This window comes from Arachis stenosperma, chromosome 8, assembly GCF_014773155.1.
Source record: "Arachis stenosperma cultivar V10309 chromosome 8, arast.V10309.gnm1.PFL2, whole genome shotgun sequence".
NCBI lineage: Eukaryota > Viridiplantae > Streptophyta > Magnoliopsida > Fabales > Fabaceae > Arachis > Arachis stenosperma.
Window position 1 is genome coordinate 12,311,005 of NC_080384.1, and position 60,948 is coordinate 12,371,952.

Consider the following 60,948-nt stretch of genomic DNA (forward strand, 5'->3'; position numbering starts at 1 on the left):
ATAGTGACACTAATAGTTAATTATGCATATTTTTTTATTATTTTTTATTTTCATTATTATTCTTTATATTTTTAATCATAATCTACCTTTATTCTTTTCTTAAATTTTTTTTTTATGCTTTTCTGTTCGACGTCAATGGCAAGGAGAAGGTCTCCAACAGTAGCGGCTTAGGCAACCCTCTTCTCCAGCACTGAGCTCAATCTGTAGCAATAACAATAACGATGACAATCTCTCTCTCTCTCTCATATATTATTGTGCCCACCTTGTTCTCTATTTTAGTCGCCGGCACCACCTTCTTTGTTCTCTTCTCTCCTTTTTCTTTTTCTTTTGTCTCGTTCTCTCTTTAATTTCTAAGCACATGTGTGAGTGTATGTTTAATTTGTGTTCTATTTTTATCTTGTTGTTTTGTTTTAATTAAATCTGTTTATTTGAATAAAAGTGATTGAGAATAATGATTTGAGATGAGATTGAAAGAAGAAAAAAAAAATCAATGATGGTAGTAGTATTTGGGATGATAAGTATGCAACTATAATAATAAAGGTCGTGATTGAATTAAAAATAATAGTGTTTTTGAATATTTATGTGTCTTATTCAATAATTTTACTAAATATAATATATATACATAAATTTTGTGTCTTAATTTTTAATATTCATATATTTATGTCTATGTTTCATTTTATATATCAACTAAATAAATTTTAAATCCTAAATATTAAATTCTATATCTCAACAAAACGAAGTCTAGTTGCACTACTAAAATTTTTTTTAAATTAAATTAATTTCAAATTTTAAATTAAAAAATAAAAACTCCAACAAGCTTGTTATTATAATTGATTAATAAACTTAGAGAAGTCTTCTGGTAAATATTGACAGACACATAAATCAAATCCTTAAAAAATAATTACGTTTGATAGTATAAAATATACCGAAATAAATAATTAATTTTTTTTAAAGGACTATTTATATAATTGATGTAACAATAAATATTTTTATTTGTATAACAATATAATACATAAAATTAAATTATGGTACTTGTCTCAATTTGCACGTTGTTATACTTTTTTTTTTCGTTTTTTTTTTCTTTCTTTTTTAGGAGCGTAATTCTTTTCATGAAGCCTTGAATTTCACTGTCAAGATTCGTTGAGTTCATCAATAACATTGATGCAATGGTTCCAATTCTCTCGACTAATATAAATTCTATCTTTTAATTTATATACTTTTTTTTTGGGGTGATCTTCCACTATAAATAGACATTTAATTTTACACAGTTATTATATTACACAATGATTCTAATACTTTATTTTCTAAGTATTTGTATAAAAATAATATTGAATATAAAGACTCACATATATAAATAGGAGCATGTATATGAGGAATCATACACATCAATAACAATATTCTTTTTGTTATATTTTTCTCTCTCTTTATATACAATACTATATATATATACATACATACATATATATATATATATATATATATATATATATATATATATATCACTTCTATTATATCAAAATAATTATATTGGTAAATATTAATATTAGAATTTTATATTTATATTTTTTATTTTATATTTATATCTTCCTTATTTATTTATTTTACAACACATTATCAGCACGAGACTCTAATCAAATTTTAGGAAGACTCAGATAACAAATTTTTATTATGTCGAAACTTTCTCATCTTGAATTTAATGATCTTGATATATCTGGAAACAACTATTTATCATAGATGCTAGATGTTGAAATCCATCTTGATTCAATAGATCTTGAAGATACCATTAAGGCTGAAAATAATGAATCCTAAAAGGATAAAGCCAAAACCATGATCTTCCTTCGTCATCTTGACGAAGAATTAAAAAATGAATATCTCACATTAAAAGATCTTGCAGATCTTTGGAAAGACCTTGAAGAAAGGTATAATCATCAAAAGACGGTGATACTTCCTCAAACCCGATATGAATAGACGCACTTGCGTCTACATGATTTTAAATCCATAAATGAATATAATTCAGCGATGTTTCGAATCACTTCACAATTGAAATTATGTGGTTAAAGATAACTGATAATGATATGTTAGAAAAAATTTTCTCGACCTTCTATGTCTCGAATGTGCTCCTGCAGCAGCAGTATCAAAAAAAAGGATTTAAAAAATATTTTGAGCTGATTTCTTGCCTTCTTATTGCTGAACGCAACAATGGGTTGCTCTTAAAAAATCATGAAGCGCGCCCAGCTGGTGCCACTCCATTTTCTGAAGCAAATGTGGCAAATCATAATCCAAGAAGAGGTAAATGGCAAGATTTTGGTAACAAAAAAAATATGGAAGGAAGAAAAATTATGTTCACAAGAATGGATCTCACCAGAAGTGGGATAAAGAAAGAAACAATGGGTAAAATAAATCAACAAAAGATAAGTGTTTCCGTTGTGGTGGAAAGGGCCATTGGTCGCGTACCTGTCGTACCTCAAAGCACCTAGTTGATCTTTATCAAATATCTTTAAAAAAAGACGAAAAAGAAAAGGAAACAAATTTTGTTTCAAATGATGTTGAAAGTTACACCACTCATTATGATGTATTTGATTTCTTTGAGGATCTTGAAGGAAATATTGGTCATTTGATCAATGATGGAATAGTTTAATATGTGGGATTGTTAAGTATTCATGTAAATAAATAATGTAAAAAATTTTTTATTAAGTTTTATTTTCTATACATTTGAGTAATGTTTGATAAAATATAGGTTAAGTACTAATTTCATCCTTAAGGTTTGAGGCGAAAATCAAATTCGTCTCGACCTTTTTTTGTTATTAAAATCATCCCCAATATTACAAAACGTTAAAAAATCGTCATTTTCTACTTCAATTATATTTTTTTTTACTAAATTACCCTTCATTATTAATAAAAATAATATTTAAAAAATCAAAACCCCACCCCACTTACTCCCAAGCATCTCTTCGATCTCTCCCCCCACCCCTCCCCAATCCCCTTCCTTCAACTCTTTACTATCACCGTCTTCTTCTCACCTTCGCCGTGGCAATTACCACTGCTGGAAGGACACCCACCTCTCTTCCCCTTTCTCTTCTCACTCTTCTTTCTACTCAAAGAACAGAAAGGCCTATCAAATCAATTTATAGCAGGCTTAAAGCCAAGAAGGTCGGATTAGAGGAAATTTGATGGGGAAAAGAGTTGATTTTTTCTGCTCGAACGGTTATTATACCAGACCCGAACATTAACATTGATGAATTCGAAGTGCAATGGAGTATTGCTTTGAACCTTACATATCCTGAGACTGTAACTCCATATAATATTGAAAGGATGTCCTTTGGATATGGTTTTCTACTTGCTTGGCTTTTAAAACATTTTCTATAATTATTAACCAAACAAAGAATTTTAATTTACAAAAAAAAATTAATTTTCTTCTTCTTTTTTAAAAGATGTATTTATGAACATTCTAATGTGGTGGGAAGATTTCGACGAGAATATTCCTACACCAGCAATATTGAAGCCAGAACCATTGTGGATTGGGAAACAAGTCTTCAATCTTATTATTCCCAAGCAAATAAATTTAACTATATATTCTAGCTGGCATGATGATAACGAAGGAGGATCATCAATAACTCCAGGGGATATTATGGTCAGAATTGAAAAAGAGAAACTACTTACCGGAACTCTTTGCAAAAAGACACTTGGAGCATCTACTGGAAGTCTCATTCATGTCATTTGGTATGCAACATCACTATATAAAATGTTAATGATCCATTCATCCTTACAACTTCTTTGCAAAGGGTTGTATTGATCTTGGTAAACTTGGTGGCTTTGAAAACTGTTAAATTCAGTTACTTTTTTCTTTGCACACTCTCACTAATGTTGGCTTGAATACAGGGAAGACGCTGGCCCCGATGCAGTGAGAAGAGGAAGGGAAAGAGGGGTGGGTGTCCTCCGACAGTGGTAACTGTCGCGGCGAAGATGAGAAGAAGAGGGTGATGATGAAGAGTTGAAGGAAGGAGATTGGGGGAGAGGTGGGGGGAGAGACCGAAGAGATGCTGGGGAGTGGGTGGGGTGGGGTTTTGATTTTTTTAATATTATTTTTATTAATAATGAAGTGTAATTTGGTCAAAAAATATAATTGAAGTAAAAAATGACGATTTTTTTAACGTTTTGTAATGTTGGGGATGATTTTAATAACAAAAAAAGTTGGGGACGAATTTGATTTTCGTCCCAAACCTTAAGGACGAAATTAGTACTTAACCCATAAAATATTTATGCTTATGAATTTCAAAATTAATGAATGTGCCAAGATAATAAAAAAAATTTAATATATACTATACTTCTTAAAAAAATATTTTCAATCAAGGAAATAATTTTACTGCGTAAATATTTTTACTCATTTTATTATTATTTGTCTTTGAAAAAAATGGCAAGGATATATAATGAAGATGTATGTCCTACGGATAGTGCAAGTTCGCACACCATTCTCAAAAGTAATATATATTTTACCCATCTTGTGCCAAAAGAAGAATATTTTAATACTATTATTGGCTCAGACAATGTGATAGAAGGCTCCGGAAGATCTATAATTTTGTTTTCCAGAGGAACAAAATTCATAATAAATAATACAATATTGTCTATTAAGTCTCTAAGGAACTTATTGAGTTTCGAAGATATTCGCCAAAATGGATATCATATTGAAACAATGAATAAGAAAAATCATGAGTACTTATATATCACAACTCATCATTTAAATAAAAAGGTTATATTAGAAAAAATACCCTCACTATCATATGGGTTATATTATACCAAGATTAGTGCAATTGAATCACATGCCATTGTAAACCAGAAGTTTACTGGTACGCAAAATTACACTTCGCACAACTGAACTAGCAAGTACACTGGGTCGTCCAAGTAATACCTGAGTGATTCAGGGTCGATGCCACGAGAATTGTGATTTGAAGCAAGCTATGGTTATCTTGTAGATCTTAGTCAGCCGGATAGAAAAATTTGTTTGTTTGTTTAAACCGCATAAAAGTAAAATAAAGAAAACGTTACTCAATAATTATGAATTCGAATGATGAGAAGATAGTTAAGGCTTGGAGATGCTTTGTTCTTCTGGATTAATCCGGTCTTACTGTTTATTCCAACTGCGAATGATTTCTTCTATGGCAGACTGTATGTGATCTACGCCTTTCTTGAGAGGTCGCCGATTCTCCTCCAGATCTGAACCCCAAGGTTAGTGCGGATCCATTCTGATTGAGGGTGAAGCTCCTGCAGTTCATTTTCCTTAGTGATCCTACTCAAAAGCCACAGACAAGGTCGAATATTTCGGATCAGAGAATGTTGCACCTTTGGTTCTAGCCTCTACCACAAAGACTCTAATCTCCCCATACCTCGGCTGAACTGGTGTCACGAGAAGTCCCCAACGAAGTCGTGGATTAGCCATCTAAGAAATGTATAATCAAGCTCGTGATTCATCATTGTCCGATGAAAGACTCACTATGAACCCATGTATAATGAGATAACCTTGTGCCGGTTCAACGCATTCATAAGGATGAAGAACGAAGATACATCTTAGAATAGAGAATCAGACATGGATTGAAGATAGAACAGTAATACTTTATTAATCCATAAAGCTCAGCAGAGCTCCTCCCCTCAACCTAGGAGGTTTAGAAACTCATATTGATAGATAATACAATATGAAAAACGTGTAAAGTGTCTAAGGTCTTCGAAGATGATTAAAAGTGTAAAAGTTCTCAAATAAATACTAAACTAATGACTAAGGATTACATAAGGAGGGTAAAACAGTCTTTTAGTGCTAAAATCCACTTTCGGAGCCCACTTGGTGAGTGTTTAGGCAGAGCTTGATTGAGATCCATATGCTAGGAGGCCTTCAGGGTGTTGAACGCTAGCTAGGGACTCCTTTTTGGGTTTTGGACGCTGGTCTCTTCTCCCTTGGGTGTTGGACGCTAGAATAGGGCTGGAAGCTAGCATTGAATGCCAGTTTTGGTCCTTCAATTCTGAAGTAAAGTATGAACTATTATAAATTGCTGGAAAGCCCTAGATGTTAGCTTTCTAGAGCCGTTGAGAATGCTCCATTTGAATGTTTGTAGCTCCAGAAAATATCTTTTGAATGCAAGGAGGTCAGATATTGACAGCATCTACAGCACTTTCTCTGTTTCTGAATCAGACTTTTGCTCCAACTCCTCAATTTCAGCCAGAAAATATCTAAAATTGCATAAAAATATACAAACTCAAATTAGAATCTAAAAATGTGAATTTTGCACTAAAACCTATGAAAACTTAATAAAACTTAAACAAAACATGTTAAAAACTATATGAAAATAATGCCAAAAAGCGTATAAAATATCCGCTCATCATTTACTAACCCAAATGAATTCATAACTTGGCATGATCGATTGGGTCATCTGGAAACAACCATGATGCATAGAATTATTGAAAACTCACATGGACATTCACTAAAGAACCACAAGATTCTTAAATCTAGTGAATTTTATTGTGCTGTATGTTCTCAAGGAAAGTTAATTTTAAGGCCATCACCAGTAAAGATTGGATTTGAGTCTCCTGAATTCCTAGAAAGGATATAAGGTGATATATGTGGACGTATTCATCCACCATGTGGATCTGTTAGATATTTTATGGTCCTAATAGACACATCTTCGAGATGGTCACATGTGTGCTTATTATCTTCTCACAACCTGGCGTTTGCGAGATTACTTGCTCAAATTATTCGATTAAAAGCACAGTTTCTAGAAAATCTAATCAAAGTAATTCGTCTTGATAATGCCGGTGAATTTACTTCCCAAGCCTTTGATGCTTATTGTATGGCTAATGAAATAAGAGTTGAATATCCACTAGCTCATGTTCACATACAAAATAGGTTAGCAGAATCACTTATTAAACACCTCCAATTAATTGCTAGACCCCTTACTTATGAGAACAAATCTTCCAACCTCAACTTGGGGGATTGCTATTTTACATGCCGTAGTACTTATTCGTGTCAGGCCAACAAATTACCATTAGTTCTCTCTTATGCAATTAGCTTTTGGCTAGCAGACAAATGTTTCCCATTTAAGAATATTCGGGTGTGCGATATATGTTCCCATTGCACCACCTTCTCGCACCAAAATAGGATCCCAAAGAAAATTGGAGATATATGTTGGATATGATTCTCCCTCTATAGTAAGGTATCTTGAGATACAAATTAAGGATGTATTTAAAGCCCGATTTGTGGATTGTCATTTTGATGAATCAAAATTTCCAATATTAGGGGGGAAGAATAAGCTTCCTGCAAAGGAACTTAATTGGAATGCATCATCCTTAATGCATTTAGATCCCCGATTAGGACAATGTGAATTAGAAGTTCAAAAGATTATACGTTTGCAAAGAATAGCAAATGAATTTCCTGATACATTTTTTGATACAAAGAGGATAACCAAATCTTATATACCAGCGGAAAATGCCCCAATTCAAATTGATGTCTTAGTTGGAGAAGTGGCCACTGAAAAAAATTCACACCAAAAGCGTGGTAGACCTGTCGGTTCTAAAGACAAAAATTTTCGAAAAAAAAGAGGTAAATACTGTTCCTATTGAAAAAGACATAGGAAAAACATCTGTAGTTGTCGAAAATTCTGATATGGTTTTAACGCCAGAAGACATTCAGGTACCTGAAAATTGTGAAAATAACGAGATCTTGATAAATTATGTTTTTACAGGAGAAAAATGGGATCGAAATAAGACAATTGTCAATGAAATATTTGCATATAATATGGTATTAAATATCATGCATGAAAGTAAGGATCTTGAGCTAAGATCAGTCAAAGAATGTCGACAAAGGAATGATTGGCCAAAATGAGAAGAAGCCATGAAGGCTGAGTTAGATTCACTTGCAAAACATGAAGTCTTTGGACCTGTATTCCGTACACCAGAAGATGTAAAACCTGTTGAATACAGGTGGGTATTTGTGAGAAAACGAAATGAGAAAAATGAAGTTGTACGCTACAAAGCTCAACTTGTGTCACAAGGTTTTTCACAAAGGCTCGGGATAGATTATGAAGAAACATATTCTCCTATAGTGGATGCAATAATATTGCATTATTTGGTCAGTTTATCCGCCTATCATAAATTACATATGCATTTAATGGATGCGGTAATAGTCTATTTATACGGCTCGTTAGATCGTGATATCTATATGAAAGTCCCTGATGGACTAAAGATATCTAAACCATCCAATGAATATTCGCAGGGGTTATGCTCAGTTGAATTGCAAAGATTTTTATATGATCTAAAGAAATCTGGACGAATGTAGTATACTCATCTTACTGAGTATCTGGCCAAAAATGGATTTAAGAATGATGATATCTGTCCATGTGTTTTCATAAAGAAATCTACATCTGGATTCATTATAATTGTTGTGTACGTTGATGATTTAAATATCATTGGAACTCCTGAAAAGATTCCAACAATTATAAAAACTTTAAAAGAAGAGTTTGAGATGAAAGATCTTGGAAAGACTAAGTTTTGTCTTGGCATGCAGATCGAGCATACAAAAAATAGGATCTTTATTCGTCAAACAACATACACAGAGAAGATTTTGAAGAGATTTTATATGGATAAGTCACATTCATTAAGTACCCCGATGATTGTGAGGTCTTTGGATATGAAAAAGGATCAATTCCGTCCTAAAGAAGAAAATGAAGATATCCTTGGTCCTAAAATACCATATCTTAGTGCTATTGGAGCGCTAATATATCTTGCTAATAATACACGACCTGATATATCATTTGCTGTGAATTTACTAGTAAGGTATAATTCCTCTCCAACCAGAAGACATTGGAATGGATCAAACAAATCTTTCGATATCTTCAAGGAACGGTTGATATGGGATTGTTTTATCCCTATGGATCCAAGTTAGAACTAGTTGGGTATGCAGATGCAGGATACTTGTCTTATCCTCATAAAGGGAGATCTCAAACAGGATACCTGTTCACATATGGTGGTACAACGATATCATAGAGATCCACAAAACAGACGATTGTGGCAATATCCTCTAATCATGCTGAAATACTAGCGACACATGAAGCAAGTCGAGAGTGTTTTTGGCTCAGGAGTTTGATCTAATATATTCTGTCATCATGTGAACTGATTGATCAGAAGATATCTCCAACTGTCCTGTTTGAAGATAATACAGCATGCATTGCTCAACTTAAAGGTGGATATATCAAAGGCGATAGAACAAAGCATATTTTTCCCAAATTCTTCTTCACTCATGATATTCAAAATCAAGGGACAATTCATGTCCAACAGATCTGCTCAAGTGACAATCTGGCAGATTTAAAATCACTCATAAAACCCTCTTTTGAAAAGTTGGTACATCAGATTAGGATGCGCCAATTTCGAGATATTAAATGATATCGACAAGAAGAGGAGATTATACTCTTTTTTTCTTTGTCAGATTTTTTCCCATTGGGTTTTTCTTGACAAGGTTTTTAATGAGGCAATCTCCATCACAAAGGATATTATACTCTTTTTTCTTTACTAAAATTTTTTTCCATTGAATTTTTTTTAGTAAAGTTTTAATGAGGCATAATCCTAAATGGACATTTAAAGGGGAGTGTTATGATAAGGATCAACGTGGATGTCCATTCTTAAAAAAGAATGAACTTAAAATAAAAGTTAAAAATAAGGACCCCATACATGTATAAATAGGAACATGTATCTAAGGCATCATACACATCAATAACAATATTATATTCTCTCTCTTTTATACTCTTCTCTCTCTTTACATATGATACTACTTATATTAATATATATATATATATATATATATATATATATATATATATATATATATATATATCACTTCTATTATATCAAGATAATTATATTGATAAATATTAATACTAAAATTTTATATTTATATTTATCTATTTTATATTTATATCTTCTTTATGTATTTATTTTACAATAATAAGTTATTTTTTGTGTTGTTCGCAATATAAGTAACATATAATATAGTACCTAATAGGGTGCTAAATACCCATCAACAATTGCATTCAAATACTACTGATTTCAATTAAAAAATATATAAAAATAGAACTTAACATTTTTTTGTAGCATTTATTTTTAAAATAATGCTATATATCTAAATTTTTTTATAAACTAAATCTAACTTAATTAAACAATAGAATTTAAAATAATATTAATTATAATTAATTTTTATTATGTATGTTAGACTAATTTGATTAGATTTAGTTAACAAAAAGATTTTGATGTATAATATTATTCTTATTTTTAACTCTATATATCTTTTTCTATTTTTGTTTTGAAGATAAATCAATTGTTGCTGAATCGTTTCATTTTGGTCCTTTTTTTGCATAAGTGATAAGATCATAAGGCCTATAGGATTTGATTCGAGAGAAAAGAAAAAAAAAAGCTGGAATAAATAGATAAAAGTAAAACAAAAGAGTTTGTGCTAGATAAAAATACACATTAAAAATTTATAAATATTAAAGAATATTTTAGAGATTATTTTTTTAGTATTATTGTGTAGTAAGAGTTTGATATTTATAAATATTTGATGTGTACGTATTTCTTTTATCGAAAATAATCTCTAGAGTGTACGTTAATATTTTATAAATCTTTATGTATATTTTTGTCTACTATAATTTTTTTATGTATATTTTTTGTTTATGAAACAAAAATATTATTTGATGGGCAATTCTCCACGAAAGATCAGAAACAAACAAAGTTTCATATAGTTAAGTGAAAAATAGGAATTAATGACCTCAACCGTAAAATAAATCATCGTATTTTGGGTTCAACCAATTTAGAGAGAATGAATAGTTTCATAAGACAAATAAAAGTTTGAGTGTTTTGAACAGTATTTTTTTTTAAAAAAAATTATCTGTAAATTTAATTTTTAGAAAAAAGTATACATCTTTTTCTGAGAAATATTAAAATGACATCTCTTCTCTTTTATTTACCAAATATACGCTTTAGTCTATTTACTTAATTCTATTAAAAATATTGACAGAATATTTCTTTTAAATATTTCATTAAATAAAATTAACATTACTATTTATCATTTTATCCTTTTATATTTATTTTTGGTAAAAGCTAACAAAATTTAAACTAGAAAATAATTTTGTTGAAATATATTTTGGTAGAACAATTTTATCAAAAATAAATAAATTTTTGCTAAAAATTATCTTTGTAAAACATAATTTATTTTTTCTTAAAAAAAATTAAACATAACATTAACTAGATAGAGTTAACAAAAAGAATTAAAATAGATTAAAGAAGAGATTTAATTTATTAGCAAAAAAATTTACATTTTATAAATAGAAAAGAGAGAATGTTATTTTAACATTTATTGAAAAAAAGAGTGACGATTTTTTAATTTTATAAAAATATTAAAAATAAGCTTGAATTATGTTAAGAATAAAATATTATTTTGATCTTTGAGTCAAATTTTAATTTAATCCCTAATATTTTAGACATTTTATTTCTATCCCAATAAATTTTAAACAAATTTAATATTATTCTACTATTAAATTTGACATAAATAATTAAAAAATTAGATGATATAAACGTTAACAATATTATTAATTAATTTATGTCTTTTTATTTTTCTGTGTTAGAGAAATTTAAACAAAACCTTTTTATAACATTTGTTTTTTTCGTTGTCTTTCTTGTACAAAGTCACAAAAATCATAGCAAACAATTATATTAACGATCTAAAATCAAAATCAAAGAAATTTTTTTGCATTATTGATCATTGTTAGTGAATAATCCGCTTGACTTACATATTCAAATCTAATGATATTAGTTTTTTAATATGTTAATTGTTCATATTAAATTTAATATTAAGTCAACATTAAATTTATTTCAAATTTTTTATGACTAAATAAAATTTTAAAATATTAAATACTAAATTAAAATTTAATCTAAATTTTTAAATTTAAAATAATATTTTACTCTTTAATTAAAAAATAATTACAAACTGTGCAATAAAAATGTTAAAATTATAAATTTTGATCTTATTAAAAGATAACTATATTACGTATATACAAATTAAAATCAACCATTAATATAAAATATATATTAAAATACAAATATATATTAAAAATAAATTAAATCATGTTATATATTTATACATAAATATATTAGTAGTTGATTTTAGTAATTTATTTTAATGTATAAATAATATTTTTTAAAAAAATTATTAATCACAGTCATACAATGATTTTCATGAAGAAAACAAAGAACTAAAAACTCAATATAGCACAACATACATACACACACTAATCGATATTTAATAGCAGCAGTCTAATAACAATGGCAGGCTTAATTAAATCACTTCATCATCACCACAAGCAAGGTATTAATGCATGCCAACAAGAACCTGATCCTCGATAATAATCTAATTAGAGTTAATTAGAGCATAAATATTAATTAATATTTTATATATATAGTAGTAGCCACTAGCCACTACTCTTCTACAAACTCTCTTGAAGATATGCATGCCTGCTTAGTCAAATAATTAATAACATATCTATATATTTATATATATGTGCGAATTAAATCGCTTCTCATATAGTTAAATCCATTGTCCATGCATGTTTCTCGCTCCTTCCAGTGCCATATGCTGTTGCTGTTCAAATTATAAAAAAAAATTAAAGAGAACAATAAATAGAAGTTTTTCCTTGATGGATAATTAAATGAAATTCATAAACAGTTAAATGGAAAGTAAAAAATAATTGTAATTAGAATCAAAGACAAAACATATATAGTGCTCAGATTCAGGCATTCAGCAATGTTTTATAATATATAATATGAAAAAAATTTCAATGTACTGCAAAGAGTTTATTTGGGTGAATTTTTAAGAAAAGATCTTTTTTAATTATCTTTTTTTAAAAGATCTTATAAAAAAATAAAAGTAATTTTATGTTTGAATATTTCATACAAAAAAATATTTTTATTTATCAATTATATATGTTTGGGTATAACAATATAAAAGTACTTTTTTTATTTATTATATGAAAAACATCTTTTTTTTTAAGAGAAAAAGATCTTTTAAAAAAATATATAAATTACAGCTTCTCAAAAAAATATTTTTTTTAGTACTTTTACTTTTACTACTAAAAATTTGCTAAACACACTGAAAAATAAAAAAAATCTTTTTTCAATAAAAAAATATCTTTTTTTTATCAAAATAATTACACCCAAACAAGCACTTTATATTTTAATTGTTGATCTCAATAATAAAATTGATCTTAAATATGAATTTTAATCATATATAATAATTGACAACAACAATTAGAATTATTACAATTTTTAATTAATTTTGTAATACACTTGAAATCTTTTCTATAATATATGTTGAGATTGCAACTTACAAGAAGGAAATTGAGTTCCTTGTTTTCTTCCTCCAAAATCTTGCCCTGAGAAGTATCAAAGGAAAATGGCAAGAGTTCATATCAGGATAACTATTAAACATTTAAATAAATAATTATTAGAATTTAAAATTTAGTATTTAAGATTTATAATTTAATAGTGTTTAGAATTGACTAAATATTAACAAAAAATAATAAAATTTATTAATCATGTAATATTTTTTTAAATTAAATATTATATAAATGATTATAATTGATTAAAAACAAACTTCATTTTTCTGTTTAAAGATAATCTATATTATTTCAAACTTAGTTATATACATATTTTCCTTTTTTTATGCACAATATTAATATTTCTCATTCGGTTAATTTATTAATATTTCAAACTTAGAAAAGAAGACCACATACATTTCTCTTGATTATCCTGTGCACTTCCATCTGTTGCAAAAGCACATGAGATAATTAAATTAATTAACTAACTTATTAACCAAAATTTATATTATTAAAACATATGCATGAAACTTAAAATGGAAAAAAAAAAGAAAGAAAAGAAAAAAAAAAGCACCTTTTTTTCACGGATTCCATTGAGGCCCTTATCAAGGTCATTTTCTAGGGCCATAAGCTCTTTGTAATTCAGTGAGGTAATGTCTTCTCCCTTCAAGTGCCTGAAAAATTCACATATACATAATATATAAGCTCTAAGCTAGGGCAATATATTTTAATTAATTTTTGTATTAAAATATAAATAAATATATATATATATACCTGAGCTCAATTTGCATGCTATCATTCTCTTTCTTGATTCTATCAATTTCATTACTTAGGTTCTGTGAGTTCATCATTCAACAAACAACATCAATCACATCCTTGTAAACCTTGACTTGTTTTTTTTTTTGTCACCAAAAAAAAAGTACACAAGAATATATATAGGCAATGGAATTAAAAAAAATGACCTAAATAAGAGATATTAATTAATTAAGTTCATGATGTAGATCTGGCTCAGAAAGATGTAAGTAGAAGATCATAGAAAGTTTATTTATTATTTTTTATTTATTAATATTTTATATATATGTTTTGGAACCCTTAGGTTTGCAAAGAAAAGGAAGCTATGAATGAATATTTTTATGTTGTTTTTATTGCCAGATCTGTTGATATAGACATGTCTTGTTCTTATTGTTCTTATGCCTGGAAGCCTCTTCTTTTGTCAATATATATAATAATAATAATACTCAGATATGTAGAGGGAGAGGTTCCAAATGTAGATCTACTCACACAAATTTCTGGTTCATATTTTTGGCAAAAAAAAAATTATATTTTCTTTTCTTGTATATAGTTTCAAAGAAAATAATAATAATAATAATATAGGTTATTTTTTATTTATTTAGTATTTATTAATAATATGAAAATTAAAGGTATGTACCTCATGTTTAGCATCCCAGAGAGTTTTTCCAGAAGCTCTTTGGTATCTGTCCAGGATGTCAATCAACCTTCACCAAAAAAATAAAAATGAAAATTAAAGAAAAAAGAAAAAAAATAAATAATAATAATATAATAATAATAATAATTAATATTATTATTACGTGGTGGAGGGGCTGATATATTCATGCATCTTGCCAGAAGCACCAAAGATGATAAGAGAAACTTGAGCATCACAAAGAACACTGATTTCTTTAGCCTTCTTAAGGATCCCATTCTTCCTCTTTGAATATGTGACTTGCCTGTTGCTTGAGTTCTCAATCCTCTTGATCTCAATCTTACCCCTCCCCATTGTTGATGAATGAATGAATGAAGAAGAAAGAAGAAGAAAGAAGAAAGAAGGAGGAAACTAATTATAAAGAGAAGAGGGTAGTGCAGTGGAGATAGCAATAAGGAAGAAAAAGTAATAGAGGAACATTCTATTATGGGTTTGTTGTGTCATCAACTTTCTTAGTCTCACAGAATGGAACCCTTTCTTTAGGGTTTGTGACAAAGCCAATTCAACTACTATTGCTTTCTTAGCTTTAATTTTACCACTTACTCTTTTTAATTAATTCAATTTCTTAATTATTATTAATTAATTTCGTAAAATTATTTCTCCCAAAAATTTAAATTCATATATAAAACTATTTTTTTTAACAAAAATTTTGATATCATGTTATAAAATTATTTATTTTAAAAATTTAAACTGATAAAAAATAATATATAAATATTAATTAATATTATTAGGTCGGATAAGTATATTAGTAGTAAATAAGTTTGTGTTTTTTTTTTCAATATAATGATTTTGATGTGTGTTTTGATATTGGGGATAGTATTATATATATATATATTAGTTAGTGTTGTTTAATGATTTAAGCGATATTATTAATTAATATTGTTGTCAAATTCGATTAAGTTAAACTAGTCAAATTATTATTAATGGAGTTCAAGTAATACACCAACAAATTAAAAGTATATTCAAATATTTATATTTATATTCTTTTCTAGATAATACATAATTATTGAGTTAAGTATTTTTTGTTGATATAATAATATATATATGATTAGATATATCTGTGTATAAAATTTTCTTATACTTTGGTGTTTAATAAGTATATGGTGAGGATCAATTAATTTCATATATTTTAATTAAAAAAAAGTTTAAGGATTAACATAATTAATTATTTTTTATTAATATTTTTAATTATTAATAAAATTTTTTTAGTCTATACTTTTAAATATTATTGATTAATAGGTCAAAAATAATAAATTCTGTTAATTTTCTTAGTATTTTTTAAATTATATTTTAAATGATAGCTTTGTGAGCCATATTCTTGACCATTGGTTTCTTGAAGCACCTATGTCATTTAATTGGAAGGGTTTATGAGGGTTTTTATTATCCATTTTCTAGGGTGTGCTTAATTAAAGCAAAGGTTACGTGCATGTTTTGAAGGGTACTTTGATGTGTTTAATATTAACTTGTATTATTATATTCTAGAATCTAGGGTTTTCATGAATGACGGGTAACTAGTTATGGACTAGTGGTGTAATGGTTGCTCAACCATCAAATCTCAAAACAAAAAAAGACTTATTATTCCCATCAACGTTATTCACCAAGGAATATATATTAAAAAACCTCTTTTTAGAGTAATGTGTGAAAGGGAATTAAAAAAAAAATCTAAATGTTTCCAACCTAATAAATCATGATTTTAAGTTTGGAATGCTGATCTGAGAGGAGCTTCTGATTTGAAAGGTTGTGTGTGGTTGGTAGTATATATAAAACTGCAACCCTCAAATCAGTAGCTTTGGCCTTGAAAAACTGAAAATTTTCATATGTTTTAATATAAATAATAAATAATATATCAAAGTTAAAACAAAACTTTAACTAATTTTCAAATTATAATAATTATAAAATGGATAAATTATGAATCTTTTTAAATTTCTCTCTTTCATATCATCATAATATAACTCCCTCTTGAAATACTTTTAAAAAGAAAAACAATATATACTACATACTAAGATAAAATATTCAAATTCTGTCGTGTATATATATGTTTTTTCTATCTTAATTTTATTTAAATAAAATATCAATATTGCCAAACACGACCTTAATGTGCACCTTGTAAATGTAGACCTACTAGCTCTTTTCATATATAAAAATAAAAAATGCAACTACAAATTAAAATTGGTTTCTCTACTTTTAGAATAAATATAAGAAACTAATTTTTTATTAATCAATATTAGTTAATTTTTTAAAATTATTTTTTAATTTTTATTTTTTAGAGATTTCATAATTATAATTAAGATTTAGGATAAGCTAGATTTAAAATTTAGAATTTATTATTTAAAAATTGACATTTTAGTTGAATTCTTTTAATAATTGAGATGGGTAAAGTACTTTGACAACAGTAGTATAGCCAACATGTATAGTATAATGTTGAAAATTTGAAATAACATTTCCTAAAAGGCAATTTTGTTTTTCACTTTAGCCCAACAAAAATTTATATACAACATTAAAAATTCCACTAAAAATAAAATAACTACTCATCAATAATATATAGTTGTATTGCGACAAAAACTTTAGTTTGGATATTCTCTCAATTCTCAAGACCAAAATAATTGACATGAACAAAATCACCATTTCAACCCCAACAATTGTTCAATATCTTGTATAGAGGGCAGTCAAAGCCATAAGAAGAAGAGATCATATGAGATGTTGGGATTGAAAGGAAACTGCCAGGCTATGACCAATGCCTATACCTACTTCATTCATACCATATAAAATCTTTGCTTCTTCTTTTGGATCACTTCACATGTCAATTTTTTAAGAAAGGTGTGTGTGAAAATTTTGATTTCAATAGAAAAATTGTTACATCCTCATATAATATACTATTAGACTCTATTTATGGAAGAATATATTGTATTGGACAATTTTATGATAAAGAGATTTCTATGTAAAAAGAATAAAATAGAGTGTATAATATACTTTAAAAATTAATAAAAATAAAATGACAATTTTTTTCTAAATAGATATCTAATTAATAATTATCTCTATAAAAAAATATTCATCTCTTTATTATTTTTCCTCTTTAACTGTTATAGCATACACCATCATTAATTATTATGATAAGAGTTGCATTTTTTTTTTGGAAGTATAATTCTTTATGGACACAATCATGTATCAATGTAAGTTTTGTTTATGTCCAATATTGCATAGATGATTTGTTGATACAAGTTATGACAATGGCTATATATTTTCAAATAACACCACCAAAATCTTATTAAGTCAAATCGATTACTTAGATTAAGTAGTATCTATCTGATAGATTATATATATGTTGAACCCATTTATATTTAAATATTTTTAATAATTTATTCTAAAGATGATATTGACCTTCTCCAAACATGTCAATAATAAGTTCAACAAAACCAATTTAAGTTGGTTGAGTGGTCAGTTTACTCGTCTACTTAAGTAAGTGTCGAAAGTTTGAATTTTATCTTATGCATGCAACAACCCATTGACCCGTAACAGACCCTTAAATGGAACTCAGATCTGCAACAGATTAGTTATTGACATGTCGGACTAAGGGATACTGTGGGCAACAAAAAAAAATTATTTAACAAGTTCAATGTAAAAGAATGAGTAGCCTAAAACTGTAAGCATAGTCTCAAAACTCTATGCAGGCTAGGGAGGAGTTCAAGCATTGTACTCAAAGATAGTTGACTACAACCACTGTAACATCAATGGTATAACCTGGGGATAAAGGAAATGTTCCCTCTTCCTTTCTACATGTAAACAATATAGTTTTTCACCATCTGATACAGCTTCATAACCTCTTATAGAATAGATTAGATAGCAGGATGGGGTCATTACATCCCTTGATTCTGAGTGTGTAGGCTTGGAGTGGTAAGGGCTGCAAAACATAGGCATGCCCTAAAAGGGAAGGAATTGAAATGGAGGGGATTCTATACTTGTACTTGTATCCAACCAAAGATCTTATACTACTATTTTCACCCTTGACCAAAAGGGAGGGACCAATTTCACAATTCACATAGTTTTGGCACTGATGAGGATGCTAGCCTTAAGAAGTTTTACTGTTTAATTAGTACTATTGTCAAATGAAATTTGGAGCATATTTAGATTTGTATTTTGTTGAAAACATGATATAATATTATAATCTTGTCTTAAATAATTTGGACATGTGAAAAAAAAAACTGACAAAATATCCCATTAAAAAAATGGATGTGATAGAGAGAGAATGAAAGATAAAGAAAGAACAAAAGATAATATACATAGAATGGTCAAAAGAGATCTACACGTAAACAATCTCATTATGGACATAATACATGATAGAATTCAATAACGTCGTTTGATCCATAGCTAACCCTACCTAATGGAATGAGACTCTTTTTTTTTTGTTATTGCTACCGGTGGTGGTGTTAAATTTAGATTTGTATTTCCAACAGCCAAAAAACAGAAAAAGATTTCCCATGTCAAATCCTAAATTTCAGGACATTTAATTTGTTAGTTAGCTTAAGGTAAATTTGTTTCATGAAATTTCTTAAATGTGCATAGATATGTTTGATTTTCGAAACTGAATTTGAGAAAACAGTTTAATGTAGGAAAAGAAACTTATGAATCGATGATAGTCACTAGTCAGTGTTTGTTGAAGAGGAATAGAAGAAACATGCACAAGTGGTTTTTTCCTTCATAACATTGGCACTTCTAACAAGTTACAAACAGAATATACATAAGATCAAGACACTTGTACAGAATTTCAAAAATGGAATGCTACATAATATTTCCATGCCTATTTGCTGTATATACTTGTGCCCATGCCCAACCTCCCCCTATCATGCCGTGTGTATCAACTAACAACTATCAATATCCATAAGAAAGTCTTATACCAATACTTAATCACTAACTAGAACCAATTGGAAATGCTGAAGTCTCTTAGCTTTCTAAGATGGTTCTCCATTTCTTGCCGGGAAGTGGTCCACTCTTCCCTCTCTATGACAGTTGTTGGGTCATCCTTTTCACTCTGCACGTAAAATGGGAAACCAGGTTCGGCATATCGAAAAACAACAGAAGGTAGGTAAATTATACTGATCTCTCTCTAAAACAGAGGTTAGTTCGCATTTTACAAAATACAAGAGGGTTCATATAACCTAATCTCAGAGAGGTTAGTGTTTACATATTATATAAAAACTATAAAAGGGTGTCATGTGAAATATCGCCTAACCAATGGAAGGCCAGTGTAATATTGTAATTTATCTAAGAACAAATGATCTAGGAAAGGAATACTCACATGATTTATAACCTTAAAGGAGTTCCCGCGATCAGCTATAACAAGCAAGTCGGTCTTCCTATCTCTATTTCTCCCTCCAGGATTTGTTACCTACACAAGGCATATTAATGATCAATATAAATACTAAATGCAAAGAGAATTACAGATAGACTTCTACACCAAATCACCAAAACAGATGATGGTGCAGGGCAAGAAGAATAAATAAGGTTTTCCTGTTTATCAGAAGCCCCGCTTAAATAATGGTAAGTCATGAGTACAACAATAATCTGGGCAAAGAATTCGAAACATGGGAATGAGTTTATTGAGTTTCAACACATTTACCAAAGTTCTCACTTCTCAAGTGTTTTGGGTTGATTCTTTTCTTTTTCTAGATGATAATAAGCAAATGAGAAGCAGGGCCATGCGCCATGGCCAGAATCAATTAGCAAATCAACAATCACAAGTGATCATAGACATTCTTCAAAAATAGTTTACCAGATGAAGAAAATTTCTAAATTGCATATGATAAAGTATAAAGGAAGCAAAAGCTAGACAGTAAAACTGGATAAGTTATGGAGTAATCATACTTGGTGAAGAACATACAAAGTTGCATCTAAAAGCATAATTTATATCTTAAACTCAGAGGTGGGTAGTAAACAGGATTTCCATGTCTTGCATCAGATGTCTAGGGTCTAAAGTTGGGGCACAGATCCAAATATACAGCACTTCTAAGGGGCATAGTAATATTCTAGAGGAATTCATAAGCATATTAATCTTAAGCACTGGTGCACCATCCATTATTTTGGTGGCCAGGTCTCGCAATGAAGCCGTGAGGACAATAAAAGTAACAAAAATTCAAGGCTGAAAGAATGATACATATGGAAGGCAACAAGTATTGCAAGATGTAGCAGTAAATTTTTCATGCAACTATACTAAGAATCAGCAAGCGGTTCTTTACCACAACTTTAGCTCTCGTAATTGACTTAGTTTTAGAATCAATAATGTAAATCTCCTCAAAATCCAGCACAAACTCTGGGTCACCCTGCCTTCGATTTTTGTAGTGTTTTGTCAAGTACACCTGTAAGAGGAATGAAGTCCGATGATGAGGGAGACAACATATCTAGTGAATAGAGAAATATGTTCTTCAATTATGCCGGCTACTTCTCTTCCAAATCTAGTTAGAGCAACTGATTAGAATATCAACAGGGAAATACCTAGCTTAAGATACCTCATCTAAGACTAGATCCAAATAGAAGAAGAATATTGAAATTAAACCAGTAATTTGAGCATTACATACGTAGTTGATCATACCTTCCAGATTTCCCTCTCAGTTTTATACATAGGATCTCGAGGTGCATCAATAGGTGGCTCTGTCACGTTGTAGCATCCATAATCACTTACAGCACATCTAATGTACTACAGATTTTAACAAAAGGAAAACAAACATTACATAGAAGTAAAATGCATAAATATTTAGGGAAGTGTGAAGATGTGAAATAAATTGAATGAATGCTTTGCACAGCTTCGAGGAACATTGAGGTACAAGCACTAAACACGGATTGTAAACTGTGGATTCCTCCATATCTTCATGCAATATGATACCAATACCAAGAAGCACAGACAGTCCATTAGGTTGCCATATCCGCGGTTGGACATACAATGGACACCAAGTGACCATTCTTCACCATAAAACAAACTACGGACAAACTCTCCGCGATATGCCCATTTACAACCTAATCCAATTCCATTTTCTAAAGTAGAATAAGAAAATTCAAACAACAGTACTCATAATTTTAAAAACAAATAAGCTAATCCATACATACACTAATAAGATTGCTACATTGCAATGTTAAAGTTTGACTTAGTTAAGAAATTGGTGGAAGCTCAGGTTTGATGGTTGAGAGTGGTTAAATGATTTGACAGATTTGACTAAATTGTCATCTAATGGCTCGCAACTATCGACTGCACCTGAGTTTCCACCTAAAAAATTACAGTGACATTAATGTATATACTATATTACCTTCTGAGGCATTGGCGCAAGCACCTTGGGGATTGAATAAACATCTGTATCCGGAGGAGTCACATACATCTACAACACCAAAAAACAATAAGCAGATTCATTTTAAAACTAACTAACTAACTAACTAACTAACTAACTAACTAACCTCCCTGAAATCATAGACATCGTTGTCAGGGTCAGGGGGCTTCCTTATGAAGAAGTCGCAGTCAGCTAAGCAAATCTTGTGGAACTCATCTTCGTTGATTCTGTAATCTACCACCGTCTCGGAGTCCCAACCCTGCGTCGAAACGAAGCTCTCGCTCTGCACCATTGCAATATCACCGTCGGCGGCGGCGGTGACCAGTGGTTCGTACTCTATGTCAAAGTCCTTCTTGTTGTCGACCTCTTCGAGCTCCTCGTCGTCCATGTCGTAGTCGTCGGGGCCGCCGTCTCCGTCGTCGTCGGCACGAGTGAGGAAGGGGTTGGTTCTTGAACGGAGGAGGAGGAGAGAAGTGTTGAAGAAGAGGGTGGGATTGGGTTTGAAGGAGAATGGTGTGGGTTGGGAGAGTGAAGTGGCGAAGGGTTGGAAGTTCGGAGAGAGGAGGGGGAGTGGTGGTGATCGGAGGAGGAAGGCGGAGGAGGTAGTCATGGGTGGAGGAATAGAGAGCAGGAAGAGCGGATAGTGTTGTAGTTCGACCTTGGAAGGGGATTAGGTTGGGAATTTAAAACAAATATTTATTGGGTTTAATACTTTAATTTTCATTCAAAAATTGGGGTTTTTGAGTTGACTTTTGCTAATTACTAATTAGTGTTGTTATACTTTTCAATGATGAGCTTTTTTTTTTTTTTTGAGAAAAGTTCTGCATACAAGTCATTAGGGCTTGTATTCTTTACAAGTTAATTAATGAATAAACCCCAAAAACACGATGCAAGATCTATGTTCTTCTTCTTCTTCCTCTTCCTCTTCTTCTTCTTTTCTTTCGTTTCTTGCCTCTCTTTCTCCTTCTTCTTCTTCTTGCTACACGTTCTTCTTCCTCTTTTTGTTCTTCTTCTTCATTTACATGCTTTTCTCTTTATTTTCTTTCTTCGTTATTCTCGATTTCTATTTTTTTTACATCAAGCTCTGAAATCGTTTTTGAAGAAGAAGCAGCAGCAGAAGATGAGGAGAAGAAAGAGAAAGAGTTCTGAAATATGCATAAGGTGTACTTCAACGAATTTTGGGTGTATTTTTGTAATCCTTTGGGTGTATTTCTGTAATTCTTTGGGTGTATTTCTATAATCGTTTGGGTGAATTTCTGTAATTGTTTGGGTATATTTCTGTAATCCTTTGGGTGTATTGCTGTAATCGTTGGGGTGTATTTCTGTAATCATTTGGGTATATTTCTGAAGTTCCATTATCTTCAAATTTGGCAAGAAAATTGTTTTCATGGAAGAAGAAGAAGAGTCGTTCATAATGCATGGTGAGTAGCGCGCTTTGGAAACAGAAAGTTGTTGAATAACGTGCATTTTATTTACTCTTGAATGTGGAAGTGTGTAATGTGTTAATTAAGTGTAATGCGTATGTTTTATTGGACTTGTAAGACTTGTAAGCCAAAAAGACTTATATGTGTAGCAGGCCTTTTTTTTTTTTGGAAAAAAGACAGATAGGTCTCTAACTTTTTAAATTTTTGATAAATATATTCCTGACAAAATTTAAATACAAAAAAGTCCCTGACTTTAATAAACGGAGGACAATTTAATCCTTTCATCTATTTGCCTTTCATACACCAAACGAAACTGGCTGACGTGGCTGAAACGGTGTCCAGATGTCCATTACGGTGCCACGCTGAAAGGGGAATAAAGTTCGAAGGACAAATAAGTCCTTGATGTCATTTTGCAAACAATATTCGAAAGACAAATAGGTCATTGAGAATTTAATTCATTATGCTTCTATATGTATCATATATTACTATCTAATTGAAATATACATATATTATGTATCATATATTACTATCTATTTTAATAATCAAATGTGTCACATGACACTCTTATTAAAATTGAGAAAATTTTTTTTTTCAAAATTAATAAACTCTTTGCCTAAATTCTCTCATCTACCTCTCTCTATTTTTCTATTTCTCTCTACTATTTTTACTCTATGTATAATTATATTTTATATTAGTAATTTGACAATCAAAATATGTCATCCGATATTTTTTTACAATTAAAATATTTTAAATGTAAAAGTATACACATTAAATTATTTTAAATTTTAGATAACGAATGTTAAAATTAATTATTAATAAAAAATTAGACTTTTTCATATAAAAATAATAACTAAAAATCTTATTATTTAATTTTTTATCTGCAGATATCTTGGTCTTCTTAGTTAGAGACTTTTGTCAACTTACGACTTTTTTGTAAAAGTAGTTTGATTTTATAAATCTTTTGTGCCATGCATAATTTATACTGTTAGAACAAAGTGAACTATAATTTAAAAAAAAAATTATTCTCGTAATATTATTATGGATAAAAATACTAGTTCTAATATAATATACAAATGCACTAATACTAACTTAATACATGAATAATGTACAAATGAACTAATGTTAACTTAATGCATAAATGAACTGATGTTAACTAATGTCACTGATATGATGAAAACTGAACTAATGCAATTTAACAAATTCTAATATAATACACAAATGCACTAAAACTGAACTAATGCAATTTAAGAAAAAAGGTAGAAACAGAACAAGCACAATTTCTGTAATTTTAATACAAATAATTTAAATTGCAGAATACAACAAGTTAACTAGATTTCAAAATACAAGTATAATTTTATAAACTAAATTCTCATAATAAAAGTGTAATAGAAGTATAATGAACTAGATTCTCAATGACCTATATGTCTTTCGAACTTTATTCCTCTTTCAGCGTGGTACCGTAACGGACACCTAGACACCGTTTCAGCCACGTCAGCCAGTTCTATTTGGTGTATGAGAGGCAAATAGATGGAAGGACTAAATTGTCCACCGTTTATTAAAGTCAGAAACTTTTTATATTTAAATTTTGTTAGAGATATATTTGTCAAAAATTTAAAAAGTCAAAGACCTATCTGTCTTTTTCCCATTTTGTGTTTGGAAAAAAAAAAGGCCCATTCCATCCCAACTTTTGGAAAAATGTAAAGAAATTAAGTAATAAGTAAATAATTTCATTATGTTTTTAAAAATAGAATAGGAAAAAAAAATTAGGACACAGAATGACAGAATCGTGAGACCAAATTATTGCACACAGAGACAAAAAAAAAGTAATTGCACAAAGGCACATTTCCTCCATTCATCGACAATGGAAGAGTAGATAGACTACTAAATAATGGGCATCCTTTGGGCTATTTATTATTGTTTATTTTTTACTTTTGATGTTTTTTGTTTTAAATATTCTGTAGAAAAAAATAGATAAAAATAAAAAACAAATTTATTATTTTTACTATTTTTCTTTTAGAAAATTCTAAAGATAAAAGTTTTTAAAAATAACAAATAAAACGATAAACCAAACTATACAAGACACACTATTAGTATAAAAAAATGGGTAAAATACTATTTTAATTCTTAACGTATGGGACAAATTTTAATTTAATTTCTAATGTTTTAAACATTATATTTCTATTCCAAAAAATTTTAAATAAGTTCAATGTGGTCCTAACATTAAATTTAACACCAACTATTAACAGAATGACGTGGACATTAATACCGTTATTAATTAAGTTATATTTTCTTCTATATGTTAGAAAAACATAACCAAAACCTTCAGGTGATACTTCTTTTTTTCAATTTTTTTTTTGTACAAAACTCAAAATCTTCACAATCAATCATCAACACTTCAAAATCAAAGGAAAAAACTTTATATTAGTGATTGTTTGTAAATCGATTTTACTTACATACTGAAATCGAACGTTATTGCCTCTTCAATATGTGAATTGTCTGAGACAAATTTAACGGTAGAATAACATTGAACGTGTAACACCCTACCAAACAGAGTATTACGCTTAAGTCGTAAAATAGAGGTGGTGTAGTATTACGACCTCTAAAATAAAATATATATACGTATAGTAATTGAAAGAAAGTAATATACGAGGAGCCTTAGAGGAATAGTTAAAACAAAACTATAAAATTAAAAGCGCAACGCTCAGGAATAATGTTAACTTGCATACTAAGAAAACCAAGGTTCATAAGTTTACCTAAACTGAAAGCAGGATTAGAAGGTCAAGAATACAAGATAACAAACCCCCTAACTCAGCCTGCGAAGTTAAGGCTGGTCGGAGAATATTTACATACATATATACATAGCACGAAGTCCAAAATACATAAACATAAAACTCTAGTTCTCCATAAACCTCTAAGAGGTACAAAATAAAGAAGCTGTTCGGAAAGTTAAATACATAAGATTATATATTAAATATACACCAAAATAACATCCCATAAACCACTCCACTGCAGAACTCCAGATGCCTGTCGTGATGCCTCTCGACCTGCATTTGAAAAATAACAACACAGTATGGGATGAGAACCGGAGGTTCTCAGCATGGTAAAGGTGCTATGCACATAAGATATAAGGTCTTGGAAATGTCAGAGACAATCCTAGAATGCCAATACTCAGATTAATAAACATAAAACTTAAAGAATTAACATGGTAAAACCATAAGCAGGATAGTTATCTAAGGTTCATAAAGGTCTAACTCAATCCTAACCTAATCCCTCAATTTACAATCCACTTGCTGTCTCATAAAACTCTAATTCTACAATCTACATTCTACCTCTTCCAACCTTCTAAATTCACCAGTGCACAGACAAAGCAATCACAGGTAGAATTCAGATACACAGGTAGCAAGTATAACAAATGAGCATAGTAATTCACAAAGGCAAACCCAAATAATGCACAATCAAACAAAGCAAACATATGCATATGATATATGCTTGCCCTATGGCTGATGAGTCTCATCTGTCGGTTATAAAGCCAACCCGACATGTCCGATAGCTAACCCTGGACATAACACCACAACATGGAACAGGTATTACTCGTCTTCCCATGCCGGTGTTTCATCTAACCCGGAATAGGTATTACTCGTCTATTCAGGAAGGTGCCTCAACCATAACCCGAATAAGAATTACTCGTCTAACCACAGGCTATGACTCGGATAGGAATTACTCGTCCATCCACAAAGTCATAACTTGGATAAAAATTACTCGTCTATCCTCAAAATCATAACTCATCATCTCAACATTCATAAATATATATTCATGCATAATTCTCATCAAACTCATAATATCAATCAACATCGCATTGTTCTCAATCCTGCCTTATTCATCACTTTCAGTATCTTCCTTTAGTGCCAAGTTACCCCCTTTCATAGTTTAATCTATTCACTATACTTAAAACTAATATTTAAGGTATAAAAGAGTAAAAATAGAGGTTTAGAAGTTTAAAATCATGTTTAAAATACAAAAATTGAGCTTGCTGAAAAATAGGACTCCGCATACGCGCCACCTTCATTTTTCTTAAAAGCTGATAAAGTGCATATTTCATAATTCACATTAACAACTTCCGGCGTTCATAACTTCCTCTACTAAATTCCATTTTTCACAAAATTTATATCGTTTTAAAGCTCTTGAAATTATCTTTAATTTGAAATAGATTTAATTTAAATCCAAAATATGAGGCTCAAGTTATGGATTGGCGAAGTTCATTAAAATCAGCTTTTCCAAAAATCACCAAACCCCTATTTTTACCAAAACCTCATTTCATATCCAAACATTTTACAACCAAAGCATCACCAAAACTCAACTCCACACCTCCCATTCATTTTACAACATACCACACTCAATACTCTTAATTATTCAATAATTCCCTGCATATACACATACATCTTCACAATTTCTCAACCCAAATCAATAACAAATATACTCATATATATAGTTCTCATGCCACACATACCAACATACTCATTTAACCCATTCATTCAACAATCACCAACAATAAGTACTTCACCCCACTATCATGAATGGCTCAACATTTACATCAAGAATTGCTAATCTATATCAAGTACACTAATTCAACTTCCATCAAACTCAATCAAATTTATCATTAAACACTAACACCACACTTTCAACAAAATCATCAATCTCTACTCATTCTCAATATCATTTAATAATTCCATCAAAGTTACTAAACATTAACATAACTACACATTTCAACTTATCCTATGGTCATCTAATCTAAGTTTTCACAAGACGTTATATATTACATACGAGAAACCAAAATCATACCTTGGCCGATTTCTACGTATTTCCCAGGGCAACCCACAAGGCAAAATTGTAAGCCTCAATCACCAAAATCCAGCAACTCGATCTCACTCCAAGCTTCCAATTAAACTTCCAACATATCCAATTGCCTCATATCACATATTTACATGCACCTAACATAATTATCACAAACATATTCCCAAAATTCAATACCCAAAATACAAAATCAATGAATTAGCTAGAATTCTAGGATTCTTACCTTACACAAGCACCAAAGAAGCAAGATTGAACGTTCTCCTCAAGCTAATTCGAGTCTAAACACCGGAATCAAGCAATTTTCAACATAATTGCTTATATAATTCGAATTTTAAGGAGAAAAAAACTGAAACACATAAATGGTTTTCATACCTTGTGATATACTGGGTTTTGTAGAGCTCGACATTGCGGACGCGTGGTCGTAAACAGTGCAGCGATCGGAGTTCGTAGCAAGAAGATGTATGAGATTGTAGATTGAATGTAAATTTGAGTTAGAGTTCATAAACTTCTTTCTTTCTTCAGCGTTCCTTGCTGAATGAATGAGGAAGAAGGAGATTCATTAAGTGTGTATGGCTGAATAAATTGGGCCTGGTTCGACCGGTTCGCCTTAATCTTTGGGCCAAATTATTTGAAATTAGAGTAAAAATTCTTGTTTTAATTAGCTCTATCTTATTTTACTATAAAATTTATATCTCTAATTTCTTTTATGAAGAATTAATTTATTGACTATTTATTTGCTAATTTTGCAGAATTTACATCCTACCCACCTAATTAAGAATTTTGCCCTCAAAATTCATATTTAGTTACCTGAAAAGAGGTGTGGGTAGTCCTTCCGCCTATTCGATTCGAGTTTCCAAGTGTATTCTTTGATCTCAACCTGATTCCAAGCAACCTTTATTATCGATTACTAAATATTAAAATAACTACACATTTCAACTTATCTTATGGTCATCTAGCCTAAGTTTTCACAAGACATTATATATTATATACGAGAAACCAAAACCATAGCCAATTTCCACGTATTTTCCAAGGCAACCCACAAGGCAAAATTGTAAGCCTCAATCACCAAAATCCAGCAACTCGATCTCACTCCAAGCTTCCAATTAAGCTTTCAACATATAAATTGTCTCATATAACATATTATTAGGATTTGGTTGAATTAGTCCCACATTACTTAGGATAGTAAATGGAGTGGGTGGCCTAGGCTATAAATATGAGGCTAAGTTCTTCATTTATTTTTGCACCAGTCAGAAATACTTTAAGCTTGTATTTGATTTTTCTTTTCCTCTGTACTCTTTGATTAGAGAGTGTTGTGAGGTGTAGTTAGATATTTGCTTTGAGAGAGTGTGGGTGTACTGGGGTGCCGGTGTTAGAGAGAAAGAAGTCTATGTGTTGTAACAATTTTCACATAGTGATATTCTCTGGTTGTCATTTGACAACGGCCGTGGTTTTTTCTCCGGTAATTGGAGTTTCCACGTTAAATTCTTGTGTTGTGATTGTGTCTATTTTATTTCTCTGTCAAAGGTATTTTCTCAAGGAGGAATGGTGTATTATTCCCAACAAGTGGTATCAGAGCTTCGGTTCGGTGGGATTTATTCTTAGTATGCTCTGTGGTTGCAGCCTAGTCTGACCTTCCACATCAGAAAAGAATTTTGTCATGTGGCTTGAGGTTGATCTTTGGTTGCTGTTGTTGTTGTTGGAAGGCAGTGTGACATTGTGAGAGTACAATTTGGAAAGGTTCTGGCTAAGGAAAGACCTGGTATTTAAGTGTATCCATTGTGACCCACCTCTCTTTCCTGGGGACCCTTCCTAGTACACGGTCTACAGTTGAGTTATACTATTCCAGTATACGGTTGCAACAATGTCAGGATATTCAAGTGCTGTGAAGCTTGAAATAGAGAAATTTGATGGAAGAATCAATTTTGGCTTGTGGCAAATACAAGTCAAGGATGTGTTGATACAATCAGGGTTGCACAAGGTATTGAAGGAAAAGATCTCTGGTTGCTCTCTCTATGAGAGAAAATGATGTTCTCTAGAAGACAAGAAGTATCCTCATGGTATTACCGCACTGCCATGGATAAGGATAAGCTGTGGCAATCGGGTCCACAATTGCACACGGGCATTGGTTGGCGTTGAGATGCAAGGTGTGTGGCAGAGTTAGGTCGATGGCTGAAGAACTTCCAGGAAAAGCCAATTTGGAAGTTGCACCATGAATTTTCAGCAAGGTTTTAATTTGTACCAAGGCGAAATGCTTGGAGTGGTCTAATTCCAAGTGAGTATACTTTCATGGTGGAGTATGATAGTTCTCTGAACTATGATTGTCGGTATAGACAATGGCAGCAAAGAATTGTCGGTGTTGACAATGGAAGCTGAAGATGTGTGACTATTTCAATCAAGGTGGAGATTGTTAGGATTTGGTTGAATTAGTCCCACATTGCTTAGGATAGCAAATGGAGTGGGTGGCCTAGGCTATAAATATGAGGTTAAGTTCTCCATTTGTTTTTGCACCAGTCAGAAACACTTTAAGCTTGTATCTGATTTTTCTTTTCTTCTGTACTCTTTGATTAGAGAGTGTTGTGAGGTGTAGTTAGATATTTGCTTTGAGAGAGTGTGGGTGTACTGGGGTGCCGGTGTTAGAGAGAAAGAAGTCTATGTGTTGTAACAATTTTCACATAGTGATATTCTCTGGTTGTCATTTGACAACGGCCGTGGTTTTTTCTCCGGTAATTGGAGTTTCCACGTTAAATTCTTGTGTTGTGATTGTGTCTATTTTATTTCTCTGTAAAAGGTATTTTCTCAAGGGGGAATGATGTATTATTTCCAACACATATTTACATGCACCTAACATAATTATCAAAAACATATTCCCAAAATTCAATACCCAAAACACAAATCAATGAATTAGTTAGAGTTCTAGAATTCTCACCTTACACAAGCAAAAAAGAAGCAAGATTGAACGTTCTCCTCAAGCTAATTCGAGGCTAAACACCGGAATCAAGCAATTTTCAACATAATTGCTTATATAATTCAAATTTTAGGGAGAAAGAAACTGAAACACATCAATGGTTTTCATACCTTGTGATATAATGGGCTTTGTAGAGCTCGACACTGTGGACGCGTGGTCGCAAACTGTGCGGCGATCGGAGCTCGGAGCTCGGAGCAAGAAGATATATGAGATTGAAGATTGAATGTAAATTTGAGTTAGGGTTCATAAACTTCTTTCTCTCTTCAGCGTTCCTTGCTGAATGAATGAGGAAGAAGGAGATTCATTAAGTGTGTATGGTTGAATAAGTTGGGCCTTGGGCCTATTTTGGGTCTGGTTCGACTGGTTCGGCCCGTTTGGCTCAATCTTGGGTCAAATTCTTTGAAATTAGAGTCAAAATTCTTGTTTTAATTACCTCTATCTTATTTTACTATAAAATTTATATTTCTAATTTCTTTTATTAAGAATTAACTTATTGACTATTTATTCGCTAATTTTGCGGGTTTACAGAACATGCTTAAAATTTTTTTGAGATTGAAATAGAACATTTGATAGTTTTTTATTGAAATAAGATGTTTAAAACTTTTGGGGCCAAATTAGAATTCGGTCCAAACGTTGGGAACCAAAATAATACTTTATCCTAAAAAATACACATAAAGATACACACTTTTTTTAAATAGTATTTAGTAATCATGCACAAGATACACTACTATAAATCAAATGTCAATTTTATCTAGACACGTTCGCTATTGCTTCATTACCACGACCACCATCATTGCTTTTCACTATCAACATCAACCTAAATTATTACCAGCAAAAACTCTATTTCAATAATCAATTCAACAAATATAAAAAGAAAAAAGGAAAAAAAGAAAAAAATATGATACATATAAAAAAATGTGATGCGACGAAGAAGAGAGGGAGAGAGGCATCTGTGGGTGCCGAAAGAGAAAGAGAGAAACAATGAAGGGGAGGCGGCACAGAAATAAAAAATATGACAACGGTGGGCAATACGAATAAGAAGAGAGGCAAACATGGAGGAGAAAGAGAAAAATATACCAGATTTAGATGGAAAAGTAGGAGATGTGACAGATCTAAATAAAGGTAGAGCAGAGGTGGTAGCGACAGCGAAAAAAAGCAATAATGAAGGGATAAGATAGTGATAGAGAGAAGATGGATGAGGAAGGAAGGAGGACAGTGGGCCACTGAGCCAATAATTAGTATTTTAAAATTAATATGAAATATAGTGTAAAAATTTGTGTCCAATTATTAGTATTTTTGTGTCTCAATATTAAAAAAAATACAATATATATATTATGTATATTAGTGTGCTACTTTATATAAAAAAAAATTATGTTTAGTTTTAAGAACATCATGAGATAAGATACTGAAAAGATGACATAAATAATAAAACCACAAAAATTAATATTTTATATTTTATTTGATGATAAATTGAATATAAAATAGAACGAATAATAAAGATCATACTTTACCTTTATTTTGCTCTTCATAAAAAAAAATAAAAATTATAATTATAAAAAATTAATACTAGCTATAAAAAAATTATGTCTCCGCCTAATATTTCTATATTATTTCTACCATGAACGTAACAAAAAAATGAAGTTGCAAAAGAGATGATACAGAGAAGGAAAACCCTTAGCCTGAAAACGGGTTTAGAATCTCATTAATTCTCAAAATTAGAAACATATTGCATGTATTAGCTTATTCTTATCTCTAAGTTTGCTCTTCTTTAGTTAATAATAATACTAGTTTTCCCTTGTTTTTTTTTAAAGCAAACAGCTCAACACAATAGAAGTGGAGCAACCAGAGTCACCCAAACTAGAAAGAAACAAACTTAACAAGAATTACAACAACACAAATCCGTCCCCGTTGTCATCTTCGGTATAGCCATCAAAACCTAAAGGGATCTCCACTGCTCCACTCGTTAGCACTATTCGAAGACATGTTGATAATTTCGTCAACTCCTTTGCTTGTGTGCTGAAAAATCCGCCTATTCCTTTCCAACCATAGGTTCCAGACGATCGCGCAGAAGCATCTCAACCTGTGATTACGCTCTTCCACCCTCCTCGGTTCTTCTGTCCAGCTAAGAAAGTGCTCTTTCATCGATCCCGGATACGACCATCGTCGGCCAAAGGCTGAAATCCAAGCACTCTACACCTGCCAAGCAAACATACATCCTAGAAACAATTGATGTATATCTTCCACCTCATTGTTACAAAGAACACAAGTAACATCTTCCTGACTGATGATTCCAAACCGGCTCAATCTATCCTTTGTATTCACTCTTCCTATCAGAACAAACTAGACAAACAGCTCCACTCTAGGCAGAACCAGTCCCTTCCAAACAGTCCTGGTGAAGCTGTAACTAGTTGCCTCCTCTGGGATCAGTTCCTCCTGCATCACCTGCACAAATGAGTTAGTTGTAAAGACACCTCGCCTATCATATTTCCATACCACTCTGTCCTTTCTGTTATGAACTAATTTTACATGTCTCAAAACCTCATGCATAGCACTCAGAAGTTCCAACTCCCATTGGAATAGCTCTCGCCTCCATTGGAAGTTCCAAATCCACTCAAACCCATCCCAAAACCCGCACTCTCCAATAACAGATCCACATTGGTTTGAAATAGAGAAAAGCCTCGGAAAGCGAGCCTTCAAAGATCCACCAAGCAACCACACATCCAACCAAAATCGAGTCCGACGCCCATCACCAACCTCCATGGACAGGCATGCAATCATCTTATCCCTTAGATGTTGATCCATGATTTGTAACTGGCAAATATCCTTCCATGGTCCTCCTCTAGTAGGCAGTTCTTGAGTCAACAGTAGCTCATTGGGATTCAGATTGTGACAAGAACATACGACCTTTTTCCACAGAGGGCACTCTTTCTTTGCAAATTGTCACCACCACTTAAACAACAGCGCTGTGTTACGAACCATAGCATCCCCAACTCCTAGCCCACCGACTTTCTTTGGCGCCTGCACCACTTCCCACCTTACTAATACCATACCAGTCTTGCCCTCTTCTGAACTCCACAGAAACCTTCTCTGCAAGAAAATCAATTTCTCAACAACATCTTTTGGCATCTTGAACAAGCTCAAATAGTATACTGGCAGATTGTTCAACACTGATTTGATAAGCACCAACTTCCCAGCTTTGTTCAGCACCTTAGCTTTCCACAAGCTGAGTTTCTCCTCCACCTTGTCTATTATAGGCTTCCATGTCTTCACCAACCTCGGATTAGCTCCTAAAGAGATTCCAAGGTATTTCACTGGAAGGGCATCCCCTTACAACCCAGCAAGTTACACATACGCGCGACCCATTGCTCCTCGTAATTAATTGGAATCAGGCTGGACTTATCAAAATTGATACTCAAGCCTGACATCAACTCGAAGCATCGCAGAAGCCCCTTGTAATTCTTGATAGTCTCCTCTTCTGGTGGACAAAATACGATAGTGTCATCAGCAAACTGAAGGTGTGACAACGCTACACTATCTCTACCAACTAGCAACGGTGATATACGACCATTCCTCGCTGCCTCTCCAATCACTCGATGCAGCACATCCACCACTAGTACAAACAAGAATGGAGATAGTGGGTCACCTTGTCTCAAACCTCTTTCCATGTTGAAAGGCTTAGACGGTGAGCCATTTATCAGCACCGACATAGACGCAGTAACTACACACTCCATAACCCATGCTCTCCATTTATGCCCAAACCCCATCTTCTACAGCACAATGTTCACAAAGCTCCACTTGACCCTGCCATATGCTTTTTGGAAATCAAGCTTGATAAGAGCAGCCTCTTTTTTCCTCAGCTTAAGCCAGCTAACTGTTTCACACGCAATAGACGCCTCATCATGAATTTTCCTTCCCTGTACAAATGCACTCTAGGTCTCTCCTACTAAAGCTGGCATCACTGATCTTATCCTTCTAACTATCACCTTCGAAATAACCTTATACACACACCCCACCATACTAATAGGTCGCAGGTCTTTAATCTCCTTCGCACCTATGAACTTAGGTGCCAGCGCCACCCAAGTGATATTGGCATCCGCCGGTAGCCTGGCCGTCTGGAAAAACCCCATCATTGCAGCCGTGAATTCAGGGTTAATATCATCCCAACATCTCTTGATGAAGTTTATGTTGTATCCGTCATACCCTGGCGCCTTGGATGACCCACAGTCCCACACAGCCTCTCTGGTCTCCTCGACCGACGGCATCACTTCTAGAGCCATAGCATCCTCCTCACTTATTTAAACCACCAGGCCATCTCTGAAACCCATAATAGGAGAGTCTTCCTGATGATATAAGTCCTTATAAAACTCTCTGATAGCAACCTTTATTCTAGCCTGGTTTCGAACTAGCCTGCCGTTGATAACCAGAGTATCAATCCTATTGTTCCGCCTTCTTGTTGAAGCTATATTATGGAAGTATCTTGTATTTCTGTCCATCTCATTCACATGCCGAGACTGCGATATATGCTTCCAATGTACTTCTTTTCTCACATACCATCGCTCACAGCACTTAACCAACGCCTTTCTTCTAGCCTCCAGTGTTCCATCGTGTACTCCATTACTAACCATATCATCAATCCTCTTGATCTCTTCCTCAAACTTTATAATCATCTTATCAATCTCACCAAAATTTGCCTTATGCCATCTTCCCAGTGGACCTGTCAGTGCCTTCAATTTATTTGTGAACTGTAGCTCCCCCAAACCTCTCCATTCCTCCTTTACCATCCTGAGAAATCCGTCATGCGTAAACCACGAATAAAGGCTCCGGAACGGCCTCGGACCTCCTCTCAGCTTCCTACCCTCCACTATTAGCGGGCAGTGATATGACAAACCCCTTGGTCCACCTCGCAAATGTGCATCTGAGAACTCTTCTAGCCACTCCAAACTAACCAGAACTCTATCTATGCGACTGCAAGAATTCCCGCGAAACCATGTAAACTTCCAGTCAGTGAGCGGCAAATCCACTAAGTTCATGTCCTGTATCCAAGACTTAAAATCTTCCGCAGATTGTGTCAACCCAGTAGTACCTCTCCGTTCCTCTACATGAACTATTTCGTTAAAGTCTCCCATGAAACAGCACGGAACCTGGCATAACCCCGCAATATAGCTCAGCTCCTCCCATACATGAATCTTTGCATCTCTCTCATGTGCACCATAGACCAAGACAAACGCACAGTTGAAACTATTTTTTAAAATCACTCATTCAACACACAACCACCTCTCTCCTTTATAGCAGTTATTCGATTTAAACATCCCCTCATCCCAAATTAGCAAGAGTCCACCAGACGTCCCATCAGAGCCTACATATTCCCAACATGGACTATCTTGTCCCCATATTCTTGCAACGTCAATTCTCGTCACTGTCTGCCTTTTAGTTTCAATCAAACCTAACATTTGTAATCTATGTTTATTCCTTAGGTCCTTCACCATTCTCAATTTCCCGCCTCCCCTCAATCCCCTAATATTCCAAGAATTGAATATCATTTTAAAATTGTTTTACACACTTGTTTTACATGTTTGGATCTGCACAGTCTCATTTTTGCTCTCTGCTTTGCCAATTTCCTTTTTTACGAGCTATTTCTTCATTCTGTGCTTGTAAAATTGCCATAATGTCATCTTCTTCATTGTATAATATCACTCTTGATTCGTGTGCCAGCTCCCATGTCTTTCTATTCTCTAGTAATTGATCCTCCATATTGGTGTGCTGATTGTCACTTGCTTCCGCATCATTCCCCCTTTCTTCATAGCCCGGTTCGGTCTCCCCAATGCCGTCCTCATTCTGATTGCAGACCATCCTACCTGTTTGCACGCAGCACTGATGTCTACCCAACCTTCGTTCACTCCAGGTACCGTTCCTTGCTCTGGCGCTCTGCTTCCCGTGCCTCCCCTCTATGTTGTCAGCGAAGATCGCGCCTCCATCCTTGCAATTCTCAAAGAGTTTGTCACTGCGTTCTCCCCCTGCTACCGGATGATTCGAAATGCCACACAAACCATGGTCGGCCGCCTTTAAAGGCATCTCTCTACCACCACCGACATCACTCCCCGAGTCTTCAACAGTACCAATCATGCTAGTTTGGAATCGGTTGTGCGCATCGATCGCAGCTGCCCCCCCAGGTTCACGCCAAGTCCATTCCCTCCGCGGCCCTCCCCGTCAATCGCGTCCTCCCTTCCAGCGAATGGGGATTCTCCAAGCGCGCCGCGTCCTTCGTCCATGCAGTCCAGACCTGGAGAAATGCGACCCGCATCCCCCACAGGTGACCGACCCGAGTTATCCCTTATAGCCCGTTGACCCGCATCCTCTTGGTCCTTGAGTGCTGGGCCCAACATTTCCTGCCCATTCCCAAACTTTATATTATTGCATCCAGCCCAAGCTTTTCCTTTACGTAGCTTTTTTTGTTTTGCATATGTGGAATCTCTTCGTAGCCCAATTAGCCCACAAGAGACTATTTTTTCTGAGCTTTCCGCATAGAGTGTAACGGCTCTTCCCCCCAAATCATGCATACCGTGATTATCATCAATTAATGTTTGATACGTTCCGATTTTCCCTCGATTACGATACGTACAACCATTAATCCATTCATTCAAAATTGTGTCTGTAATTACAATTCTGCCATTGTCTTCTTCCTTATCCCGTGGAACCATCAACAACCGCTTTTCATCCTGTATCCCATCATGTACTGACCCTGCTTCAAACTTCTGCGTTGTATCCATACCAGCATTGTTACTTTTGCTATTGGATTTTTCTTATACACTTGTCCATTCATCCTCAATTTTTCCGGTGCAAAGTATATTACACGCCTCATGTCTAATCTCCTTTATCGGAACATCAAAGTCTCCTGTACCAACTGTGACGTGAATCCATTCTTAAATCATATCCATTTAGAACATATATAATTTCCATTCTTACTTTAATTTTCGTTATGTTGTATTTTATCTAAAAAACAAAATTTAAATATAGAAATAAAAAATACAAAAGTATATCTAAATTTGGAAATAGATAATAAAATGCTAAATCTCATGATACAAAATTTTTTTTCTATATTTTCGCTATTTTTGCTATTTTCCTATCTTTATATTTGTCCTGTCCAACCATATCACCAAAACCACCTTTATGGTCAACAAGTCACACGTGACCAATCTAGGACTACCGTTTTAGAAGCTCAGTTGGAAGTTGGAACTGAATCTCGCAAAGTGCACACACTTCGTTCTGTGGACCCACGACGGACCGGCCCATCACCAAACCCGACCCACTTTCCCCTTTTGCTCGCAAGAACAACCGAGATTTTACGAGCAAACTCCCAAACTCGAATTGCAGTTACACACACACACTACTATTTTTTCATTTATCTCTAATTCCATTTAATTTTTCCTTCTATTCTATTTTAATTTTTGTTAATTTTCGTTAATTTTCGTTAATTAATAATAATTTCGGAATCCCGCGCAATCCCTCTCCTTCAACCCGAAAATCCCCTCTTTGTTCTTCCGCTCCCCTAGGGCTTTTACTCACAGTATCTCCTCCGAAAATACTCGAATCTTCGCCTGAGACGGTGACCGATTGATTTTGCTCCCGCCGCCTACGGCCATGGCGGAGGAGAAGAGGCCGTCGTCGTCGTTCGTCAAGAAGAGCGACCGTATGATTTTCACGGTGGACCTTCGCCCGGGAGAGACTACAATCGTGTCGTGGAAGAAGCTTCTCAAAGATGCTAACAGAACCAATGGATCGTCCTCCTCCGAAAAACCCAAGCTCGATGACGTAATTGCTCCGGTTAGTCTTAATCTTTCTTTGCCTCAATCTTCGTTGTAATTTTTGTACATTGTTGAATTCACATACTAGATAGTGCCATAGGTGAAACTTTTCTTGGTTTTGAACTTTTTATTCTGTTTTATTTTGATTTCCTTTTGATTTGGACTGTGATGCTTAGCATTCTGTTTTCTGTGACTTTTGGAATTGCGGATTGTATTGTGAAATCGAATTTTGTTAGTACGTTGAAGTTATTGTTATTTTTTTTGCAATGGTGATGTGCTTCACAGTTATGCTAGCTTTGACTATAATCTTTTGTCTTTTTTAGGAACAAGCTTCTGATATTGAGGGAAAAGATGCTAATCAGCCGAACCGTTTCAGTGCTGTAATAGAGAAGATTGAGCGCCTTTACATGGTATGTTTATGTTGCTTGCTGGGATTTTTATGCTGTTTTCCTTGTTGGTATTAATTATTCGTTTAAGCCATTGATTTGTGTTTTATATGCGTGCTTTGGTGTTGATATGTAGGTTTTTTATTTGTTAATATATGGAATGCGGAATTAATTTTCAGGGTAAGGATAGTAGTGACGACGAGGATATGCTTGATGCTCCTGATGATGATCAGTATGATACAGAAGACTCCTTCATTGATGATGCTGAGCTGGTTAGTATCTCTGTATAGTGTTTCGGCTTTTTGTGGCTCTTGTGATCATTGATTGCTGACAGGAATATTATTCTACTGTTGGACTTTTTCTACTTCTATATTATGTTTTCAAACTGTTTGCCATGCAGGATGAATACTTTGAGGTTGATAATTCTGCAATCAAACATGACGGGTTCTTTGTAAATAGGGGGAAATTGGAACGCATGTAAGTTTTTGTTTTGACATGTTTTTCTTTAAATGATTGATGATTGATATTTTAAGAGTACCACTTAGCTTAGAGTAAGCAAATCATAGATAAGGTTTCCTTACAAATTACTGAACTATTGATCTTGTTTCACTGCTGAGGTGGTCTGTTGTCATCATTTTATTTTACTTGCTGCCAAATAAGTGCTGGTTTCTCAAGTCACCGTTTTCATCAGTTACAACTCCTTTCTTTCTCTTTTAAATCTTTCTTTGTTTATTCCAATGACAATCTGGTATTGATAGTATTTACATCAAGTTTCTGGCAACATTTATAACATTGGCTTGTTATAACATTAATATATTCTCCAGTATTGGAGTATTGAACTTGGTCAAACACATCACCAATCATTCTTACTGATTTTCCATTTTTTTAAAACTCTATTACCAGAGCTGAAGCTCCGGCATTACCTAACCAGCAACCTAAAAAAAGGCGCAGAAAGGAGACACTGAAGAATCCCAGTGAAAAAGATAATGATCGTGTTTCAAATAAACAAGCTAAACTGAGTAAGCCAGCGTTGGAAAAGAAAGCTTCAGTACAGGCAAAGAGTACACTTAATTCCACACAGAATTTAGTTGCACCTGGTGAATCTCATGAAGGGTTGAAATTTCAGAATCAATCTGATGTCACTGGAATTAATTCTAAAAAGAAAAGTGCTGATACTAAACCTGTAATGGACTCTTCTGTCTCTTTGAAAGCATCAAATGATGATATTCATGCTTCTGTGGCAGAAGCAAAAGATGCTGATAAGCAGAAGAAAGGAGTTTCTCAATCTAAGAACATAAGTGATAAATATAAAGATGCTGGTGGCTTGCTTGATCCATCTCATCAGAAATCCCATGAGAAAGGTGCACATGTACATTCTAAAGCCCAACCTGGAAGACCATCAAGTACTATTGGTGATTTGGAGAATACAACTCGGCCGAAAGAAAGAAATGGCATGCGTGAATTGCCGGATCTTAACTTGTCTATTGGAAAGTCTGCTACGCAAGCAACAGTGAGTTCTCAGATCTTTTATCCGTTTTTCCGTTGCATTCGTATTTGAATTTTGACTTGATAAAAAAGTTTTAAGAAGATACTAAAAATAGGGGTCCTCTGCACTAGAGTGCTTCATCAATTACTCCTTAGTGTTTGCTATAAAACAAATGGGTTCCCACACTTAGAATCTTGGGCTGTGTTTTATTGTCGGTAAGTAATGGAATGGAATAGATTGGAATATGATGGAGAGTAAAAGGAAAGAGTGGAGTGGCATAATTGTTCTACTCCATTGTTTGAATATTTTAGTAACCGAATGGAATGTAATAACTTTTCGAAGGGAAGTAAGTTAGCAATTGACATTCTTTCCATTTCCTTTTGCAAATCCTTGGGGAAGAGACAATAAGGTGGTATTGGATGGAATGTGCTCCTTCATTCTCTGTTCATCTCGGCACATCTCCATTAACTTTTATTGCATCCAAACAAAGGAATTAATTAAGGGCTTGTTTGGATTGATTGTAATTTTTAAGTAGTAGAGTTGAAAAGAATATATGCATGAAACTGCATTTATTGCATTACTTCTTATCTTTGTCATGAGTTTGCTTGATTCTTATACAGAAATCTGAACACATGATCAAGAAAGATGGTTCTAGTGTTAGGCCAAAAATTTCAGTGCTGGAAAAGGCTATTCGTGAATTAGAGAAAATGGTTGCCGAGTGTAAGTTTTTGAATTGTTATGAATTTCATGTTACTGGATAGAAAACTGGGAAACTTGCTCCTAATACCAAGGTCCCCCCCCCCCCCCCCCCCCCTTTTGTTTCCTTTCATGCTTATTTGATATGACAGCAAGGCCACCTGCAGTGGAAAACCAGGAGGCTGATGCTACATCCCAGGCAGTCAAAAGGAGGTTGCCTAGAGAAATAAAGCTCAAGCTTGCTAAAGTTGCTAGACTAGCGGTACTAGCATATTGTCTTTCTTAAATTTATGCTTACAGATATACAAACAGTTTTATTCTTTTCATTCAAGGACTTGAAATATTGAAATATTAAATGTATGTCTTTGTTGCAGCAGTCAAACCAAGGGAAAGTATCAAAGGAGTTAATTAACCGTCTTAATGGTATTCTTGGGCACTTGATTCAGCTTAGAACATTAAAGGTATTGCTGCTGCTGAAAATAAACAGATAATATTTTTGTGTTGGTTATTTACAGTAGTTATATTGTTATAATATAGATAAATAGATACATTTTATAATAAGTTACTCTAGATTATATAATAAGTCTAAATTCTCACCCATATGTTTTCTCCTTTTCACTGTGATACACACATTTAGACTATTTACCTTCTCCTACAATGTTTCCTATTGCAGAGAAACTTAAAAATAATGATCAATACGGGTCTGTCAGCAAAGCAGGAGAAAGATGATAGGTTTCAACAGATAAAGAAGGAAGTTGTTGATATGATTAAGACGCTGGCCCCAACTTTGGAATCCAAGGTTTATTTTTGTTTCCCCCACTTATCAAATATTGATAAAATTGATAACATGTGTTTCATCTTTATTCACTTCTGAGCTTCATACCATGGTATGCATTTTGTATAATTTTTATTGGGTGCCTCTCTTAATGGAAAGCTTACTGTTGGATCATTTTCCTTGAAGGGATTTGATTGCTTTTCTTAACTATAGTTTTGTTTATTTAAATTGGGATGTTTCTTTTTATCCTTTTATTTATCTAGTTTATTTCTTTCATGACGTATGAGAACAGCTAAGAGCTGGAGGTGATGCTCAAGAATTTGGTTCTGATGGGAAAATGATAACAAAAATGAAGTTTAGTATGGACACTGCATTGGAGGACAAGATCTGTGATCTCTATGACCTTTATGTTGAAGTATGAATTTCAGCTATCAATTCCTTGAAATTCTGTTTGTTGATGAAAATATCTCTAATTGATCTTTCTTGGCAATTGCTCTAGGGTTTGGATGAAAATGCAGGTCCACAAATCAGAAAGCTGTATGCCGAGGTGATTTTCATCCTTTCAAGAATCTATATGTAGGGTTCATTATAGTGTCTTTAACCTTCTGGTTGTCTTCAGCTTGCGGAATTATGGCCAAGTGGCTGCATGGACAACCATGGGATCAAACGTGGAATTTGCAGGGCCAAAGAGAGGCGCAGAGCACTGCACAACAGACATAAGGTATCCTTTAGCAGTGAATAATTTAAAAAAAAAGGAGGATGATTTGATTCTCACACTTAGTGTTTAGACTGCCAATACCTATATATGTATCACTGTAGCATTGGAAATTAGTAAATTACACATGTTTGAGGTGGCAGACAAGGTTGTCAATATAAGATTTTACGTTAAGCTATGAGGGTCTAACTTGTATATGAGACCCGTACCTAAATGAGTGGAGAAAATGGAAGGCAAAGGGAAGAGCTCGACAATGTAATAGAAAATGTCTCGTGTTGTTTATGTTTTTTTGGGTTGGTTTTATTTTATTTTTATTTTTTTGGGGAGGGGGGTTGATGGTGGTGGTTGGGGTGACATGTAATAGAACTCAACGCTGTTACAATATAACAGAAGGTTTTTGTGAACCTAAAAGAGGTGTTCTGCAAGAGGAAAGAAATGCTTGTGCCAAACCAAAACAGAGCAGTTGAACCGTATTCAGACCCCAAACCTAAACCTTATCTGGAACCTAACATGCGATGGTAAGTTTAAGCACTGGGTTCTAACAGGAATATGAATCTGGAGCTTCCAATGTCATTTTATTCTATTTCTTCCCTACGTTGGTAATGATAATGTGATTCTTCTTTAGCAGGATGTGTTTATTAACACTTATTTTGGTTATCATACAATTGTCTATTGAGTGGACCATATTGCCATGACTGTTATAAATTCTATCTGCAGTGTTAGAAATCGTGAAATACCCAAATAATGTAATGATGCAGATAACAGAAACTTCTTTGATGTTTTATTTCTGCAAATCTTGGCGTTGGTATTATTACAAGAGTGGAGGACCTTGTTTTTTCCTCATTTTCTGCACAGATGACAAGCAGGAACTTGTTTTAGACCGAACAATTTGGTCATTTTAAGTTGATTATCTCATTGTGAATTATTAGGATCCGGAAAAGATTAAGAGGAAAAAGTTGAAGCCAGAGGAAAACATTCGGCTTGAAACCAGTCATGCACAGCAGAACTTGCGGGAGAAATCAGCTACAGAATCTAGCAGTCATGCATTTCCTTCTGCGAATAAGCCAGTTTCCAATACAAGCACAAGTGGCCACGTCCCCAGTCCTTCATTGAACGGCTTAAAACAAGAAAAAGCCAAGGCAAGTTCTACCAGTTCCCTAGATGATGTGAGGGTTGCAGATGGCGCATTGAAAAAGAAGAAAATAAAGAAAAAGCCAGAAATTGATTTGGAAGGAGCACATTTTGGTACCGAGAAGCTAGGCTCAGGCTCTTTGCTGGGTGAAGACCGACCAAAGTCCCAGAGGCAGTCTTCTGGAGGTGTTCCTTCCAAATCAAATCCTCAGCCAACATCTATCCCTGGTCTTGAACAGTCAAGCTAACGTGATATCTCAGCTTAGGCCGCAGAATGCCTCACAGTTTTATTCCCTTTTTTTCTTTTGTTTTTTCCGTCTAATATTTGAATAAATAGTTTTTCCGCAGTCTTCCTGTCATCAAATGGTTTTTACTGATTGCTGCCATTTTTGTAATTATATGTCTATCTTTAGTTTTGTTGAGAAATATAGATAGATTTGATAATTGTAATTTCTATTAGTGGTGACAAACCTTAATTTGTTCTGGCGTTTCTGCTTGGTCCCGGTTGTAGTTTTGTTCATATGCTCTGAGTTGAGGTCTTGAGGGCGTATACTACGGGAGTGGCTAATGTCTGATTTAGTTGCACCAATAAGTAGCAATAGCAGTTAATTTATTTGCAAGCTTGTAATAATTGTAAGAAACATTGTTGGGTCATAAACAAGAATTAGATCCACATAATGCTGTGATAACTTAACAGGATAGGAAGAAGTGATTTCTGAAGAAAGTCTCTTAATTATGAGTGTCATAGTAAAAATATGGGTTTTGTATAATATTTCTAACAAAATAGATAAACTTTTGGTAATTTTCAATAATATTCAATGTATAAATATTTATTTCTTTTAATAAAATATTTTGTATTTTTATTCTATCTTAATTAATATTATTAAAACTGAAAAAGTATTTGTGGTTGGCTAAGAACAAATTAATTGCAGTTCTAAAAAAAATAATGTTTTTGTCTTGTTGAAGTAGTTGAGAAACAAGTCAAATATTTATCGTTTTTAACACCTATTTTAATTCATTGAGAATTTAATTTTTTGTGATATAATAATACATTATTTATACAAAACTATTTTCTAAATCAATTACACCCAGAGTGTAAAAATTATAATTAAATAAATTCATCTGAAAAAAAAGGCGCAGGCAGGTAGGTAGAGCCGTAGAGGTACAAGTAGAATGGAGATGGCGATGGCGATGGCGTCAAGAAGGATGGTTAGTAAATAGCGGCAACGTGCATCAAAATCAAAGCTTATATCACTTGAAAAACAGAGAGCATGATGCCTACTGCTACTTCTAGACTACCACCACCACCACTTCCACTTCCACTTGCAATTACAATTGCAATTGCACCGTCACCATTATTAATACCCAACAAACACATATCAATGAAAACCGAAGGGGATCCTTCCGCTATTCCGTTTCCTTCGTGAAACAAAACTCACTCATTCATGGTGGCATGTCTCTGCACGTGCCACCTCGTTTACACCGCGATGAATCTTTCCGCCTCCGCCGCCGTAGCATCCTCACTTTCTCTTCTCTCTTCTTTCTCCTTCCTCAATCCCAATCCCAATTCCAATCCCAAAACCTTCGCTTTCGGCTTCCGGTTCAAGACGAAGGGTAGGAGTACCCGCGGAGTGAGGCGTCCCAAGTTTCTCGTCACCGCCCAACTTTCCAACTCCTTTTCCTTCAGTTTCGGGTTGGATTCTCAGGTACCCAATTTCTCTTAGCTCACCGAGATTTGATCAAGTTCCAAACTTTGAGGAACATTTTCTGTATTTCTGCTTTCTTTGATGGATTGACTACTGGAAGAATTTCATTTTATAGACATATGATTGATAATGGTCCTTTAATTATTTAGAAAGAAGAAAAAAGAGAGAATTTATTTTGATGCCTTTGGTTGTAGAGTTTGAATGATATCCAATCCCATGATCCGTCACAATTGCCTTGGGTGGGTCCGGTTCCGGGTGATATTGCTGAAGTGGAAGCATACTGTAGGATCTTTAGGAATTATGAAAGGCTTCATTCCTCATTAATGAACGTGTTGTGCAATCCACTAACCGGTGAATGTAGTGTTTCCGATGAAGTTCCATCGGATGAGAGGTTGCCTGTAGAAGATAAGATTGTTTCGGTCCTTGGGTGCATGGTAGCACTTGTGAACACCGCGAGGGACGATGTTCTTTCTGGAAGAAGGTCTTCGGTTATGACCCCCTTTCGTGTGGCAGGGGTTGGCGTGATGGAGGACGTGGTGCCCCCACTTGCTGCTTTTAGGAGTGAGATGAAGAGGTGTTGTGAGAGCTTGCATGTTGCTCTTGAGAACTATTTAGTTCCAGGTGACAATCCAAGGTTGGATGCGTGGAGGAAACTTCAGAGATTGAAGAATGTATGCTATGATGCTGGTTTTCCGCACAGGGAGGAAGATCCATGTCCAGAACTGTTTTCGAATTGGAGTCCTGTATATTTATCTGCTCCCAAAGAAGACACAAAATTGAACGACTCTGAAGCAGGATTTTGGACAGGCGGGCAGGTAACTGAAGAAGGCCTAAAGTGGTTGCTGGATAATGGATATAAAACTATCATAGATCTTAGACAAGAGGCAGTAAAAGATAATTTATATCATGAAGCTGTTAATGATGCTATTTCATCTGGAAAAATTGAATTGGTCAAAATCCCTGTTGATGTTCAGAGAGCACCTACAATGGAACAGGTTGAGAGGTTTGCATCTTACGTTTCAAATTACAGGAAACGGCCAATCTATCTTCATAGTCAGGAAGGAGTTTGGAGAACGTCTGCCATGGTCTCTAGATGGAGGCAGTATATGACTCGATTTGCATCATCATTTGTTTCTAATGAAGCAGTTACTTCCAGTGAAAGGCCATCAGATTATACAAATGGATCTGCGAAACTGCATGACTCTTCAATAGAATCTGAGAGATCCAGATCCTCTGGAGAAACGGATGACAATTTGTTGCAAGAGAGTTTGGGTGCAGTTACTCCTAATTCTTCACGAGTGATTACTGGCAGTGAGGACAATGCTTCTATGAATTTCTCCAGCAAAACTATCCCTTTAGAAGCTCAAATCCCTCCTCGTGACATCTTCTCCAAAAGAGAGATGTCCAGATTTTGGAGAAATAGAAAGATCCCAGGACCCTCTTATTTCAATTATAAGGTTGAAAGTTTAGAATGTTTGACAGATTCCAGGAACATGCATGCTGGAAGACCACAGGGGAAAGTGACTATCAGCAATGGAGATAATCCCGTCGCTGAAATTGTGGATCGGGAAAGTTTGAATGGGTCACCTCGTGTGGACTATCCATCTGGAGAGCCTCCAATCACAGTTGGTGGCGACTGGAAGTCAGTGAATGGGAGTACTTCGAGCTTTGTGAAGACAACAGTTAATGAGTTAAGTGAAGGAGATGTGCGCTACATGAATAATAGCAATGTCACAATGACTAAGTCTCAAAGTGATGATGGTAAGGCTGGGTTAGCCTTACATGATGAAGACTTGGGACTCATGGAGGGAGACATGTGTGCATCCTCAACTGGAGTTGTAAGGGTGCAATCAAGAAAGAAAGCTGAGATGTACCTAGTACGGACTGATGGCGTTTCTTGTGAGAGAGAAAAGGTGACTGAATCTTCTTTGGCCTTCACTCACCCTAGCACCCAGCAACAGATGCTTATGTGGAAATCTACACCGAAGACTGTGTTATTGCTGAAAAAGCCCGGGGAGCAACTCATGGAAGAAGCTAAAGAGGTCATTTTTTTTATTTCTTCATAAAAAAAAAAAAAAAAATTGGCTCTAAGAATCATTGAGGGTCTACTTTTAGTTTTTAATGGTCTAGACATCATAGTTTTGAGCATTGAGTGATTGTTGATGGAAACTGTAAAATATGAGTTCTAGGACTGTCTGCACAGTTTTCGTTCAGGAATGGGATCTATATTTTCATTACTAAGAATGTGTCAGTGACAGAAATGTTTTGGTCCTTATGTAAAGAAGGGGAAGTTAGAAATTGAGTATTTAGGGTCAATGAGAGCTGGGGATTTAGTTTAGTTGAATCTTCTGACTTTTGAGTGGTATGCCTAGGGCAATTGGGTAATTTTGCGTATCTTATCTGCAGGTTGCTTCCTTTCTGTATTACCAAGAGAAAATGAACATTTTTGTGGAACCTGATGTGCATGATATATTTGCTAGACTTCCTGGATTTGAATTTATTCAAACCTTCTATATCCAAGATACTAGGTGTTGTATTCAAACACTATTTTATTTTATTTTATGTTATTTTTACTTTTATCTAAGTTCTGCTTCATTAAATGGTTGCTTAATATATATATAATGCCTTTGATTCAGTGTTCTACATGAGAAAGTAGATTTTGTGGCTTGTTTGGGAGGAGATGGTGTTATTCTGCATGCTTCAAATCTATTTGGAGGCGCTATTCCTCCTGTTGTGTCATTTAACCTTGGTTCCCTTGGTTTCCTGGCTTCTCATAGTGTAAGCTTTTCCAAATCAATAAATAATTTCCACAAAATGTTGGTATCTCTTTAGCCATTTGTTTGACTTCTGTTCTGTTCTGTTTATTGTTTCTAGTTTGAAGACTACAGGCAGGACTTACGACAAGTCATCCATGGAAATAACACTGGAGATGGTGTATACATAACTCTTAGAATGCGTCTTAGATGTGAAATTTTTCGTAAGGGTAAAGCAATGCCAGGGAAAGTGTTTGATATTCTTAACGAGGTTGTTATTGATCGGGGTTCTAATCCATATCTTTCAAAGATCGAATGTTATGAACATGACAGACTTATAACCAAGGTGAATTTTATCATGTATTTGTTAGCATTTATTTGCACTATGAGATTTGTCAGTATAGTAAATTTCTTGTCTCTGAAAAGCCTTACCATTATGAAACAACGTCATGCCTTATATATATATATATATTGTCGTTTTTTTCAGGTACAAGGTGATGGAGTCATTGTGGCCACCCCAACGGGAAGCACTGCTTATTCTACAGCTGCTGGAGGTTCCATGGTAAGCACTTCTTGTTATATGTATACATCTTTATCCGTGCAGTATCAGTTTATTTGGCACGACTTAGTCATGCTTTCATCGACGATTTTATCTAATGACAAAAGAAAACTGCAGGTGCATCCAAATGTTCCTTGCATGCTATTTACCCCGATTTGTCCGCATTCACTCTCATTTAGACCAGTTATACTTCCAGATTCTGCTCGACTAGAATTAAAGGTGAAGTTTGTCGTCCTCTATGGGGGTAAAACTATCATATTGGAATGTTATTAATTTATTACCAAAATTGCATGTGCTTAAGGAGCAAGTTCCATTCGAAATATTACCCTTGTTTTAGCTATAGCCTATAGCCAAGTCTCTGAGGCAGTTATGTCTCGGAAAATGCTGCTTTGTCGAGAATTTTGGATTCACACTTGAGTAATATGGAGCTAATCTCTTATTAATGTTTCAAATTTATTTTTATCAAAATTAGACTGCTAAGTTTCATAGGGTTATTGATATCAGATTCCGGAAGACGCAAGAAGCAATGCTTGGGTATCATTTGATGGGAAGAGAAGGCAGCAACTTTCTCGGGGAGATTCTGTACGAATATCCATGAGTCAGCACCCACTTCCAACTGTTAACAAGTTCGATCAAACCGGTGATTGGTTTCACAGCTTGATTCGCTGCCTGAATTGGAACGAAAGACTTGATCAAAAGGCCCTATGAAGCATATCTGAAACTGAAGAATGGTTGTGTTACTCTCACTTGAAGGCTTGGTTTGTGTATGATTTCAGTACAGATTATACATTCAAGACTATAGAACTTGTTGGCAATACCAGTTTCTTAACTTGGCTTCCAAATGAGGAGATAGGGTTTTTTCCAAATGTGATTTTGGTAAAAAGCTATTGTATACTGACAGGATTTGAAGCTGTAAATTATTGATCTTAGAAGTAGCTCTCATTGATGCTTCTGAAAGTTTACCACTGTCAAACTTCTTGTGTTGAAGAGGAAGTTCTCATTTGTTTTTGTTAATGAGATAATTGTGCTAATGGCTGCACAGAGCCTCTTTTATATGAATAACAAAAGATATATTTGATGTCATTTTGATGCCTAAAAAATATGTGCCTTAAAATAAATAAATTAATTCATGGAAAATGAAGTATCAAACATATGTTATATGCATCTAATGACTTGATGTAAAAAAACCTTTTTGACAACAAAAATCAATGTCCTATGTATTTGTGAAGGATTAAACAATTATTCTAACCTAAGATTTAAAAAGGTAACCTTGTATTTTGAAACATTGTATTATGTTTCCATTATGTAAATTCCTGTTGATAAAGAAGGTAACCTTTGTTGTTATGACCTCTTAAGAGGAAACTGAACTGAATGAAAATTGTATGTCATTTATATGGTTGCTTCTTTGGTATGATAACAGAATCATAAAGAAGGGCAATAATTCAAGGACTCAGAAATTTATAGCAGATAACACTATAATTTATGTAATAAGTACTATGGTACAATTCAAGCCCAGATGCTCCCACCAAAACAATATTCTAAAAAAAGAAAAAGAAAACAAAACATGGACACAAGCACCCACAATGGCTTGCATTCTTAAGAAACTTAGAATAGCAGCAACCAAGTGGTACTCTTTGCTATCAAACATGTATAGCACCAAGAACAATAAACAAAGAAAAGATAACAAAAATAAAGGGGTGGGATCAAATGTATTTTCTATATTGAAAACCAAAGTGCTATTCTTTTCATGTGGCTTTAACAACAGCTTGGAACCTTGGCTCCTTAGGTTGGAACTTGAGCTTAGCATAGACATCCATGTAATCACCAAAAACAAACTTAGGATAAGTTTCATCAACTTGTTGGTTTTCCTTTTCAGCCACCAACTTTGGTGCAGGATATATGGTAGCCTTCAATGAAGGATTATAGAAAGAAGCAATTGATCTTCTGTTCCCTTCAGTTGAAACCAGAACCCGGTGCCAGCAACTTTTGTATCTACCATTGCTCAAAACCTCAATCTGATCGCCGGTGTTAATGACAATGGCATTAGGCAAAGGCTGCACTTCTAGCCATTGTCCATCTTTGAGCATCTGCAGGCCTCCCACCTTGTCATCTTGGAAGAGAAGGATGAGTCCTCCGGCGTCCGTGTGAGCTCGCAGGCCATTGACATGCTCTGGATAGGGACAGGGAGGGTAGTGACTCACCTTGGTACCAAAGAATGCATTGTCTCCTTCTCCATCATTCAATGCTTTCTTCATGTATCCTCTTGGCAATCCAAGATTCTCATCCATCACATCCATCATCTTCTCTGCCAATTTCTTTAGCTCCGATCGATATTCGGCCATCGTTTTCCTGCCATCCAAGTTAGAATTCAGTTATACATGATTTTGTTACCTAGATCATTTTTCATTAGTAATAATGTAGACTCAATTGTAATTAATTTTATAGTAGGAATACATAAAGAAGTACATAACAAACATTTTTTAGGTTTTCACATTGAAAATTTTTCAAACAAAAAAAGAAAAAGAAAAAGAACAGCTCACTTTCTCCCTCTCTCAACCTTCACTCTTCCTCTCAATATATACCTGAATTCTTGTGGATTTTGTGGCCATTCATTATCATCAAGAAGAGTGATTACATCCTCCCAATCAACATGCTCCAACTTTCCAGTGTTTTTGTTTTCAGCTAAATCATTCATGATCTTAACTGATGTAGAGTTGTTGAAATTCTCCTCTCTTTCAAGCTTATAGAACTCAGAGCAAACCTTCTTCACCCTCTCAAGGAGCTCCTCAGAAATCCCATGATTGATCAACTGCAAAACCAAACATAATATATAAGATTATAAATAAAATCTCAAATTTTCTAGCTATACAATTAATTAATTGGAAAATTTTTCAAATAAATTAAAACAATTCATTATTTATCAAAACAAATCACCACTGTATGCAGATCGCCTAAGAGCTAAGCTTAGACAATCTGCATCTCAGAAAAAAAAAATGAATTTTTGGAAAATAAAGAATTATTTAATTTATTTAAAAAAATTTTACTATATTACCTGGAAGAATCCCCACTCTTCACAGCCATTAGCAATCTGAGCCATAGTTTTGGCTCTTTCTTCACCATTCAGCTTTGAGAAATCAATCACTGGCACTGCCATTTTAGATCAGAGTGTTAGTGTGAATGTGAGAATGTGAGAAAACAGAAAACACTACCTTTTGTTAATGTTTTATTTGATGTGGTTTTTGTAAGAGTGGGTTTGGGTATTTATAATAAAAAGTTTCCCACCAAATTGGATATACAACCAATTTAGTTATAGATAGCAGTTATAACTTACAAGGTCACGGATGGTCACACATTTAATTAAAATTTTATTTATTCTTAGGTCAATGCTTGCTTTCGGAGTTACTTCTTGTTTGTAATGTCTACAACACAATCCCTCACTTTTCAGGTTCATCATCCATATAATATAACTCTTCATAAATTATTTGTTTTCCTCCCTTTCTTCTCCCACTATTAATTAAGAAATTTAATTTGATTTAGGTTTAATTATTCTATTAATTTTTATAATTTTACTATATTTTTAATTAGGTTATTATATATATATATTTTAACTGAATCCCTACATTACTTAATTTTATAATTAAGTCATTTTTATGTCAAAAATATAAATTAATAGAATATTTGTCCCAAGATACATGCGATCAAAAATCAAATTAGATTTTAATTATAAATGCATTCAATTTATAAAGAAATATTCAATTAACTTGAATATTTTTTACACTAAAAAATATTTAATTAAAAAATAAAAAAAAGTATAGAGACCAACTAAAAGAAAAAAAAAAGTATAAAGACCTAATTACACTAGCTTCTTTCATCTATCATTATAATTTTTTTGATATTTTTATATATAAATATGAGTAAACTACCATTTCTATCCACGAAAGTTGAAAACCTAACATATCTACCTATAAAAGAAGAAAATTACCATTTGTGTCTATGAAACATGACTTTTGCTAACAAAACTATCTAAATTTAAAAAAATTATTTAAAAATTTCAAATTACCTTCTAATATAATTATATAACCCATTTCTAACTTCTCCTCTTATTCCACACCACCACTTTTCCAATCCCAAACTCTTTCTCACCACCATCTTAAACCCCAACTACCACCATCACTCAAAACGCCTCCTGTGTCTCCGACGAACGTTCCAGAAATAACGACGCTAACTCACCGCCTCTAGTCTTCCCTCGTTCTGTATCTTCCTACATTTCTTGTCGGAAATCTGACTACCCCGCCACGTGAAACTCCAACAGTGACGCCCACGACCGGTTTTTTTATAGCACGCCTCAACTTGGTCCAACCTACGTCAGAAATTCCGAGTTCGAAGGCGGACCCAAGTCGTCCAAGAAACGATTGAATAAGTTTCACTGAATTAAATTTAGAGAACAAAAATGAGAAATATGTGAAATTAATACCGAGGCAGTATTCACCTTTGATGTAGCCTATGCGGTTGCCTTGGTCATCCTCCTCGACGGTGTCTAGGGGGCGCAGATTAGCAATAATCCTTTCATGTCCATGGTGTTTGTTGATGTTGCTCAAGACTAGGGTATTGTTGAAATCAGAATAAAATTCTGTGAAAATTTTGGGTTGGTGGTTACAGAGTGGGGAATTTGGGGATCTGAGTGCAATAGCGAAGTAGTGCGATAGGGTAAGAAACTAACGACAATAGTGAAAGCTAAGGTTTTTGATTTGGGAATGGAGAAGAAGGAATTAGACACCACCAACAACGCTTTGCTGTTCTTCACCCACTCAACCTTCCTCTATCTCGCTCTACTGATCCAATTTCACATTTTCATTGATCTGTTTAATTTGGTTTGCATTCCTGATTAAATTTTTAATTTCTATGATGCAGCACATATTCTTACTATGTTACACTTGTAGAACACCTTGAGTTCAAAATCACAAAGGTTTGCCTCCGGAGATAGCAGCGACTGTTGAGGTTAGTGGCAACGGTGGCAAAGCCACACTTCTCCGTCGCAGCGTCATTTTGTGTTAACTGGTCCAGGAAGTTTGCGAATTTTAGATAGCGGTAGTGATGGTGGTAGTTGGGGATGAGAGTGGTGGTGAAGAAGAGTTTGGGTGGTAATGGGATTTGAAATTAGAAAAGTGGTGGTGAAAATAAGGGTAATTTAGGATTTTTAGGTAATTTTTTAGTGTGGATAATTTTATTATGTGAAACCCATATTTTATAGATACAAATGGTAATTTCTTTTTTCTATGGATAGATATGTCAGTATTTTTAACTTTCGTAAGTATAAATGATAATTTATTCTATAAATATAATAACCCAATAATGTAAATAAAATAAGATATATTGTATGCATTAATTTTTTTTTATAAATAATTTTTATTTATACAATTTTAAGTATTTCTAAGATATTCATTAGAAAATGTAGAATTTATTCTTGTCAACGGCAACTATGTTTGACCTCATTTATAGTTTAGAATTAAACCAAGCCAGCACCATGTTTGAACCAACCAACTAAACCATTAGAACCTAGCAATAGTATAATGATTAGTCTATTAATATTTAATGAATTATATGATTATGACTTTCTCTAACCTCCATGATATCTGTCATTAGTTATGGGATTTAGGTTACTATTCCTTTTGCTATTGATTCACGCCAAATTTTCAAAGGAAATTAAATGTGAAAAATTCTAGCTACTATCATCCTAATAACACTAACATGGAATTATCCTTAGAGTTTGAAATTGATAATTTTTTTGTGTATAATTTAAGCATTTGCCGACTATACTTTAATCAAGTTGACTAACCCCTTTACATTGCTTTAATTTGTTGTGGTAACAAATATAGACTTTCACACATGACATGCTCCTTCTTGACAATTGTCATTAACAATATAATATTATTCTTGACACACATTTCAAGGCATAGTTTTAGGTTTAAGGAAATGAATGGTCAAAGCTTTAATGTATATAATAACACAATCATTTACCTTTAATTTTTTATTTTTTTATTAAGACACAGTTGAACATAGAAGACACTCATATCTGACAAGTATCGATGAATGTCGCGTGTAAAATATATTTGACACGCAAACATAACAAATAAAAAAAGTGTTGGTATTTCATATAGTACATTATTGTCAACTTGTTGAGTTGACTATCTGAATTTTAAAAATATATTTTAACTTATTTAATTGAGTATAAAACATTCATTATGTTATAATTAACTTTTTAAATACGAATATTTTATTCTAAAAATTTGAACTATATATAAATCTTACTTAGAAGAATCAAACTTGCACTATTTATTAATTAATTAATTATACTTTTTTATTTTTGTCCATTTGATTTTCCTCCTTGCCATGTGTGGTGTGGTCACTGATCTATGATTCATCAGAACTAACATTATCTTGTTGTGTTGTTAAGAGCACTTAGCTGAATTATTGGCCTTTCAATTTGATTCCAATTGTACGACTTTTAGGGGTACATTTCTGAGCAGACAGATTATATTGGTTTCTAATTAAGGACCCAAATTTTACATCATTAACTCATTCATTGCTGTACTTTTAGTACTTCGAAACCATTCTCAAAAATCAAAATTCCTTATTAAAGATTGCATTAAACAACTTATTTTATTTTTTTGTTTATTTTTATTGGGTCACAAAATTAAAGCTAGGATTCAAAGGATTACCTATACCAGTTAATATCCAACCCACTTTAATTCGAATATCAGATCAATTTTACCTGTATTTCTGCACATTCTTAAAAATATATATACATATAATGCATGAGTGGAGATTTAATTTAGATTTCTCTCTTTTTCTCAATTATCAAATATTATCAAACTATAGTAATTTAATTTACTAATAATAATACATAATTAATGTTTGATATCATGAATTATGAAAAAAAAATCAAAGATTGTATTTGAATAAAAATAAATTTATTTTTTATATATCAAATTTGATAAAGTCGAGTTAGGAGATTTTTTTTTGGGTTTGGTTTTTCATGGTATCTCCCAACTCGCTAAGCCAAGGATTAATCTGCTGCGACACTGAGCGTTATTTAAGGATTTGTCGGCTGCCTAATGGATTGACGCATGCACAAAGCGAAATTTGAACATCAACACTTATTTAAAATGACTAATAAACTAACCACTAAATCAACCCACCTTAATTGAATTAAAAAATTTAAATTGAAAAATTTAGATTTACAAATAAAATTAAAATATAACTTAAACCTTATTTTATCGTACCTATTATCAACCCTAGTTAAAGTATACGTGGCCCTTCACTTCTAATGGATTTTATCATAGCATTATTATATGCAGACAAATAAAGTGTTCAGTGCCAGCACTGAAGTTTTGATCTCAATTCATCAATAATTTGATACTTTTTTTATTGGTGAGGTTCGTTAAGATTCTTAGTTATTTATTTATTTTTTTAAATTAATGTGTGGGGTATCATGTATGATGCAAGTTGCAAATTAAGATTATACGATTTATAAAATTAATCTGATCAAATAACCAATAATCCACAAAGCATTATCTTTTAGACAAAAAAACATATTTTGAAAATAAAACATAATTATTTATTTACATATTTACAAGTAACTTTTCACTTCTAAATTAAACTTGTGTACGAACTGGAAATTGATCTTGTGTGTGTTTTCTTCTCTCTTTGTTTTTGTGATATTTTGGTACATAGATGTGACACATTAATTATTTGGAGACATGGTGGATAGCCAACATTTTATAGTTTTTGTCACTACCTTTTGTTATTTAGCTCTCTTCTTCTTTTTAATTTTTTATTTTTTAAGTTATATTATTTAAGCACGCCCTCACAATATCATCCAAGCCTTTTTTTTTTTTAAGAAAAGTTATCGGTTATACAAATTTATCAATCAAAATTATGAAAAAAAAATCATACATCCATTCAAAAAGTCTTTATTAATACTCAAACAAAAACTATATAATAATAAAAAATCAACTAGATTATGTGAACATAAAAAATCATTACTAAATAAGTTATTTATATAAAATATATATAATTAGAATACAAAATATATATTAAAATAAGTTAAATAATATATATATTTATATATAAATACATTGATTTAAAGGTTTATTTTTAGTGTGTACGTAATATTTTTATATAAAATTAATATACTTTAAATCATATATATCATATATGTAAGGATTATGTTACGCGTATACTAAAATCAACTACCAAAGTCAATTACCACTATAAAATACATATTAGAATATAAATATACGTTAAAAATAAATTAAATCATACATATATTTATACATAAATATATTAGTAACTAATTTTAGTGGCTAATTTTAATGTACGAATAGCATTTTTATATATTGTAAACTTTAAAGAGCCTTTAAAAGGGACAAAATTATTAAGACAACAACGTACCATCACGGGCATAACTAAGTTAAATATCTCTTCTGATAAAATAAAAGAAGAAATAAATAATACTCTTTAATTTGCATGACTACATTTGCATAATAATGTAGATAATTTAATTTATATTATATTTTTCTAATTATGTAAAGAGTAAACTCCTTGTAATCATGCTAGAGATTTGATGAGAGCAATGATACTTTTTAATGGGACATTATTATTATTAATGTGGGGTCACAATAATAATACCAAAAATGTAGGTCCATCCTAACATGGAAAATTGGAATAGAGAAGAACAGAAAGAAGATTGAATCACATTAAACATAAGAAAAGAACAAAAAATGCATGACACATATACAGAAACTGAAACTGTTGTAGTCGGTGTCATGTGAGATTTCATTAAATCAGATGAGCAATTGTTGTTGTTGTTTTGTAACCCAACCATTATATTGTTTTCAATTTTTCATTTAACTTTTTAATTATAGAAGGCCATTATTTAAAACCATAGAGATGATTTGACATAATAAGGTGTCTCTCATTTGAGGTGCTTTAATTAATTTGTTTCTCCTCTTCTTTCTTTCCCATTTTTTTTAGTATTTTCAATAATATAATGGGAGCTTTGTCTTTTTTTTTCCCCCTATTTTTAATTATGAATTTTTTTTAAAAACCAGTAAATTTATTTTATATTAGCCACTATTTTTAGCATCAATAATACTTTTAGTTCAATAGCCTAATAATATTTTTTTAGTTAACACTTTTAAATATTATTATGACGGTTGGTTAAAAATAATAAATTTTATTAACTTTCTAGTATTATTTTTAATTATTTCTGTGAGAATTTGGATTAAAATGAGTTAAGTCAACTCGTGAACTAACTATTTGAGTTTAATTTGTGAACAACTCGATAAATTAAGTTCATGAACTCGCAAATTTGAGTTTGAGTTTAAATTTGAACTCATATATTAAATGAGCCAAATTTAAATTGAATAAAATTAATTCATTGACTCGTAAACTAATTCTCTTATATATATGTTATTTATTATAATTATTTATATTAAAACATATATATTTTATACTTTTAATTTATAATAATATATAGTTTTACAACACAATAATAACATTATTTATGTTGGCTAAATATATGAGAGTGTATTAATTTTTTTATTATTTTTATCGTATCTAAGTTGTAATATTTTTATTTATTTCACTGTAGGTTAAATAAATAACAAGCTTAATTAAATTATTTATGATAAAAATACTATATCTATATATTAATATTTTGCTAAAAACTTTTATAATTTATACATATATATAAGTTATTTATTTATATAGAATTACAAATTATACATGTTTATATTATTTATAGCTCATGAACTCCAACTAACTTGTGAGGTTTTGGTAAATCTAATTCAAATTTTATAAATAAATTTAAATATTAGAGTCGAATTATGAGTTAAAGTTCAATTTTTTTAATTAAATTAAATTTAATCTAATTCGATTCAGTTCAACTCACTTCCAATAATTAAATTTTCTTAACTGTAGTTTAATCAATAAATTTATTTGGACATTAAAACAGGTATGTTTTGCATAGTGTTTCACAAAGTCGTTAGAGCCTATTAATTTAGGGTATCACTCTAAAACTATTTGCAGTAATTTAATTTAAGCTAGATTAAACAGAAAATTTAATATTAGAGAAAATCCAGGAGCGTTGTTAATTAATTAGAACCTTCAGACAATGATTAGAGTTTTTCAGCCACCAGGAGTCAAAGTCAACACATAGATGCATTCTTTTCACAAGTTTCTTTTTGGGTCTGAATTATTATTATTATTAGGGTTTATAACACAAAAAATTTATAAAATAGTAAGTAGACCAAATTAAAAAAACATAAGATAAAATAAAAAGTTTTATCATATATTCATTCGGCATTACCATCAAAACGAAATTAAAGAAAAAGATTTTTTTCCCACATTTTCAATGCCGTGATCAATAGAGAATGAAAATTGGTTAGTTATTTGTAAATTGTAATATTATTAAAGAATAAAATAAATAAAAAAAGCCGCCATGACATGTTTTAGAATAAGCTTTGTTCGCCAAAAGTAAACTTTTGGAAACACATGTCATTCATTTATCACACTATCCAAAGACAAAATTTAAAATTAGTTTCTTATATATATATATATATATATATATATATATATATATATATAGTCTAAATTAAAATTGAATCTCTCATATACAATAGCTTGAACAAACCAAATTTATTAATTTTAGAAGGAAGACACTTTTTTTTGGGGTTTTTTTGTTATATATTTTTATTTTTATTATACACATGACATTCATTTTTACTTGGTGCTAATATTTTATAACGATTTGCACACATATATGTAGAGATTAAATTGAGGTTTTAACAAAGTAAATTGAAAAATATATATAATGCATAAGTTAGAGTATATAAAAACATAAGTTTAATTTTGATACATTAACAGTGTAAAATATTTTATATAATTATTTAATTATATTTACTTTTTTAAATAAATATTCACACAGTCAATATAAAAAGTAGTTATTTTTATTAATATGATATTATATAATTGAATGTATTTATAAAACTGTTTTATATTGACAGTATATTAAAATTAAATTTAAAAAATATAATTAACTTAATATTTTAATAGTTAAGTACAATGATGTATATACCAATACATTCCCCCAACAATAGTGTCAGCATAGACATGAGAGCGTGTTCAAGGGCAATTGAATTTCAGAGCTATATTCATGCATTTCATATCCATAAGCTAATTTAATTTAGTTTAATTTTGAGGTTAATGGCACAAAAAGAATAACACATGGGTGGTGAGTAACGGTGTCTCTCACAAGGCACCCACGACAATAATGACCATTACAAATTAAAGAAATTGTTCTAGGCCAGGTTACATGCATGAACATACACTTAGATTTGGTTTATGCTCTTAATTAATTAATTAATTAATTTTAATTTAATTTAATTATCTATTTTTTAAGAGTTTAGCTAACATATCCTAATTCCCTAAAGATATATGATAAGAT

The 60,948-nt window shown here is 32.6% G+C and overlaps 6 protein-coding genes across 9 annotated transcripts; 2 read left to right on the forward strand and 4 right to left on the reverse strand.

Annotated features, from left to right (window-relative positions):
- Positions 1 to 12,610: 12,610 nt before the first annotated feature.
- LOC130946891 (agamous-like MADS-box protein MADS9) lies at positions 12,611 to 15,174 on the reverse strand. The gene is made up of 7 exons (XM_057875784.1): positions 14,987 to 15,174; positions 14,827 to 14,893; positions 14,172 to 14,233; positions 13,972 to 14,071; positions 13,815 to 13,844; positions 13,410 to 13,454; positions 12,611 to 12,664 (listed from the first exon to the last, which is right to left on the reverse strand). Exons 1-7 carry the CDS (start codon positions 15,172 to 15,174, stop codon positions 12,611 to 12,613), a joined length of 546 nt encoding a protein of 181 aa, XP_057731767.1.
- A 4,372-nt stretch (positions 15,175 to 19,546) lies between these two features.
- LOC130943980 (PLASTID TRANSCRIPTIONALLY ACTIVE protein 6, chloroplastic) lies at positions 19,547 to 22,850 on the reverse strand. The gene is made up of 6 exons (XM_057872094.1): positions 22,318 to 22,850; positions 22,173 to 22,241; positions 21,464 to 21,568; positions 21,111 to 21,230; positions 20,174 to 20,263; positions 19,547 to 19,906 (listed from the first exon to the last, which is right to left on the reverse strand). The coding sequence occupies exons 1-6, from the start codon at positions 22,798 to 22,800 to the stop codon at positions 19,790 to 19,792; spliced, it is 984 nt and encodes a 327-aa protein (XP_057728077.1). The 5' UTR covers positions 22,801 to 22,850; the 3' UTR covers positions 19,547 to 19,789.
- A 12,875-nt stretch (positions 22,851 to 35,725) lies between these two features.
- LOC130945406 (uncharacterized) lies at positions 35,726 to 36,556 on the reverse strand. The gene has a single exon (XM_057874125.1). It carries the CDS (start codon positions 36,554 to 36,556, stop codon positions 35,726 to 35,728), a length of 831 nt encoding a protein of 276 aa, XP_057730108.1.
- A 2,139-nt stretch (positions 36,557 to 38,695) lies between these two features.
- Positions 38,696 to 44,904, forward strand: LOC130944301 (ubinuclein-2-like). Of its 4 annotated transcripts, none has more exons than XM_057872570.1 (13): positions 38,696 to 39,251; positions 39,556 to 39,642; positions 39,798 to 39,890; positions 40,019 to 40,095; positions 40,522 to 41,128; positions 41,725 to 41,824; positions 41,968 to 42,062; positions 42,178 to 42,261; positions 42,474 to 42,599; positions 42,868 to 42,990; positions 43,075 to 43,122; positions 43,195 to 43,296; positions 44,220 to 44,904. In XM_057872570.1, the coding sequence occupies exons 1-13, from the start codon at positions 39,069 to 39,071 to the stop codon at positions 44,667 to 44,669; spliced, it is 2,175 nt and encodes a 724-aa protein (XP_057728553.1). In that variant the 5' UTR covers positions 38,696 to 39,068; the 3' UTR covers positions 44,670 to 44,904. The 4 variants fall into 4 exon arrangements, with proteins under 4 accessions (XP_057728553.1, XP_057728552.1, XP_057728551.1 ...); XM_057872569.1 differs by having other exon boundaries at positions 38,697 to 39,251; positions 42,175 to 42,261; XM_057872568.1 differs by having other exon boundaries at positions 38,698 to 39,251; positions 41,953 to 42,062.
- Positions 44,905 to 45,566: 662 nt separating this feature from the next.
- On the forward strand, positions 45,567 to 50,522 carry LOC130944300 (NAD kinase 2, chloroplastic). Its single transcript, XM_057872566.1, has 8 exons — positions 45,567 to 46,127; positions 46,322 to 48,169; positions 48,534 to 48,655; positions 48,764 to 48,905; positions 49,002 to 49,226; positions 49,368 to 49,442; positions 49,557 to 49,658; positions 49,944 to 50,522. The coding sequence occupies exons 1-8, from the start codon at positions 45,867 to 45,869 to the stop codon at positions 50,145 to 50,147; spliced, it is 2,979 nt and encodes a 992-aa protein (XP_057728549.1). The 5' UTR covers positions 45,567 to 45,866; the 3' UTR covers positions 50,148 to 50,522.
- Positions 50,523 to 50,877: 355 nt separating this feature from the next.
- LOC130944302 (1-aminocyclopropane-1-carboxylate oxidase 5) lies at positions 50,878 to 52,736 on the reverse strand. The gene is made up of 3 exons (XM_057872571.1): positions 52,492 to 52,736; positions 52,022 to 52,248; positions 50,878 to 51,788 (listed from the first exon to the last, which is right to left on the reverse strand). Exons 1-3 carry the CDS (start codon positions 52,591 to 52,593, stop codon positions 51,185 to 51,187), a joined length of 933 nt encoding a protein of 310 aa, XP_057728554.1. The 5' UTR covers positions 52,594 to 52,736; the 3' UTR covers positions 50,878 to 51,184.
- Positions 52,737 to 60,948: the final 8,212 nt, after the last annotated feature.

What these genes read in the sequence shown, in the direction of transcription:
- LOC130946891 (XM_057875784.1), bottom strand. Translation starts at nt 15,174, where the DNA reads ATGGGGAGGGGTAAGATTGAGATCAAGAGGATTGAGAACTCAAGCAAC. An exon ending in TATATCAGCCCCTCCACCAC is followed by an intron (nt 14,894 to 14,986) that starts GTAATAATAATA and finishes TTTTTGGTGAAG; the next exon opens with GTTGATTGACATCCTGGACA. An exon ending in AGGAACTCAATTTCCTTCTT is followed by an intron (nt 12,665 to 13,409) that starts GTAAGTTGCAAT and finishes TAATTTGAACAG; the next exon opens with CAACAGCATATGGCACTGGA.
- LOC130945406 (XM_057874125.1), bottom strand. Translation starts at nt 36,556, where the DNA reads ATGGGAGACTTTAACGAAATAGTTCATGTAGAGGAACGGAGAGGTACT.
- LOC130944302 (XM_057872571.1), bottom strand. Translation starts at nt 52,593, where the DNA reads ATGGCAGTGCCAGTGATTGATTTCTCAAAGCTGAATGGTGAAGAAAGA. An exon ending in AAGAGTGGGGATTCTTCCAG is followed by an intron (nt 52,249 to 52,491) that starts GTAATATAGTAA and finishes TTGGTTTTGCAG; the next exon opens with TTGATCAATCATGGGATTTC. An exon ending in CAAAATCCACAAGAATTCAG is followed by an intron (nt 51,789 to 52,021) that starts GTATATATTGAG and finishes CTTGGATGGCAG; the next exon opens with GAAAACGATGGCCGAATATC.
- LOC130944301 (XM_057872567.1), top strand. Translation starts at nt 39,069, where the DNA reads ATGGCGGAGGAGAAGAGGCCGTCGTCGTCGTTCGTCAAGAAGAGCGAC. An exon ending in AGAGAAAATGGTTGCCGAGT is followed by an intron (nt 41,825 to 41,952) that starts GTAAGTTTTTGA and finishes TTGATATGACAG; the next exon opens with CAAGGCCACCTGCAGTGGAA. An exon ending in CACTGCACAACAGACATAAG is followed by an intron (nt 43,297 to 44,219) that starts GTATCCTTTAGC and finishes GTGAATTATTAG; the next exon opens with GATCCGGAAAAGATTAAGAG.
- LOC130943980 (XM_057872094.1), bottom strand. Translation starts at nt 22,800, where the DNA reads ATGACTACCTCCTCCGCCTTCCTCCTCCGATCACCACCACTCCCCCTC. An exon ending in CTGAGAGGGAAATCTGGAAG is followed by an intron (nt 21,231 to 21,463) that starts GTATGATCAACT and finishes TTCCTCTTACAG; the next exon opens with GTGTACTTGACAAAACACTA. An exon ending in TTACGAGAGCTAAAGTTGTG is followed by an intron (nt 20,264 to 21,110) that starts GTAAAGAACCGC and finishes TGCCTTGTGTAG; the next exon opens with GTAACAAATCCTGGAGGGAG.
- LOC130944300 (XM_057872566.1), top strand. Translation starts at nt 45,867, where the DNA reads ATGGTGGCATGTCTCTGCACGTGCCACCTCGTTTACACCGCGATGAAT. An exon ending in TCATGGAAGAAGCTAAAGAG is followed by an intron (nt 48,170 to 48,533) that starts GTCATTTTTTTT and finishes TCTTATCTGCAG; the next exon opens with GTTGCTTCCTTTCTGTATTA. An exon ending in GTTTCCTGGCTTCTCATAGT is followed by an intron (nt 48,906 to 49,001) that starts GTAAGCTTTTCC and finishes TATTGTTTCTAG; the next exon opens with TTTGAAGACTACAGGCAGGA.